At 48.2% G+C, this 71,736-nt stretch overlaps 2 protein-coding genes, 1 long non-coding RNA gene and 1 pseudogene across 3 annotated transcripts; 3 read left to right on the top strand and 1 right to left on the bottom strand.

Moving 5' to 3' along the window:
* The first annotated feature begins 3,233 nt into the window (after window positions 1-3,233).
* On the top strand, window positions 3,234-12,455 carry LOC136496772 (uncharacterized). Its single transcript, XM_066492533.1, has 16 exons — window positions 3,234-3,610; window positions 4,689-4,750; window positions 4,816-4,883; window positions 5,067-5,188; window positions 5,617-5,722; window positions 5,851-5,902; window positions 5,985-6,102; window positions 6,184-6,214; window positions 6,387-6,410; window positions 6,498-6,622; window positions 10,214-10,295; window positions 10,469-10,591; window positions 10,686-10,739; window positions 10,819-10,888; window positions 11,314-11,347; window positions 11,826-12,455. The coding sequence occupies exons 1-16, from the start codon at window positions 3,376-3,378 to the stop codon at window positions 12,173-12,175; spliced, it is 1,656 nt and encodes a 551-aa protein (XP_066348630.1). The 5' UTR covers window positions 3,234-3,375; the 3' UTR covers window positions 12,176-12,455.
* Window positions 12,456-16,008: 3,553 nt separating this feature from the next.
* Window positions 16,009-24,698, top strand: LOC136496224 (uncharacterized; annotated as a pseudogene).
* On the top strand, window positions 22,076-23,023 carry LOC136496196 (uncharacterized). Its single transcript, XR_010769020.1, has 3 exons — window positions 22,076-22,262; window positions 22,358-22,773; window positions 22,865-23,023. It is a non-coding gene; the product is annotated as an uncharacterized lncRNA (long non-coding RNA).
* Window positions 24,699-35,598: 10,900 nt separating the features above from the next.
* On the bottom strand, window positions 35,599-36,161 carry LOC136496225 (uncharacterized). The gene is made up of 2 exons (XM_066491902.1): window positions 35,735-36,161; window positions 35,599-35,615 (listed from the first exon to the last, which is right to left on the bottom strand). Exons 1-2 carry the CDS (start codon window positions 36,159-36,161, stop codon window positions 35,599-35,601), a joined length of 444 nt encoding a protein of 147 aa, XP_066347999.1.
* Between the last annotated feature and the right edge of the window lie 35,575 nt (window positions 36,162-71,736).

Below are 71,736 nucleotides of genomic sequence, written 5' to 3' on the forward strand. Positions count from 1 at the left end.
TGGAAACCACATGCATAGATATATCTGTCCTATGAGTCTTACTAGTGCAGATTCGAGTAGCTGCTATGCTTAGGTTTTCGGTAGCGTGAGTAGCATGCCATTACTCACAATAGGTGATTATTATAATTATTCTCATGATAAAAATAATGAAAGAAAAATGGAGACCAGACATGGATATGGTATGTGTATTGGTGGGTGTGACAAGTCGTGTCCCGTGGCCACGAGGCATGGCTTGGTTACACTATTTTTCTTGTCCGTGTCGATTGAGGACCGTTTGTTGCTGTGGATGGTAGTTATGTCATATACTTATTATCCTAAGCACATACTTACTTATGGGAGCGGAAAGGCTTGTTACGCTCTTATCGTGGGTTCCGGCTCTTTCCGGACCGACTGATTGGAGACAGGAAAAGGTGGAGGTCTAAGCACCATGTTGAGACCGGGTCTCAAGTGTGGGGTCTTGGAGTCCAAGTTTGGACGAGGTCCTGGACCCTGTGACAGGAGTGGAATGTGTTGGTCTTGTTTGTACCTGGGGTACAAATGGGGCGTGTGTTTCGGTGTACCTAGCTGTGATACATTGGTTCGCGAATCGCCGTTTCCGTGAGACGATATGACTTGGCTATGATCTAGCACTGTAGTAATAATTAGAATATGAAAGATGGTAAATTGGTTCTGATTGCTCAACCCTTGCTTAGAAGTAGAACAAGTGCTTACCTAGAATAGTTAACTAATGAAGTAATCATGACTGCTAATTAAACTTGATTTTAAGGACGTACTTCTAGTAATACTTTTCGCAAACAAAAATAAAATAGTAAACCCATATTGCCTATCATATCCTTGAGAGTCAGAAAACTATTCCTTCTAGTCGGGTAAGTCTTGCGAGTAAATTATGTACTCAGGGTTTATTTTACCCCTGTTGCAGGTGCAGCTTGAGGAGTAGCTCTTGTGTGGATAATTCTTCTGGTGGACACAGATGGATCCTTGTATCGTTTTCACTAGATGTTTATTTTTATTTCACTGTTTAATTATCGCAATCTAAACTCTGGAATTGTAATAAATAATTTTCAAAAACTCTTGTTGTATGAAATGGACTAAGTATTGTAAACTCATACTCATTATTGAATTCTGGAGGTCAAACATGGATTGATTCGAGTTCTCCCGTGGAGTGTGCTCGACAGAACTGTCTGATGTAGCTAACTTTCGAGGTGCTTAGTGTCTAGTAGAAGACGAGCATCTCTGAAAACGTGTTATTTTGGGGCGGTCTGCCACATGTACCTACCAGACTTGTCAAGCATCCATTCAAAATGATCCTGCTCCTTATTGAGCCTAAAATCCTCCAATAAGACACAAGTTGCTCCACCTCACCATGTGATACCTGGAATTATCATCAGCCCCCGCTAAAAGAACTTTCCCCCAATAGCATCCATCTGTTGATGCAAACCATCTTGGAGCAGATACATTTCCATATTATAAATTGGTAGGCTGCTTAGTGAAGTATTTGTTAATATAAGTCTAGCCTCCAGAGGTCATGTTTCTCCCATTCCAAGGCTAAGCCTCTTTCTCAGTTTACCGGGAACCCCTTTCAAGGCCTGAATTCCAAAATCGGTATCTGAAATATGTATCTCCAAATAAATTAGAGGTAGACTCCTAATTCTACAACTCAGCTGATTCTTGCATCCCACGAACACTCAACCAATCACATTGGATTCTCATTGTTTACTAAGGGGGTGATTGGTTGGCTCAATCAGACCGTCCTCGTACGCTTTGCCTGCTTCGCCTCATTCCTCTATCATGTTTAGTTTTCCTTCTCATACGCTTTGTCTGCTTCGTCTTATTCCTCTGCCCTCTGTCATCCATACGGCTCTGTCTTCTCAATTTCTCCTTCCCTCGCGATGTAGAACGGCGCGATGCACGCATGATGCAAGGGCTTATTGTCAGACACTCAAAACTCTGATGCATGCATGCAACCAAACAGAACCTCGATTTGTACTGGATCAACAACAAAGACAACTGGGTGCATGATTTAAGCATGCATCTCATCAGTCCGGCTCCCCATCACCAAAGCAACCAATCACGGACTAAAAATTGAGACATAAGAATTGAGAAGATGTGATCCAAAGCCAGTCTTATATTGGTACGCACAGAAACAAATTGGGATAGATCTCGAGAAAGGCAAAAACGTAAGTTCCACCATGGGCTGTGGCCATGTGAAAGAATTAGGGCCTGTTTGGAACAAAGGAATCGAAAATAGAGGAAAGGAAAAAAAACAGCAGGAATATGATGGGGTGTATAATAGTAAAATAGAGGAAAGAAAAAACATAGAAAATAGTAGAAAGTGGTGTATGGAATGCATGAATTCATAACACAAGAATCACAAAACATGTAAATGATTAAATGTCTTTATTAGTGTTTAATAGTCGCAAGTTGTTTATTTTGTTTTATCATTGTCTTACATGTGGGGCCATTGGTCCATGGACGCATACCATGTTGAGTGGAACCAAACAAAAGCAAGGCCAGCCTTCGTTTGCTCTTTCTCATCCACTCGTTCTCTCCCGTGTGCTTATCTCTCCCTCTCCAGAAGCACGGTCGGAGGTGACTGGGGCCTGAGCGCTGGGCTCAGGTGACGCGGTTGGGCGGCGGCGGTGCAACGAGGCACGGCCCTACGAGGTCGTGAGCGAAGCTGCGTAACCAGGCGCGTGCGCACGAAGCGGGGCAACGCGGCGTGGGGTGGCCGGCCGTGGGCAGCACGGCCGGGCGGGAGCGGCGCAACATCACGGGCAACCCCATCCAGCCAAGCGCAAGCTCTCTCTCCCTCTCTTACGTGAGAACCTCGGGCTTCCGCGAAAACTTTGACTCCGAGTGGATGCAAAAATTTCTGTGTTTTGATGTGCGAAGGAAACCTTTCCAAAGGAACTGGGAGCTCGAATCCTTCGTTCCAAACGGCACATGACATCAGGTAAAACACAAACTGAATTCTGGGTTCCAAACGGCACGTGACATCAGGGAAACACAGACTTACCATCCTATAAAATTCGTTTGGAATTCCTCGGATCAATGACCTTAACGGTAGCGGCAGCCCGCAAGAGAACAGAACCAATCGTTAACAACTGGGCTACCTGTTAGGACAGCCCCACAAGTCATTCTCGTAGATCGACAAATATCTCTCAGGTCCACTTTTAATAGCCGGCTCCACTAGCCGAACCCAGTGCAGTACTATATATCCACACTGCGCCCACCTGCTCGCGAAAAAAGTTCAATCTGGAGTGTCGTTTGTTTCAAATCCCTCCCCTTGCTTCCTCTCCCCGCTTCCTCTTACCAAATCTAGGGTTCCCTGATCGAAATCCTGCGCCGCCGCCGCCACCACCGCCGCCGGCGATAATGTCGGCCAGCGCCGAGACCGAGAAGGACGCCGCGGCCGCGGCCGCCGCCGAGGGCGACGAGAGGACGGAGGCGAAGGGCGCCGGCTCCGGCTGGGAGCTGCTGTACTGCGGCGGGACGAGCTTCGACGCCATGGGCCGGAAGGTGGTGGGCGGGGCGCAGGGCAACCTGGTGTCGCCGACGCGGTTGCGGCCGCTAGTGGGCGTTGATATCCGCTTCGTCGCCTCTGGATGCAGTGAGTCCCGTCGTCCTTGCCCGCGTTTGAGATGATGTGCGCGCCAATATTTTGGCGGGACTGGAAACCAGTCGACTGGAAGCCGCGTTTGAGTTTATGATCAAACGAATTAACGAAAGCAGGTCGAGTTGGTCTGTGGTCCTTGTCTGGAGTCTAGATTCGTTCAGGGATTGGATCATTCGATGAGTTCACGCTGAAATGTTGGCCTGTCTGGTTTTAGCAAGTCTATACAGGAAATGGGGGCAAAAATAGGTTACTGCGGTACCATTATGGGTATAACTTTCCAGTACAGCCTTAGTCAGTTAGTAGAACCAATGTAGAGATTAGTTTGAAAAAATATGCAAAGGGAGTACAGAATTGAAACTTCTTCCTTATCTCTACCTTTTATCATGCAATTTTATCAAAAGCTGTATTTGAGATAGCTGCATTTTCTTTGGGAGGTGGGGGCATTAAATAGAACAAATGGACTCCACGGGAAAAAAAGGTGCCTGTGGGGTGAGGGAGATGGGTGAGTGAGCAAATACAAATGGGTCGGTCGACTTGGACAAAAAGAAAAGAAGGGAAGTGACAGGAGCCCTAAATGTCGGAGCCCAGTGCCGTTACCTCTTGTCGTTTTGCCTCCTCTGCAGCCAACTTGCCACTCTTTGCCCCTCTTCTGCTGTGCACGTGGAAGGGTGGAGCAGAGGCGGCAGGGAGGTCAGGAGTGCTCGTTGGCGGCATTCAGATGAGGGCTTGGCAGCGACGTGCTGATGTGAGAGGCTGATATGGCTTGCACACTCAGCCAAAGTCCTCACTACTTGCGGCATGTGAATGAGGGGGCTGGGGGTTGTAATTGTAACGACGTGGTAGGGAGATTGCTTGAGATGGAAACCAACCAATTTACTGTTCCTTTATTCTAAAAGTCATCTCTTGCTTGATTTGATTGGTGAACAAAATGGGGTACTATTGTAATCGTATATTGAAGGTTATATGCTTAACTATGTTGTGTATTTGCTTTCAGTTATCTGAATTTGAACTCAACAGTCGTTGAATATACTTTTCAGTCTTCGCTAATGACTTGTTTGAACATTTTTCTCAGCTGCTTGCCACTGTGTTGCTTTAGATGCTGAAGGCAAATGTTATACATGGGGTCGCAATGAGGTATAAATCTGAATAGTCAATTGCACTTGTTCTATTTATTGCTTAACACTAATACCTTCTAGCAGAAGGGACAGCTAGGACATGGGGATACTCTTCTGCGTAACCTGCCGACTGTTGTTTCTCAACTATCAAAGTAAGATAGTCTATTTGCCTACAACTGTCAAGCTCTTTACCTGCAGCTTTATTGTTAATAACTGTCTATAGTATCGGTAAACTCGTGAGCTAATTAGGTAGTATGACTAATATGAGTGTTTTGAAGCCGTTAAACATTCTTTATGTGTTCAAAGATATTAACAGACACTTGTTAAACCTCCAGATACAAAATCATCAAAGCAAGTGTTGGAAGAAACCATACAGTGGTTGTAACTGATGATGGGAAATCCTTCTCTTTCGGCCATAACAAGCATGGACAGTTAGGGACGGGTTCCTTAAGGAATGGTTGGTATCTTTCACTTCTTATTGCGTGTGAGTAGTCACGGAGGTGCCAACACACACCATTTTGTTGCTAACATATCGTTATGTTTTTCAAGTTTAAACAATCATGATACACTCTGCAAACATTTAGATATTTTAATCAAATTTCTTTTTTACCCTATTCTGCTTGATGAAACCACTAGTACTTCGATGTAGCATCTCATGTGAACTTGAAGTTATCTTTGAGTACTTGTTGGAAATGGCATTTCATACGTTCCTTTTGCCCCCAGGGTCCGTGGGACAATTGATAAACTTAACTTTGTCATATTCTTCAGCATAATGGTATTATCATTGTCCAGGATTGATAATTAGTCTTGAGAATCTTGTGGACATTTTCCCCCCTCTTCGATCTTACATGTTGCTATTTTACTGTGGTTCTACAATTGCTGCAGAGATTGAGTCATCGCCAGTGTCCTGTATTGTTGCGGAAGCAACCAACGCTGTCTGTGGGGCTGATTTTACCGTCTGGTTGTCATCTGTGGAAGGCTCTTCTATACTGTATGTCTTTGTTGGAGATTAAAAACTAGAAATCTTCAACCTCTTTTGATTAATATCTGCTTTGGCTGTTTTAGTGGGTGTTGCTTGTCAGTTTTTGAGGCAGTATGTTATTCTTCTTTGATATTCAGTACAGCAGGCCTTCCCCAATATGGTCAACTTGGGCATGGAACTGATAATGAGGTTGGTTGCTACTCTTAAAACACATGTTGGCTTTTCTCTTATTTTCTATTAATTCAATATGATTTGATTTATGCTATTTCAGTACAATGCTAAAGAATCGTCTGTCAAGCTGACCTATGATCCCCAGCCCCGCCCAAGAGCAATAGCTGCATTTTCTGGGAAAACGGTTGTCAAAGTTGCATGTGGAACTAACCATACAGGTTTTTCTTCATTCCTTCCTTCTTTTTAGCCATCATGATTAACACTGATATCAACCCTGTTTCTTTACTTGTATGTTGCAGTTGCAGTTGATTCCAGTGGCTTTGTTTACACGTATGTGTTTAATTCACCATTTGTTTTACACAATTTCAAAACTAATAGTTAATAATATAGGTGTGAGTGCCCTCTATTTATGCTGTATGAAGACCGCATATGTGCAGGACTTGTTTTTTTTTTTCAGATTTAATGTCTTCTATTTTCTCTTACTGGTGTTTTTTTTTGACAGCTGGGGTTTTGGTGGATATGGAAGGTATGATATTATTGGCATGCATCCAACTGTAACCATGTGATAGTCCAAACACAAGGAGGTTCATATAATGACTTGCTTGTTACTTAGGTTGGGGCATAGAGAACAGAAGGATGAATGGCAACCTCGCATTGTAGAAGTCTTCCAGAAGCACAATGTTCTGCCACCTGATGCTATTGTCTCAGCTGGTTCTGCGAGTTCTGCATGCACTGCTGGTATGTTACAGCTATCTCTAGTGCACAGGCCATTCTTATAGTCATTTAATTTAAGCTTATGCTATTTAGACTGGGGGTAATAGGTTTCTGTGGTATCTTACTTGTTTGCATGGATGAACTATCATAAAGGATAAGTGCTAGTAAACTTAACATTTTCCTTTTATCATCTGTTGGTATCTTCCCTGTACTTTAGACGGTGCATGCATTTGCTTGAACCCGAATTTTCACCCAACATTCATGTGGGTGCTATCTTGATGCTGCTGCTCCCACATTAGGCATCACATTACTTCATTTAAGGCAAAGCATGCAAGCATTTTTTTTTGCTTGTTACCTTTAAGCCTCTTCTTGTACAGTTACTTTGATAATTGACACTGGATGCTACAGACGAAGAGATCTAGATGTGGTTGAAGAGTTAGGTTTTGTTTGCTCTGCTGCTTCTAAACCATGTTGCAGCCCATTTAGATGTTGTTGCTTTCTAGATAACAAAAACAGGCGTTTTAACCAGCTATCCACGTACCTGGATGGCAAATAGTCTTTAGATTCCCAAATGTATGTATATATGTAGCTGGTTTTTCTTTCCTTTCCCTTTTTGGTGGTGTCTCATGTTGGGCTTCAGCTCTAATCCTGAACCTGCTTTAGACTAAAAAGCTTTGTTGTTATTGATGTTGTATTAAATAAAAAAACTACTTGAGAAAATAGGGAGATAGAACTTTACTGAACTTACTAATGTTTTATGCTTGCTCTTCTTAAGCAGCTTCAAAACATACACATTACAGCAGCTGCAAGTTAACCCTCTTCTATTTCTTTAGAAGTGAATTCTTATCAGATTGTTTGCCAGCTAAGCTATTTATTGCCAACCTATCGAATCTGGTGACAAAATACTAGTCAAATGACTTTATGCTTTATCACTACATAGGGTGAATAGCCCTTTGAACTATGCAAGGCAATGAGGCATATATATTTGTTTGTTCAGTTACGATGTTTTTGCTTTGGTCTGGTTTTTAGGCATCAATTTCACCATGAGGCATTTGGCATTACCCTTGAAGTAACCTAGTCTATAATTACAACAACAACAAAGCCTTTTAGTCCCAAGCAAGTTAGGGTAGGCTAGAGTTGAAACCCAACATGAGCCCCTAGTCACGGTTCAGGCACGTCAATAGCTATTTTCCAAGTACTCCTATCCAAACAAAGATCTCTAGGTATATCCTAACCCTTTAAATCTCTTTTAATTGCCTCCTTCCATGTCAGCTTCGGTCTTCCTCTACCTCTTCTCACATTGATATCTCGACTTAGAACTCCACATCGCACTGGTGCTTCTGAAGGTCTCCTTTGGACATGGTCAAACCACCTCAACCGATATTGGACAAGCTTTTCTTCAATTGGTGCTACCCCTAGACGGTCACGTATATAATCGTTCCGAACTTGATCCATCCTTGTGTGACCACAAATCCAACGCAACATACGCATTTTCGCGACACTCAGCTGTTGGACATGTTGTCTTTTTGTAGGCCAACATTCTGTGCCATACAACCATAGTTCTTAAGGCGGTAAGGCGCGGCGCGGCGAGCCACCCCCTTCCGGACGCCTAGGCGCTTAAGGCGCGAGGCGAGGCGACGCCATACAAACATCTTAATATATATATTGCGACTAGAATTTAGAAGCTAACTATACCTTATAGTTAGAATTTAGAAGCAAATCCTACCTTAATAGTTGGCCGCAGAGCAAGAGCAGAGAAGAGCCAAGCAGGCAAGCACAAGCAGACAAGCAGTCAACCGAATAGCAATCTAGCACAAGCATCCACCAAGCCACAACGATTTATATACAACTAATAGCGGAAAGCACAGGAAGGAGTGCATCTATCCAGGTCTTAACAATCCAGCACGAGCACAGGAGGCAGAGCAAAGGAAGCAGGGAGGAAGCAGAGGAAGCAGGGGACTAGGGGAGAAAAGGACGTACGCGCAGGAGGCTGTGGACAAGTCCAGAATGTGGAGCAGAGAAGGGGTCATGAATGAGGCGAAAGTCAGGGACGCGGATGGTACTGGGGTCACGCCATCACGGATGTAGTAGAAGTCACGGATGCAGTGGAAGTTGCGACCGGAAGCGAGCAGGGCATGCGACGGGATGGAGGAGGTAGACGACCACCGGATTCCAGGTGGACCTCCACCCTCTTCTCTTTCCCTCTCGACGGCGGGGACTCCAAGATTGCAAGGCCTCTTTCCTTTTCCCCCGCGCGGAAGGATATACTCCGCTTCGCGCGCACTCTCCCGCGCTTGTCCCCCCCCCCCCCCGCACGCAACTCTCTCTCGCTTGTTTCCCTCCCGCGCGCGCATCAGCTCTCCGTCCCCCCCCCCCCCCCCCCCCCCCCCCCCCCCGCATCTGCTTTCGTGCGGCGTCCAGGCGGACGCCCAATCTCGCCTAGGCGACGACATACGACCTTCGGTCGTGGCGAGCCCGACGCCTAGCTTCAAAAATCGCCTGGACGCCAAGTCGTCGCCTAGGCGATGCCTTAATAACTATGCATACATCATAGCTGGTCTAATCACCGTTCTATAAAACTTGCCTTTCAGCTTTTGTGGTACCCTCTTGTCACAGAGAATGCCAGATGCTTGGCGCCACTTCATCCACCCTGCTTTAATCCTATGGCAAACGTCTGCATCAACATCTCGATCCTTCTGCGGCATCGATCCTAGATAACGGAAGGTATCTTTCCTAGGCACCACTTGACCTTCCAAACTCACGTCTCCCTCCTCATGTGTCGCGTTGCCAAAGTCGCATTTCATGTATTCTGTTTTAGTTCGACTTACTCTAAAACCTTTGGACTCAATGGTCTGCCGCCACAACTCCAGTTTCCTATTTACTCCTGCCTGGCTTTCATCAACTAGCACTACATCGTCTGCAAACAGCATACACCAAGGGATATCCCCTTGAATGTCCCTAGTCACTTCATCCATTACCAAGGCAAAGAGATACGGGCTCAAGGCTGACCCTTGATGAAGTCCTATTTTAATCGGGAAGTAGTCTGTGTTGCCATCATTTGTTCGTACACTAGTCATGGCATTGTTGTACATGTCCTTGATGAGGGTAACATACTTTGTTGGGACTTTATGTTTGTCCAACGCCCACCACATAACATTCCTTGGTATCTTGTCATAAGCCTTCTCCAAGTCTATGAAAACCATGTGTAGGTCCTTCTGCTCCCTGAACCGCTCCATAACTTGTCTTATTAAGAAAATTGCTTCTATGGTTGACCTTCTGGGCATGAAATCGAATTGGTTTGTAGATACCCATGTCGTTCCTCACAGTCGATGCTCGATAACTCTCTCCCACAGCTTCATCGTGTGGCTCATCAACTTAATTCCCCTATAATTAGTGCAACTTTGGATGTCTCCCTTGTTCTTGTAGATTGGTACCAATATGCTTCTTCTCCACTCCTTAGGCACCTTGTTCGATCGATAGATATTGTTGAACATCTGCTGCAATTCATTGACTGAAAAGTATTAGTATAGTTTGAGCTGCTAAGAACCTCCTGATTGTATTGCAAAACCCATAATTGACATCATTGTATTAATTTCTGGTCGGTTTGATTTCTAGGTGGTGGACAGTTGTATATGTGGGGAAAGATGAAGAATACAGGCGATGATTGGATGTACCCGAAACCTGTGATGGATTTAAGGTTCCTCAGTCCTCACACACTTGTCACAATAATGCAGAATACCATAATCTACCATACTTTATTGTTATTGTTCTTGTAATATGCTTTTGTTTTTTAGTTATTTGTAGTTAACTTCATGATGTAGCATTATTATGCTTGGTTTTCTGCTTATACTGTCAATTTATTTACTTCAGTGGTTGGAACATTCGCTGCATGGCTTCTGGTAACATGCACCACGTTGTTGGTGCTGATGATTCTTGCATAAGCTGGGGTGTCGCCCAGAATGGAGAGCTTGGTTACGGGCCTAACGGTCAGAAGTATGTATATATAAAAATATTAGAATATGTTCATTATACAGTACTTAATAGACTGTCTCACTGGCCATTGTTTTACCATATATTTGTAATATAGATCATCAGCAAATCCCAAAAAGGTTGACATTCTTGAGGGCATGCATGTTACAAGGTAATTACATTAAACCAATACATGTCTGTTTGCATTCCATCCCTTTTAAGGTTGGTCTATTAACTTGAGAAGACTCCAGTGTCGGCTGTGGATTTGGACTGTCTCTGATTGTTGTGGACAGAGCAAATGTTGGTGATCGACTTGATCAGGTAATTTAATGACACTTTGGTGCATGGATGCTTCGATTAATTAATTAATGTTAGGTTAAGCATTCAGTCGAATGCTTTATATCACGAGGTAACCAAAAGGAACGGGTCTTCCATTGGATAAATCTAACCTTGTAGATTTATTTTCTGCTCTGCAATTGAATAATAATGTTTGGTGATACACCCAGACAAAGGCAACTGATGAAATGATAAATAAGGGATTAAGGGAATATAACTAGGTCGCAATTGAACAAAGAACTTATCCAAACGCTCTCTCATTTACTTGGATATGTATTTACATGTTTAACATCTACCACCTGTTTTATTGCCTTGAAATATCGATGTGCTGTTAGCCTTTTCATTCTTCCGTTGTTTGGTGGACATGTTTTAATCATTGTATTTTAATACACTTTTCTTTTGTTGCTCAGCTGGAAATTTATGATGGAGATACCTCAGCTGAAGGTTTGTATTCCCTTGTGTTTTTGTTTCGGAATGGCACGATTTGATTCTGCAAGCAGACACTTAAATCTTCCATGTTTTTTCCTGCATGCAAATGAAATCACTTTATTAGGCCTGAGCTGAACATTCACCCTGCATCTATCCTGAGTATATTTGTGCTGGGCTGGGTCAACCCATTCATGATGAGGCTCCATGATCCTAAATTACTACAAAAATGAACATGCAGTCTTGCTGGTTATTTATTTTTGTTGAACTGTATTGTGCATTCTGCAGAATAAACACTAGGGATCTGAACCATCATTTGTAGAAAACAATGAAAATACGTTGGTTTATGTTTTACTATCTTATAAAGCATCTTTCGAGTAGACAACCAAATTGAGTTGGCTTGCCATTCAAATTTGCTTCACAACTATAATTGACTTTACATTTTGCTGATTCACATATCTTATTCTTATTGATGGTTTTGAATTCACCACTGCAGTAGAGAAGGTGGAGGTGCAAGTAACCAAGAAGGCGTCTGCCAGCACCAATTCACGTGCCAACAAGCGCAAGAAAACTAAGGATGTTTCTGAATCTGATTCTGAAGAGGAGGATGATGATGATGAAAGTGGAGATGATGAAAATGGTGATATAGAAGAGCCAAAGGGTAGGCGTGGCCGCAAACCCTCTAGAGGGAGAGGCAGGGGAGCCAAAAAGGCAACACCTGAGGCAAAGCCATCTGGAAGGGGCAGAGGTCGCCCTAAGAAAACTGAGAGCCCTGCTCAGAAAGCCGGAACCTCAGGCAGCCGTGGTGGAAAGAGAGGAGGAAAAAGAGGACGACCACGTAAGTGATCATCTATTCTACAGTAATGTGGTGTTGAAATCAGTTAGAGTGATCTCTAACACCTAACGTGATCCAACCATTGAAGATTCATTTTGGTAGCAATGCCCATTGCCCTGCCTATTTCTCACCGATTGCGGCTATTCAAAGACATTAGTTTTTTTCCCCTTATTTCCAAATGGAGTGTGCTATCGCATTGTAAGTCTAGATATGCTTAACCTGTACATCTGTGTTCCTCATTGATTATCATCCCTTCGGTTTTAGGCTATTAATGAACCCTTGATTGAGTGATTTATCCTGTTCAATCACATGGTCCTTGCTGGGGACATGACAGATGTATGCAACATGTGCCTGTTTAGATTGGACCCCGGGAAAGCTGCATGTCCCCGGCAGCAATACCAGGCTTCCATTTTTTGTGGCCTGGGGTTGGATGGAGTTGCTTGGTTCAGAAAAGTTGGCCAGGCCAGCTATGTCCTACCTGAGTCAGGCCCACGAGATACGAAAATTGTTTGGGGGAAAATTGGCTGAGTACCATTAAAAGATGTCAACTTTAGCAATCTATCATTAAAAGATCACCTCTTTGCAATCTAGTACCGAAAGGTCACCACGTTATTGGTTTCTACCATTCCGTGACCTTTGTTAACGTTCCGTGCATCTCCGTTAATCGAGTCGTCTTCTTCCGAAGCTCTTTCTTCGTCTAACTTAACCTCGTAGCTCCTAGCCTCGCACTCGAAGCGGTCGAGGGTCGTCGAGGACTTGGAGAGCGTGAGGCCCACCCGGCGTGGTGTCCCTGTAGTCGAGCTCGGCCATGACCCCACCAGAGAACGACGGCAGGCAGCGTGCCCAGCACTGCCCCATGTGCTTGCTGAACTCAATCACGCGGTCCCTCACCGGCAGAGATGACGGCACCGGCAGAGGTGTGGGCGTCGGTCCCGCTCTCGGAGGCCTGGCGCAGCACCAGCATCGGCGCGCGCGAGGATGGGTGGCAGAGACGGGGGCGCCGATACCTTCGCATCGGTTACTCACACACCGGCATCGCTGCGCCCATCGTGTCGTCGCCATGGCTGGATCCGGCAAAGGTGTGTTGCCGCCGGCGCTGTTTAACCACCCGTGTTTTATCTTCCCATGTGGTTTCTACGCTCATGCTCCCGCTTGACTCTGCTTTGCAGTTCTTCGTCGGAGACTCAGAGGCAACTGGCGTTGTTGACGTCGTCCTTGCGCGGAGCAAGTGGTCGGCCGGGCTCCTGCCAACCCTGTCGAACCTCTTGGACATGGAGAAGCTCCTGACCGAAGTTGAGGTTCCTAGGTGCGTCCACCTCCACCACGAAGACGACACGAACGAGGCGGTGGTCCGACCGTAGGGACTCGCAGCGGCAAGTACCGGGTTTGCCTGAGCCCTGCGCCACGCCACAGGATGCGGTCGCACCATGTTAGCGCGCGCCGCTTGTTACGGATGCCGTGGCCCCCGGCGGCAGTGGCGTAGCCATAGTAGGCGTCGGAGTTGGGTAGTACTTGTAGGTCGAGGAGAAGGTGATGGGCCCCTCGCTCCTGCCCTGGAAACCGCCGCCGCGGCACACCTCGGCGCACAACTGGTCGTTCTCCAGCAGTGTCTTCCAGTCCTGGCGCTCCACCAGCAGCCTCGCCGCGCTCTCCAAGTCCTCAAGACCCGTTTACGTCGACCGGGCGAGCTGCGAGGTTGAGTTACATGAGGGAAGACATTCCGAAGAAGACGACTCGAAGAATAGAGATACACGGAACGTTAGCAAAGATCACGGAAGTGGTAGAAACCAATAACGTGGTGATCTTCCGATGCTAGATAGCAAAGAGGTGATCTTTTAATGATACATTAGTAAAGTTGACATCTTTTAATGGTATCCAGCCAATTTTCCCTCTTTGGTTTCGGTCGGCGGAGTGTCTTGCACATGCTCGGCCTAGGCTTTGGGCCGACTACAACAACTACTTGGGAATGGGCCGCATCTGCCCATGTTGGATCATGGGCACCAACTCGGCAACTGCACGCGGCTGGTGGACCGAAGTAGGACGCGTCGTACGGATGGACATAGTACCAATTCTGTTAAGCCACAACCAACTATCTTATCAACTCAAAGCTGCAAGAAGAGAAGTTAAGTTGTTGACCAGGTTCAATTAGCCCAGTTTCAAATAGTGCCGTGATGAATGCGCAAAGTGCTGCTCAGCCAAGCCTAATAGAGGAGAGGATGGATCCGACCTCTAGCTATTTACTTTTAGGAAAAAGTTTACTTAACCTCCCATCTATCAACCATGGTCTGCTTCACCCTCAAACTATAAAATCGTATATTTTATCACTCTGAACTTTTCAAAACCGTCTATTTTACCCCTCCGGGCGGTTTTCGACAGTGGTTTTGCTACAGTAACGGTGGTTTGCTACGCTGCATGTGGTTTCACCTTTTCTTTTTTTTTATTTATTTTCGCTGAATCTTTGAAAAATCATAGTAAATCATAGAAAAATCATAAAATAGAAAATCCAATTTTGTTGGACTCCACATGAGTAGATCTACATAGTTAACATATAATGTGGTATGCTTTAGTACAAATGTTTTGTTGTACCTTTAGATTAATTGGAAAATCTAATTTTGTCTGTAATTAATTAGAATTTATCTATAACTAAGTTATACATGGTCCAATGAGTACGAAATTTTTACTATAGTTCAAGCATACAATAATTAGCCTACCATAAAAATTTCATCATAATTGGACCACAGAAGCTGCAGCTATAAATTGTTCCAATTAATTACAGACAAAATTGGATTTTCCAATTAATCTAAAACTACAGCAAAAAGTTTGTACTAAATCATATCATATTATATGTTCATTGTGTAGATCTACTCATGTGGAGTCCAACAAAATTAGATTTTCTATTTTATAATTTTTCTGTGATTTACTATGATTTTTTAAAGATTCACCAGAAATAAATAAAAAGAAAAAGACAAAACCACCATCACTATAGCAAAACCACCGTTATTGTAGCAAAACCACTGTCGAACCGGGGGGGTAAAATAGACGGTTTTGAAAAGTTAAGGGGTAAAATAGACGGTTTTATAGTTTGGGGGTGAAGTAAACCATGGTTGATAGGTGGGGGATTAAGAAGACTTTTTCCTTTACTTTTACTGCCCTGTGCAGCTAAGGAAAGACAACTACACTTCCAAGTCCTAAGAGAATACTGGTATACGATCTGTTATATAAGTAGGTAAATGTTTCTTTCCACTATGAATCGCTGATCGTATGGCCAGCCATTACGGGTAGAATGCACGTTACTATTATTTCTTTCCCTCCTTCGTATTATTGACCTTTTCGATTTTTTTTTTTTTGTCAATAAATGACGAGCTACAAACGCCGAACCGCGGGCTCGACACGACGCACACCAGGCTCGCGAACGAACGAATGAAAGCCGTTCAGCACATCATCGGCAGTGCCACGATGGCACGAGTAAGGAGGACACCGGCGGTCGGCGGGCGTGCCCTCCCACCACCGCGATGGCGGGGTAGCCGTCGTCCTCGCTCTGACCGTCCGTTCCCTTCCTCGCCGGAAACCCGGTCTTCTTCCTCGCCAACGACAGCGTCCCCTGCTACGGCCTCGACCTGCTCCATTTGTTCACCTGAGGGGGCAGGCGATCGGTTTTCACCCGCCAAATCACGAATTCACGATTGGGAAGGAAGGAGTGCGCGGAAAGATGTGCAAACCATGTTCCGTTTTCCGGAGCGCGGATATTTGGGAGTCAGTTTGGACGCTTGTTTTTATCGATCCCTGTAAGGACGCGGAGAAAACCAGAATTGGATGGTGCCGTGATCGTGGGATCGGCCGCGTTCGAGCCCGACGGCGCCCTCAAACTTCGTTCCTTCCCAAACCACAATTTCCCTACCCTAGATCTCCCTCTAACCGGCAACGCGTTCGTCGGCGGCGCCTGAAACTCAGCGCAACGCACCGGCGCCGAGGATGTTCCCGACCACGAGGAGGAAGAGACGTGCCGAGGAGCCGTCTTCGTCTTTGCCGGTGGAGACAACGACGAACGGGGGACAAGACAACATGGCTATGGGAGGCGGGCGGGAGACTAGTTGAGACCCGGCCTGTGACTGCCGAGCCGACGAGCGCGACACAGAGCCGGAGGACGAGGAGTGGATCAACTCAGATGATGATGCCCTCCCCCTCATCTCGAGCAACCGTCCTCTCCCCATTAGCTGCCCCGAATTTCCCGAGGGTGAAGCCGGGAAGAGATCGCAGAGTGGCACAGGGCTACTAGAGTCGCTGAAGAGCTGGATGAAAATGGTTATTTTCTTCATTATTGTTACTCCTCCAATGAAGAAACTTCTTTCTGCTAACTCTTGTATCTTGGGTGCTCTTCTTTTAGATCCTGTCAGCAATCCTCCTATCTTGAGGGAGAGAAAGAGAAAGGGCAAGGATTTTGACACTTCTTCCATCATGGTGAACTCCCCAAGATAACAGGGAGGTGCTTTTTACGCTAGCAAGATCGATTGTCAGCGTTGCCTCCACTGGGGTTGGAGATGGTAAAATTATTGCGAACTTGCAGTTAGATTAACCCAAATAATTCCCTCATAGGCCATAGCTAATCTTGGCATAATTGGTCCTGTTTTCAGAGAGGGTGTCGGTATGGCGGTTTACTGGAATCGTCATTGATCCATCCGAGTCTGATGGGCGTGCTAGGATCTGTGATTATGATGGGAAACTGCTCGATCACAAGGTACACAAAACTTTTTTTTTCGGTTATCCTAGCACCTGAACGTCGCGCCCGCCAGATGCGTCCGGCTGCTCCCCTACCCAAACCCGCCCGCCCCATAGAATCGGATCGGAATAGAACGAAATAGAATTGCGTCCACCGTGTACCTGTCCTCCGTTCCCCACTGCGCCCTTGTACGCATTCCCCAACGCACCCCGTTCCTCCAGCACGCCCCGTTTCCCACTGCTCCCCTGTCCCAAAAGCACGAAACACTTCAAGTGCAACATCGCAAAAAATATGTGAACTATGTAGTGCAACATTAGAATATAAATACTTGCAACATCGCAAAACTATATAGTGCAACATCAAAATTATGTACTGCAACATCGAAAAATTATGTACTGCAATATTTGAAAAGTATGTACTGCAACATCGAAAAATTATGTACTGCAATATTTGAAAAGTATGTACTGCAACATCTCAAACAGTAGTACTGTGACATCGCAAAATCAACCATGAAACATGAAAAAAATGGAAACAACTCAATAATCACCTTTCAGTGCGGCAACAATTGAAAAAGGTAATTTCAACAATTAAAATCCCCTATTGCAACAATCCCAACATTAGAACTCCCTTTCTGCAACACATGATTCACCCTATTGCAATATTCAAAAAATATCTATTGCAACATCAAAAAAACCAATTGCAACACGAAGAAACAACAAAAAAGCGTACAAAGCAGCAAGCGGATGGGTTCGAGGTGCAGGCTGCTCCAGCCCCTGGCCTATCACCTTCGAGCTCGCCTGAGGAAGGAGGGAATAGGACCCCAAAGCTCACCGGAACCCTAGCCACCGCCACGTCCCTCAGATCCAGAAGAGGAGGAGGAGGAGGAGGAGGAGGAGGGAGGCTCAGATCCAGAGAAAGACTGACCTACCTCGTCGGAGCCACCGTCGTCGTCCTCATCTCCGGTGGGGGGATCGGGAGTTGGGTCGCTGGGAGCCCGAGGATAGCAATGGAGGTCGCGGAGGGAGGAGGGAGGGAGGGTACGTGGAATGGGCAGGGCGACAGCGAGCTGGCACGGGCACAACGTCCGTCGAGCGCGTTGCGGCAGTGAGCCGGGGGTGGGGATGAGGGAGCAAGCGGCAGAGTGGGCGTCGGAGGCGTAGAGTGGGGATAAGGATGAGGGAGGCGGAGCGGGAGTGGATGAGGACGAGTCGGTCCGAGTCATTTCGTGGGTGGGTCTGTCCTCACGGAACGGACGCCCGAACAATTGCTCCGTTCGGCTGGTCTAAAATCGGCTTGGTGGGCTGGTTTTGGCTGGGCTGTTTAGCCTAGCCGTTCGGCTGACCTAAAAGCCTACCGCCCGGCCGCATTCTACTCCCTCCCACATTCTGCTCCCCAGCTAGCACCACATCCTCTTTCCTCAGCGTGGGACACGACGATCGTGAGCTCCGCTTCGCCATGCTTGCCCCGGTGGCTGTCAGCGGGTCCCTCCCTGCCCGCCTCTCTACGCCGTGAGGGAGCCCCCTCGGTGTCGATAGCCTCCGCGGCGACCGTGAGCTCCGCATCTGTAACGTCCCACCTCTCCAAGGCCGGGCCCGCTTACATCTGGCAGCGTCTCTAGGATATAGACTGCCCTCACAGACCAACACAGGTCTTTTCTGCGCACTTTGTCCTCACTCGTGCGCACCCAGGAAGAACTTCTCGGTCGGTCACCCATCGCTCTAGGCCAAGCACGCTTAACCTCGAAGTTATTTGCAGATGGGCTTCCAAAAAAGAAGTTGCAACTTATTGGTATGAGTATCCTATTAATCCTGTTAAGCCCTAGGCCAGGATGTTACATCCTCACCCCCTTAAGAGATCGACGTCCTCGTCGATCAATCCTAAGCTAGGAGCGTCCTCTCTTGGCCACGTCCGTGTGTCTAGAGTTAGCGCATGTGCCATGCTGTGTGACCACGCCGGATCCACACCAACCATGCACACCATGCCTGCGCAACTGCGACACACGCGCCCATAAAACCACGAGAGTCGGCTCTGATACCATTCTGTAATATCCCGCCTCTCCAAGGCCGGACCTGCTTACATCTGGCAGCTTCTCTAGGATATAGACTGCCCTCACAGACCAACACAGTCTTTTCTGCGCACTTTGTCCTCACTTGTGCGCACCCAGGAAGAACTTCCCGGTCGGTCACCCATCGCTCCAGGCCAAGCACGCTTAACCTCGGAGTTATTTGTAGATGGGCTTCCAGAAAAGAAGTTGCAACTTATTGGTATGAGTATCCTATTAATCCTGTTAAGCCCTGGGCCAGGATGTTACAGCATCCCTCCAAAACCGGCAACCATCGACGCCCGTCCGCCTGCAACAAGGTACCCCCGAATCCGAGGCCGCCGTCGTCCCCCCCCTCTGGATCTGACCCCCACATGCTCGTGTTGTAGGTTTACGCCGAGCGCCGCCCATGGATCCGCCTCACAGGTCGCCGGAATCGCCTGTCGCCTCGCCGGATCCGGGGACCCAAGGTTCGTTCTCTTGCACTTTCATCCATGTTCACTTGTTTCTCATAGTGCAACGCTCTCATTCAAACTATTACTAACGCTGTAGCGATTTCCTGCACATGCGAACCACTGCTACACAACGCTGCCCACACCGGAAACGTCCTCCACTTCATCGTGCTCTTCACCTGAAGCCAGATACTACAATCTCTGTTCAAAACATGCTAAGCATTTTGCCAAGGCAAGTCCCTATTTCGTATGCCCTAACTTTGTTATATGTAACTCTTACAACTGCTGTATTTTTCTTCAATGCTGGATACATCATACCATACATTTCAAACATGGCAACAGATGACCACACCTCGTGCTAACTTGGGATGACAACATCACGAGAATCTTTCTAGGACCTAGTGATCTGACAGAAAAACCTATTGCACTAGAACCAGAAAGGCCTAACAACCATCGGATGGGCAAATGTGTATCCAGCCTTCAGAGAGGTGATGAAGTTGCCGTATGATAAGAAATAGCCGCAGAACAAGTTCAACGAGCTGAAGCTGGGCATTTTTTAATTGGTGCGACCTTTAAACCCACACTAGGCTAGGCCGTGACCCGAATACTGGAGGCATCACAGCTGACCCCTTGTTTTTTGAGGGTGGCAATGGGGTACTAACTTCCACCTAATTTATTTCTAACCCCCTGACTACCAAGTACTAGGGATGTTCTCATTATAGTCGTTCCAACCTGTGGAACCATGGCACATGTGCAGGAAAATAGCCAATCTGCTACTGAAGCGGACCAAAATTCCCTAATGCCTTGACCTACTGATGACTCTTTTAGGACACACCCCCCGCGAGCGAGGGGATGTTGCTCTCTTCTGGTGGACATCATCGCGAGTGGACACCCAATACTGCTAGCCATGATACTCTATAGGACATGTCCTAGAAGCCCGTAGGTGTCCAGAGTGTTGGTCAGTCCTCCAAGAGATCTACTAGGGAACATTCTATCAACAGCCCTCCCAGTAAGAAGAGTGCTTCCATTGATGACTGCCTTAATGATCTGACCGACATCATTAAAGACCATAAGAAGCAAAAGGCCCTTATGATCATGCATGAAGAGCAGATGGACAAAGTGGTCAAGATTTTGAAAGAAGATGGTTTGTGCGAGTCTAATGCTGTGTATGCTCAAGCTTTAATTATTTGCAAGAACACACTAGACCGTAGGAACTTCCTGACCATGGAAACAAAAGAGGGCCGGCTGAACTTTTTGTAGATCTACTAGGAGGACAAGGAGATCCAGATCGAAGTAGATATTATCCCAGGCAGCGTTCCTACTGCTGCAGTCTATGTAGTTTTATTTTAAAAAACATGCATGTTGAGTTCTTTGGTTTGGCCTATGTTCGTTTGGTTTGTATTATTCGCTTGTAATGTTTCCTGGACAATGTTTGTTTAAGTTGCATCGCTGTAATAGTGGCCTGAACTTTGTGTGCTGCTTTTTTTTTGCCGAATCCAAATAAACTGTGTGTTCTGATATAAATATCTTTGTTGAAGATACTTTTCATTTTTCATGTCAATTGTTGAGTATTGCCTCCTTGTTTTGCAGGACAAGCTAGTTGTTCCAGATCATCAATGAGTACCGAGGTTTGATTCCTTGCCTGTATTTGTGTTCATCTAGTCAGTAGCCTGCTACTTGATTCCTAAATTGCTGTTAATTGGTGTTCTAGGTTTAGCTACAAGTTCAACCAGAGTATCACTATTAATTGGTGTTCTAGGTTCAACTGAGTACCCTATTATTGTATTATTGAGAACTGCAGAACCTTGATAGGGACCCAACCAATTTGAAGGTTCGTATTTGATACCTCATTAACTCATTTGTTCAGAAACTAGCTGTATGAATTTAGGACTAATTCATGCACAATAATCTGATATTTTTGTTGGATTAGTTTCCATATATTATGACCACTAGATATCTCTTGTATCTGACCCATTTGTTCTTGTAGATGAGCAGCACTGAGAACTCCAACAACAACGACAATTCTAGTGAAGGACCACCCATTTTTGACTTGGTGGCTGCTGCTGTTGTGCTTGCAAGGTACAAAGCAGCAGTGGCCAAGGCTGGCTCTAGTGGTCAACCCTGAGGTCCCCTTACCCAAGGTGACCGGGCGACAGTGGATCGAACACAATTTGCGACAATTCTAGTGAAGGACCGCCCATTTTTAACTTGGTGGCTACTGTTGTCGCGCTTGCAAGGTACAAAGTAGCAATGGCCAAGGCGGCTCCAATGGTCAACCCTGAAGTCCCCTTACCCAAGGTGACCGGGCGACAGTGGATCGAAACACAATCTAGTGCAACGAACTGAAAGTGCCTTGACAACTTGCGTATGTCTCCTAATGACTTGATGCATTTGCAAGACATTTTACTTGGGTTTGGACTCAAGGGTACACAACAGACAGGATCCCTAGAAGCTTTAGGTATATATGTGTGGACTTGTGCTCACAACCAGGCAACTAGAAGGAGCAGGGATAGATTCGAACAGGTCTTTAAATACAGTTAGTAGGAAGGTTGCTCATGTCGTCGAGGTTATCTGTAAGTGGGTAGAAACCATCCTTGTTCCAACGATACCACTTATGCTATAGTGAACTCTAAACTTGCAACATATGCACCATTCTTTGATGGGTGCATCGGGGCTTTGGATGGCACTCATGTTAAAGTTACGATGAATAAGCAGGCCAAAGCTGACTATATAAATAGAAAAGGAGATGTAACAATTAATGTTTGTGCCATTGTCGACATGGATGGGCGCTTCACATTTGTCGGTGCCGGGATGGTGGGGTCGAATGCATGACATGTCTGTCCTAAGAGATTGTTGGGAGGAACCAAACTTCTCGCATCCACCACATGGTTAGTGATTACTGCCATGCAATTGTTGGACCAACATTTGTAGTTGCTTGGGCAAAAAAGAAAAACTAATTGTGCAAATGGTTCATGTGTTGCAGGACGCTACTATCTGGTGGACGTTGGATACGCGTAGGAGTATGGCTACATGGGTCCATTCTAAAATACAAGGTACCATCTGGATGATTTTAGGGGCTTAGACATTGAGACATTATCTCGACAGGAGAAATTTAACTTTACTCATTCGAGGCTCCGCAATGTCATCGAATCGGAACATTTGGGGTTTTGAAAGGCCGTTGGCACATTTTGGATGGGGTACCTTACTGCCATAGGGAGAAGCTAAAGATGATTATTATGTCATGCTTTGCAATGCACAATTTTTTGTGGATTCGTGAGCATGGAGTTGGTTCGCCTACGTACCCACTGTCCGGCTGGGTGCAGCTCAATGCAAATAATACTATGACAGCAATGAGGGAGTACATATCTTTGGCTCTCTGGGGAGAATGATTCTACAAAGGTGATTTAAATTAGGATGGAAAGTAGTTCAATTAAAGATAGACCTCCCTTGTATGTTTAAATGCAGGTTTTGACATGTTCTCCACTTGTAGGCAAGGACGTGTGGTGGAGGAGAGGTGTAAGTGGATTGGAGGAAGGCATGAAGACCCAATGATGATTGGGTAAGTGACTTTTGCATGGGAACCGGCTTCATGCTCATTCTTATGTGCCTTGACAAGGGTACAAATTTTGTATAGATTCCACTTAGGACATTTGTTAGAGTAGAGGAATAGTAGGAAATGGAAATAATAGGATTGTATGACAATATAGGTACATGTTGTATGTGGAGTACACACGCAAATTTGAAGGTGCATGTTTCTATACGTCCAGCCGAACAGAGTGAATATCATTATCGTTTTTTATAGGGGTACACATAAAACTTACTGATATGCACTTTTGGTAATTGGTTCATCTACTCTGCTATCTCACGTGCCAACGGAGTTGACCCTCAGATCAAAAGCTATTTCTATTGTACAACGTCGGCCAACAAACTATGCCTTACTACCGTCGATGTCAACCTCAGTATCAAAGTAAAATCCAACCGAGTTCTGGTTTGGATCTCAGCAAAACAACAAAGTTTATAACATTCAAACCAAGATACTTTTCGCTGGTCTCGTTTGCTGCTTCGCCATCCCATGCTTTACCGGATAGCTGAAGAAATTAGAAGATTGTTATTTCATCAGTTACAAATTGTAAACCGTTTTGGCTTCTGTAGGTACATATTCGCTATGTTCTATGTCTATAAAAGCCAAAAGAATTACAACTTCGAATCGAAGGAGTACTATTTAAGCTCTATGTAAAACTTTACAAAGAGGGCTTGAATTCAACCTAAAATAACTGATTTTTAGGATAGCCTAACAGGACATTACTACCTAAAGTAACTTAATTATTTAAGTAAATACAGTTTCACATTTTAGCTTTGTATTTCCCAAAAAATAGTCTAAACCACAGTCAACACCATCCGTAGCAGCATGCTTTTATGTCACTCATACAAGTGAAGGTGTGAAACACCAATGCCTAGTTAACCCTCCCCTAAATTAACATTTGGTTCGATTTACTCCCTCCGGTTATTTTAGTTGGTCCACTTTACCCCTTAACAAGATTTTTTTATTGTTTTGCCACGTATAAGTTGAGATTTAGTTTCAAATTTTGTGAAGTTTACGCTGAGATAATACTTTGTGTTAAGAAATACATCATAAGCTTTTTATCATTATTTGGATAGGTTAGGACATCTCATAAGTAATGATAAATTAACACTAGAGACAAAACTATATGAAACATAATGATTAATAATTCATAAGGTACTTTCAACAAAAAATGTGATGTCCGTTAATATGCCTTACAAAATTGAAATTAAAACTCAACTTGTACTTGGAGGACAAAAAGTCTTGTATAAGGATTAAAATTAGACTGAATGAAATAGTCTCAAACGTTAGTTTATGGGTCATTGGATATAGACCTAACTATTTTTGGTGGTTGTGGTTGGGGGGGAGGGTGAGTAGTTTGAGATTTTTCCTTTGTTTTGTGATGCTTTATTGATCAAATATTGTCTTAAAGTAACTCTAATCTCTATTCATACAATTTGTCTATCTAATGTAACTTTTTCTCAGCTACTTGTTCATTTGCCAAATATGGCAATTAAGGATGGGGAGAGCTTTTGTTTTCTGATCCCGACTATGGTGTTGTTGTCTTGGAGATCTCAATTGATATGCCACTATGGCGCCCGTCCTTCGTGTCAAGTCCAGAGATGGAGACGAGGTATTCGTATTGGCGAGATATGTAGATTCTTCGTTGATGACCAGGACATGGAGGGTATTGTGTCACGATGAAACACATTTCAAGCACAACTATTATTTGTATTTGAGCTGTGTGATATCTGGTCCTTAAATTTGTTGGGGTGTGTCACCCCGGTCCATAAACTCCCAAAACGACTAATTAGGTTCATAATAATCTCTATTTTGGTGTCGTAAGCGTGGACAACGTGGCTCTTATTGCAATTAGGCCCATCTAGTTACTATTCCATGCATGACCCCCTTCGTGACCCTTCGGGTTCCTTAGTCACAAGCCACGGCAAGGGTAGCGAGCGTGACCAGGTGGACGACTCAAGGGACGGTGAGGGCCTCCATGCTAGGATCAGGAGAGGTTGGAGAAGGAAGCAATCGCACTGGAGCGGCGACACTACCGCCAAAAGGATGGTGGCAGAGTGTTCGCCTAAATGGATTAAACAGACAGTAAATGGTAAGTGGTGGTAAACTAGTTTTGTTTAGGGTGTAAACAAAAATTAAACGGTTGACTGTTTAAATGGTCAAAAAACGGGAAAAACGGTCTAAACGGAACGGAGATAAACAAGCATTAAATGGGCTAAATAGCTATTTAAACGGCCGTTTAGGCGAACACGAGGTAAATCTAGTTCAATTTTGTATGGATAAATTTGTATACTTAAGTTTATTATATTTATAAATGTGTACACTTGATATGTTACATGCATAAATATCTATATTTGATTGTTTTCACATGCATAAATATATATACATACCAAAATAATTGTTTTTTACTCGGATAAATATGTATAAATGCTAGAATACTTGATTTTTTACATGCACATATATAATTATATGTATTTTTTTTTAAAAGTACAAAACCGTTTAGACCGTTTAACTTCGTTTAAACACCGTGTAAACAGCCTAAACGCTAAATGAAGAGCGACCGTGTAAAGACCGTTTACCGTTTAGGAAAACATTGGTGGCAGCGCTATGGTGAGTTGGACCGGTGCTTTCTCTTCTCGATTCATCGGATCAGGTAGGCTTAGATGTTGCACATGAGATAGAAAGGCAAGACTTTGGCATGTCTAGTCATCGAATTGGAGCAAAATTTTAGAATTTTGGCATTTTTCTCGTTCACTGCAGTGTACCTTATTTTGTTGACTTTTTGTCTATTCTACAGGTGATTGTAGAGATGAGTTCACAGTAGAGATTCACCATGGTGGTTTTTTCAGTTTGTTCAAGGGATTTCAGATCATGTGTGGATGAAAAGGTGTCTTGGTTTGGCAGTATAGGGGTAGATATATGGGCTCCTTTGTGGTTTCTGGACTTTGCTAGAGCTATTAGGCTAGAAGAGCAATCTCAACTTAAAGATATATTGGCTGCTACCAGGGAAGACATTAGCAGATGGTCTTCATCTCATAGTTTCAGATATTGACACCATTGTAATGGCATTAGTTGTAGAGGATGTCAAAAATCTGGTAGTATATTTTGATCATGAGGACTTGTTTGGTGAAGTTAATTGGGATGATGATGTTGCAAATCCAGTGTCTGATTTGCCAAAGGTCATCAGCCCATGCAAAGTGTAGTATGTGGAGAAGAATCCTACACAAAAGTTACTTGTTTTCTACACAAATTTGGAGGACATAAGAGTGGATCAAGCTATTGACAATGAGCTAGAGAGTGGGAGTGAAGATGATGTGCTATGGGATAGTGGTAATGAGATTGAAGAGGAAGATGCACATCTGTTTGAGGACCTTGTATCTTCTCATGTGAATGTGATTAAAGACAACAAGAAAGCCAAAGAAAGCAAATTGAAGACACTAGTTATATCTAGACCTATATAGGGAAGTGATGAAGAGGACACTGATGATGAAGGTTTGAACCTTCCAAAATCAGATGGGGAAGGTGATGTGAGACTAAGGTTTGCATCTTTTAGTGAGGAGGATATGCAAAACCCAACCTTTTCTATTGGCTTAGTGTTTCCAACTATCTATAAGGTTAGAGAACCTATCACTGAGTACAGTGTCACTGAATAGGATTGAAATTAAGCTGCCAAGGAATGACAAGACAAGGGTAATGGCTCATTGTGCTGATGGCTGCCCATGGAACCTATACGCTTCTTTAGACACCAAGAGCCATTCCTTTGTGGTTAAGACTTATTATGGGGTACATAAGTGCCAAAAGGAATGGGTTTTCAAGAGATGTACTACAAATTGGTTGGCTGCAAAGTACATCGATTCCTTTAGAGCAAATGACAATATGAGCATTACTGGTTTTGGAAGGATAGTGCAAAAGGTCTGGAACCTTACACCACAAAGGAGCAAACTTGCTAGAGCTAGAAGATTGATCATGAAGGCTATTCATGGGGATGAGATGTTGTAGTTCAATTCCTTGTGGGATTATGGAAATGAATTGAGGAGGAGTAATCCTAGGAACTCTTTCTACCTTAACCTTGAGGAAACAACATATTAAATCCATAGTTGACATAGCCCCTCGAACTAGGCAATGAAGGCAAGTCATCGTAAACTTTGATGCTAAAGGTACCGATTAAGGGTCTCGAGCCATTGTAGTGGCCAAAGATTATAGCGAAGCCTCTTTTATCAATGTGTTGGTGAAGACGAGTCATCGTAGTCATCGAAGATGTTGGCGAAGCCCCTGATGCTGAAGTGTTGGAGGAGGTGAGTCATTGTGGATGCCGAAGATGTTGGATAAGCCCCCCGTGACGAAGGTGTTGACTGAAGGTGATGTTTGTGTGCATGCTAAAGATGTCAGCAAAGCCCCTCGTGCCTAAGTTTTGGCAAGAGGCAAGTTGTTGTAGTTGCCGAACATTTTGATGAAGATATGTCGTTGGTGTTGATGTTGGAGATGTCGGAGAAGCCCTTCTAGTTGTTGGCATCGAAGATTAGTCATTGCAGCCACCAAAGATGATGGTGAGGCACCTCACCTGGAAGTGTTGGCAGTGGGTGTTTACACTTTTGTTGTTTCCCATTTCTTATGGATGGTTAAGAATTCACTATAGTCAAGGAGAGGGTGAAGGTGCAAGTAACCGAGAAGACATTTGCAAGTACATCACATGGCATCAAGCGTAAGAAAACCACTCCTGAGCCTGATGTTATCTAGAGGGGTCTTACACCCTCATATGAAAAGTTAAAAAAGTGAGTCCTAGGGAAGCTAGAAGCTTACGTACAGTGGCCTGTGCTGCTGTGCATGGAGTCAGTAAGACGAGACACGAGTGATAAGTTTCTAATTATGTTATGTTGTTCTAACTTGCATGGAGTAAGACACGAAAGTGATAGCCATGGACGACTCTATTTTGGCTTAGGGCCTATTTGGTAAAAAGGCTCGGGCTCCTCCAAAGCAGCGTCGTCTTTAATCGTTAAAGAAGAAGCTTCTATAAAAGGAGAAGAAGCCTTTTTGAAAAACAGTTTGGTAAAACAACTTCTTCTATTTTTTTGAAATGGATGAAGGATGTTGAATGTCTAAAGTGTCCTTACTTATTTGGGTTGCAGCTTTGATCATTGAAGGAGCAGCTTCTCTAAAAGGAGAAGGAAGTCTTTTTGAAAAACATTTAGCAAAATGTCTTCTCCTGATTTTTTTTAATTAAAGGATGTTGAATGTTTGAAATGCCCCTGTTTATTTGGGCTTGGTTGTCTCGTGCAGCTGGTATTGAGTTGATTAGAGAGTCAAACATGGTTTTCACTAAACAATAGTACTAGTATTTAGAATACTAATATCTAATAAAAAGATATGAGATAATAAAACCTTAGGCCACGTTCATTACGTAGGGAATGATTTCTTGGAACCAGTTCCTGGGCGGAACGCTTATACAATTTGTATAGGCCATCTCCCGCCATGTCAGCACCGTGTCCATGTCTATTCGACTATCTGTTCCTATTTTCGTATGTGTCCATCTCTCCGTCTCCCTCTCTCTATTCACCTCCCGGGCCCTGGCACACATGCAATTGCAAGGTGAGCGCTTGCGGCTCCGACTGCTGTGGCGCATTCGTTGTGTCTCCAGCTGGTGCAATGCATGCATGCGAGATGAGGGCTACGAGTACGGTGAGTGAGGCCACCACGAGCAAGCGCCTTTGAAGCACTTTTCTAGGGGTCCTGTTTGCAGGAGTCCAAAAACAGAAGCAGTTGTTGAAGCCTTGTCAAAGGGACCTCAGGTTGCTCCTCGGGTGGACACACAAAGAGCCATCGATGGGCGGATGAAGACATCGAAACTCGTCTAGTTGTGATTCTGGCCCATGACTAGAGCGGACGCTGGACGACAGGGACCTAGGCGAAAGGCGGAGGAAGTGTAGCCTAGCCACGCCCCCAACTGATGTGTGGCCTACCTGCTTAGCCTATGGATGGCCACATCCTTGCCTGCCAGCGCCTCAGCTGCCACGGACGGGTCTCCACCCCCAACGCCGATGGGTGGTGGGAGATCCTACACTGGCCGTAGATGCAACCTACGGCCGCCTTCGGTTGAGAATCGCTTCCATAGGCCCAGGAAGATCCCGACAGAGCTTCACGATAGATGCTTCAACTACCTTTCCTACTCGCACAGGGTAGCGACTTACCAGTTGCCCTGGCATTGTCTACGCTGCCATGGCTTCCGCCATCTCACCAGAGAATGCAAGCGGCCTAGGCATGCTACTGTTGACTAGCAATGGGTGGCAACCGGCCATGACACTCCACTCGTGGCGGCAACCCATAGGCCTCCAAGCATGTGCCACACAGTGGCTTGGACAGGGCCATGCAGGGTGCCACGGCGAAGATGGCAGAACTAGAGTCAGCCGATGGGGGACATCAGCTTGTGTGCACCTATCGGCTGCACTGAAAAGGCTTCTACCACTGCTGCTGCACTGTGCTTCTTTGAGCCAGATCCACTAGTGTTGGAGCTGTGTGCATGTTCAGGGTCACCTGCGTGGGTCGACCCTATGCTGGAGGAGCTCGCCACCTCGCTTGTCATGAACCTAGCAGGAGTACCAGCACCTGGGTGCCCGCTGGTGTCAATTGTGGCCTCTTAGGATGTAGACGCATCTCAGGTGGAGACCGGCTCTCTGGCAAAGGCTGCCTAGTGGACGTTGGTCTCGCCTCCGATGTCACCACTGCAAGGGCCACCATAAGTCATGATGCTAGTCATGATGCGCCCTGACCCAGTGCTAGTCAGGGTAGCCACTCCGAGAGATGCGATGGTTGTGGCTATCACGGATGCTGTCAACCGCACTCCATCCCCTCAGACGACCTCTACCAGCAGATGCCTCAAGAGCTTCACCAAGAAAATCACAAAGTTGAGGCAGCCGCCACTCCTAGAGCTACTCGATGTCATGGCCCATGGTGGACGTACACCACCCACGCTCCCCAAAAGGTGGAGGCGGATAGCGGCGCAAAGCATATCCCATATTCTGACAGTCCAAATGGGGTGAGCACCATGTCTTGAAGCGTTTGGGACTAACCAGCGGAATGTCAGTCTCCTTTGACGTAGGCCCTGAAGGCGTACGATAAAATCTATAGCAGGGGACCCCCGGTAATATGCAAGCGCTACATGAGTTGTTCCCACCTGGACGACAATGTGGGTCCGCACAAGTAGCACCGCCGTCACTCGGCTGCTGGGGCATAGCCTCATAGCCGGCGTCGCAATTCAGGGTTGACCAGTGTCCAATGTAACAACATAGCTTTGAGTACACTAGGGAGGTCCAAGCGTCCTTCATATGACCACCTAGGGCGCTGTTAAGGCATGTTGTATTAAACTTTTGTTCTATTTTAATACAAAGACGCACAAACCTTTTGCGTGATCGAGAAAAAAAATCCCAGTCCTCTCTTTATTATCGATGTTGTAATCCTGCTGTGATTTTAGATTATTATGAGCCCCTCGGTTGGTAATTAATCATGTTGAATCATGTATAGTTAGCGCATCTTTAATAGTTTCTAAAAAAATAATTGGTAAATCAATGAGTGTTTTTTCAAATCGCTAAAAAAGTAGACAGTTGGCTTTCTCCAACCATTTTCAATATCTCGCTCCTAAGATAGAAGATAATTTTACACATGGGAAAAGACTATTTCTAAATCACCTCTAACCACTTTTATATTCTCTCTTGTACATTTCTGTTGGAAACCTATCCATTCTTCTTATTGCTTTCCCATCTCCTTCCACCTCCAGATCTTGGACTATTTTTAGATCACCCCTATCCAGTTTTATACTTTCTTTCTCACATATACGTTTACATCGGGAACCCTATCCATTCTTCCTATTCTTCCCCACATGCTTCCAACCGATTGAATGCACATGTGTATCTTTTTTTGTCTGGTTGGATGGATTTTCCCCCACATCCTTTCAACCGATTTGATACACGTGTGTATCTTTCTGTGTGGTTGGATGGATTTTCCCCCACGTCCTTCCAACCGATTTGATACACATGTGTATCTTTCTGTGTGGTTGGATGGATTTTTCCATGTGCAGAAAGACTGGGCGTTGAATGCAAAAACTGATTGAGAGTTGAGATGAGGAGTTATTGGAGAGAGAGGTTTTTCCAATCTTACCAAAAAATCAAGGCTGAGAATAGGTTTTGGAAACTTTTGGAAATGTTTTTATAGTTACTATCACGTTATATGTTTTCTTTTTTTGAGAATACTATCTCACACTGCTCTAACAATATACTATGACTTTCCAATATATATATATACTATGTATATGACAAGCTAGGCTTTAAATTCTGCTTTATGGGCCCTAGCTTTTGTGGTAGCCCCTAGGGCTTAAATGGGCCTATTTGACACGATGGTGGTCCTAATGCAGTGTAGGGTTATGAGGATGCTACGCTAGCCAGAAAACAAAAATTTCAACCTCATAAACCAGGATCTACTGCTAGTTATAGATCACGGGATTACCACTAGACGCGTAGGTGCAGCGGAAGCGACTTGATGTAGTCGAACGCGTCGAAGCAGTGTCGTGCAGTTGTGAGGTCGTCCATCCATCCTTCCCCTTCGTGCGGTTCATCCTTGTGCTCCAGATGCAGCACCTCCGAGGTATCCACACATACAGGGAGGAAGCGTTGCGCCTCTAGACTGCTAGGTCCACGAGAAGCAGCAGGCGCGGTCATAGGATGGGTGGCGGTGGCTGCCAAAAGGCGTGGGGATACCTTAGCCCCATTGCCCACCCCACATATTTATAGGCATCCCTAATGAGCTCCCAAGTTGGAGGCCCATTAGTAACCCTAAGCCTTGTCTAACTCAGATCCAATCCGAATTAGGCTTCCAGCCCCTTAAGCGTGTGACCCTATGGGTTCACGCACACATAGACATGGCCTGAGTACTCCTACTCAGCCATTAGTTGATAGCGGCCTCTAGCAAGGCATGCCAGCTCCTATGTGTACGCAAAGATCATATCAGACAAACCACCACAAAACCACATACTTGTTATTCCCTTGCCTCTCAATATTTGGTCCAACTCATAGGTTAACACTTAACCCAAGCACGGCCATGCATTTCTTGATCTAATCATTAGTGATCTAGTGATATCTCTCTCATATATAGAGAGGGGCAAATTCCATCTTGATTGTTTATGTCTCATAGCATGTTTCCCAACAAACCTGAAAACCACCTTTGTAACTACCCTGTTACAGAGTAGCGTTTGATAGTCCCTGAGTAGGTCGTTTCACATCTTGAATACATACAACAATCTCAGGTCTAAGGACATAATGTACATGATATGAATAGAGATAATAATAACATCTCATATTGGGTCAGTCCAGCCCCATGTCATACATTTGCCCACATTATTAGTTTGACATCTCCATGTCTATGACTTGTGAAACATAGTCATCAACTAATAATGTGCTGATCCATTATTCATGTGTGTCCTCACACGAACTCTGACCAGGGACAACATTAGAATAACCATACAAGTAAAAGAGTTTCACAAACAATTCACATAATTGCTAATCGATACAGGTTGTCTTTAATGGAAATTCAATGAACTCATAATATATCATGGATACAAGGCAATATAATCATCTCTATGATTATCTCTAGGGCATACTCCCAACAATCTCCCACTTGCACTAGAGTTAATCTCCAAGATATCTAATACCCATAGCTCTCATGTGCGCCTCAGTGCTTAGGCTGTGGAAGAGCCTTTGTCAAAGGATCTGCAACATTCAAATCTGTGTGTATCTTGCACATCTTGATCTCATCTCGTCTAACGAACTCTCAAATGAGGTGAAATTTCCACAGTACATGTTTGTTCTTTTGGTGATTCCTTAGCTCCTTAGCCTGCGCAATTGCCCCATTGTTGTCAGAATATAGATTCAACGGGCTAGACGCATCCGGAAACACACCAAGTTCAATGAGGAACCTCCTCATCCAAACACCTTCCTTCACAGCTCCAGAAGCTACTATGTACTCGACCTCTGCTGTAGAATTGGTCACCGTCTCCTGCTTGGAACTTTTTCAACTTACAGCACCACCATTTATTATGAACACAAAACCTAATTGAGAATGTGAATCATCCGTGTTAGTTTGGAAGCTAGCATCGGTGTAACCATTTACAATGAGCTCCTCCTCACCTCCATAGATTAGGAACACATCTTTAGTCCTTCTCAAGTACTTAAGAATGTTTTTAGCAAGTGTCCAGTGACTCTCTCCTAGATCAGCTTGGTACCTGCTCACAATACTTAGAGCATATGAGACATCTGGGCGAGTACATATCATGGCGTACATGATGGAACCAACTGCCGAGGCATATGGAACCTTACTCATGCATTTCTGCTCATTAGCTGTCGAAGGACACTATTTATCACTAAAGCGCATACCATGTGACATAGGCAAGAACCCTTTCTTGGACTGTTCCATGTTGAATCGTTTCAACACCTTGTCAATGTACGTATCTTGGCTTAATCCTATAAGCCTCTTCGATCTATCTCTATAGATCTTGATGTCCAAAATGTATGCTGCTTCTCCTAAATCCTTCATAGAAAAACTGTTATTCAGTGAAGTCTTTACGAATTGCAACATAGGAATGCCATTCCCAATCAATAATATGTCATCCACATACAAGATCAGAAATACAACAGCGCTCCCACTTTCCTTCTTGTAAACACAAGGTTCTTCTTCATTCTGATGGAAGCCAAACCCTTTGACCACTTCATCAAAACGTATGTTCCAACTCTGAGATGCTTACTTTAACCCATAAATGGATTTCTAAGCTTGCAAATTTTTCCAGCATTGTTTGGATCAACAAAACCTTCGGGCTATATCATATACATGTCCTCATCCAAATTTCCATTTAGAAAGGCTGTTTTAACATCCATCTGCCATATCTCATAATCGAAATAAGCAGCTATTGCTAGAATGATCTAGATAGATTTAAGCATCGCTACCAGCGAGAAAGTCTCATCGTAGTCAATTCCTTGAACTTGCTGAAAACCCTTTGCAACAAGTCAAGCTTTATAGATGTGAACGTTTCCATCCATATCCTTTTTCTTTTTATAGATCCATTTGCTCTCTATGGGTCTAACCCCATCAGGCGGGTCAACCAAGTTCCAAACTTGATTGTTTCCCATGGAATCTATCTCGGATCTCATGGCACTTTGCCATTTCTCGGAATCTGGGTCCATCATTGCTTCCGCATAAGTCGCAGGTTCGTCATCGTCTAACAATAACAAATCCCCACGTAACTCATGGATTCTTACTGACCTTCATGGTTGTGGCAGTGTTTCTATTACCACGGGTATCTCAACTTGTTCTGCTACATTAGCATCACTCGTAGAGTCCTTCCCAACTGGCTCATCTTGAACTTCTTCAAGATACACCTTCTATCTACTTTTCTCTCTTTTGAGAAACTCTTTCTCTAAGAAAACATCGTTCCGAGCAACAAACACTTTGCCCTCTGATCGGTTGTAGAAGTAATACCCCAAAGTTTCCTTCGGATATCCCACGAAAAAGCATTTGTCTGATTTGGGTTTTAGTTTATCTATCATAAGTCGTTTGACATAAACTTCACAACCCCAAATTTTCAGAAAAGACAAACTAGGAACTCTTACCAGTCCACATCTCATGTGGTGTCTTAACTACTGACTTAGATGGTACCCTATTCAATGTGAAAGCGGCCAGTTTCTAGAGCGTATCCCCAAAATGATAATGGTAGGTCTGACTGGCTCATCATAGACCGAACCATGTCCAACAAAGTCCGATTATGTCGCTCGGACACGCCATTTCTCTAAGGCATTCTAGGTGGCGTAAGCTGTGGAACAATTCTGCAACTCTTTAGATGATTGCTAAACTCGTGGCTTAAATATTCACCTCCACGATCAGATCGCAATGCCTTAATTTTCTTGCCACAGTTGATTCTCTACTTCACTCTAAAACTCCTTGAACATTTCAAATGTCTCAGACTTATGTTTCATTAAGTAGACATAGCCATATCTACTAAAATCATCAGTGAAGGTTATGAAGTATTGGAATCCGCCTCTTGCTGTCATACTCATTGGTCCGCACACATTAGTATGTATGAGTTCCAGCAAGTCTACCGCCCTCTCAAGAAAACCTAGTGAAAGGCATCTTAGTCATCTTGCCCAGCAGGCAAGCCTCACATGTCTCGTATGATTCAAAATCAAACGAAGTTAAAAGCCCATCAGAATGGAGCCTCTTCATGCGATTCTTACTTATATGACCTAAACGACAATGCCACATATCGATAGGACTTAACTCATTAAGCTAAGGCTTTTTAGCACTTATATTATAGACAGGAGCATCTTCAAGATTTAAAATAAACAACCCATTCACAATGGATGAAGAAGCCACAAACATGTCATTTTTAGAGATCACACAACCATTGTCTTTACTCGCAAATGAATAACCGTCCTTCATCAAACATGAAGGTGACACAATGTTTTGACTTAAACTAGGAACAAAATAACAATTATTCAACTCCATAATAAATCCTGACGGGAGGTGGAGTTGCATCGTCCCTGACGTTCAACTGCTAGCAACTTGCATTATTGCCCATGCAGAAATCAACTTCTCCCTTTCCCACGCTTCTACTTCTTATCATTCCCTACATCATATTGCAAATATGAGCAACCGATCCGGTATCAAATACCCAAGAATTAATATAAGAATTAGCAAGGAAAATGTCTGTAACATAAACAACAAGTGTACAAGCTATGGGAGTACCTTTACTGCCGCGATCCTTTATGGATTCTAGGTACAGCTTGTAGTTCCTCTTCCAGTGACCTTTCCCATGACAATGAAAGCACTCAGCACCAGTAGTTGGACCAGCCTTGAGCGCAGGTGGGTTTGGCTTAGAGATCTCATCTTTAGCCTTGCCCTTTTTCTTCTTCCAAGAATTGCCCTTCTTCTTAAACTTAGGCTTGTTTTGGACCGCCATCACATGGCTACTGCTAGCACCTTTCTTGATGTCAGCCTTTGCTATTTTAAGCAAGCCACATAATTCATTCAAGCCCTTCTCCACCCCATGCATATGGTAGTTCGCGATGAAATTTCCATAGCTGGGCGGAAGAGACGCGAGAATAAAATCAGTAGCTAATTCTGGGCCAATTGGGAAGCCCAACTTCTCCAACCTTTGAGTGTAACCAACCATTTTGATCACATGTGACCCAACTGCTGTGCCCTCTGCTAGCTTGGTGTCGGTGTTTTAGACCAGCGAGCCCTCAACCAACTAGTAAAAATGTACTGCGTGTCCCTAATCCCAGATGGTGAGGCAAAGAGACATAAGGTTTATACTGGTTCGGGCAATGGGTGCCCTACGTCCAGTCTGAGAGATCGATCTTGTATTCCTTGCACCAAAATGCTCGTGGTAGGGGGTCACAAGCAAGGCAAGAGAGGGAGCTAGTCCCAGGTCTCTGCGTGTAGCAGCGTGGATTGCTTGAGATGTTGATCTCAGGCGGTGGAGAAGTGTGGACGTTATAGAGTCTTGAGTGTGTGTTCGTCTACCTCGTGAACCCTGTCTATGCCTAGGGTGTGTGCGAGCGTGAGAGTGAGTCTGTCTTCCTATACGTGTTCATCTATCTCGTGTGCTCGGGTCCCCCTAGAAACGGCCTCGATCCCTCCCTTTTATAGTTGAAGGGGGGACAAGGGTGATACATGTGTTAGCTACTGCGACATCAGTGCGAACTAGAGGCGGCATGTCTGAGCCCTTGTAGCCTGTCACTATGGCAGCAAGGTTGATGGAGTGGTCCTGCCCTTGAAGTGCTAGAGCAACGCGCCGGTCACATTCTGATCCTAGTGCGATATGGGAAGCTCTAGTGATGGCTTGACGTAGGGCCTGGCAAGCGACGTGCTGGTTGCTGTGCGTTGACTGCGTAAAGAGCCGAGGCTCAGTTGGTGCCGAGGCCGAGCCGTCATGGGGGGGCTTAACGGGCATGAATCCCGAGGTTGCCTGAGACCCTGAAGTAGACTAGTCGAGGCATGGAGGGAGCAGTTGGTCTTGTACACTGATTCTGAGGCTATAGTAACCCGAACTTGACTCCGCACGCCGCATTGCTCCTGGAGTAGGGATTAGGTAGCACAGTGCAGTATGGGCGCTGGTCGTGGGCATAGTACCAAATACAGTGGCCGGTAACCCCTACCCTGTCCTGTCCTAGACGGTATGGTGTTGATGCGACTCCCCGTCTCGTCGGCTGCTCCGTTGTGTCGAGTTGTCGTCCATTTGACATCGCAGGAGTGGTTGGTCGCATTAATTGGACGCGATGCTCTGTTGGGGAGATCGGTCGAGGAAGAGGTGACGAGGTTATTACCGAGCCAGCTTTCGAGCAGGATGGAGATTCGGTGTCTTGTCCGAGGCTGTACGCGCGGGGCCTCGGGCGAGATAGAGAATCGGATCCCTGGCCTGAGGCCTTTCACGCGAGACCTCGAGCGAGGCAGAAAATCGGTAGATCATCTAAGGCCTCTCGTGCGAGGCCTCGAGCGAGGCAGAGATTTGGTAGGCCATCCGAGGCCTTCCAGTGCGAGGCCTCTAGTGAGGCGGAGAGTAGGTGGCCTCGGACATGGCTAGGGTTTAGCTAATAGTTGTCCCTTGGCTTTGATTTTGACGAGGTCTAAGCGATTTTCTTGATTGTTGCTTAGGGAACCCCTTCTCGTGGTACCCGACAGTAGCCCCCGAGCCTCAGGGAGAGCGTGAGCGCTCTCTTTGAGGTTTTGACGAGACTTAGCTCGCAGCAGCTCCTAGCGGGATGGTGTTTTGTACTCGAGGCCTCGGTGGGTGCGCGCGAGCACACCCACCAGGTGTAGCCCCTGAGGCCCTAGAGGAGTGGATTTATTGCTTCAGGGGCTTTTCTTACATCGTGGGAGGGGTCTTATTGCGTTTGCCGAGCCCATGAGTGCGAGTTCGGGTCGCTGAGCCTCAACAAGGTTGCAGGAAGAGCCCCCTAGCCTCTGCATAGAGTGAGAGGGCCGTCAGAGGTTCCCCTGGCTTGTTGTGCGGCCCTCATGCATCCTTTTCATTCGGAAGTAGGGGTGGAGGGTGCCATGCTACCCTCGGTGGGCGTGCAAGCAGTGACACCTCCGGTGAGCTGTTATCGTGTAAGTCCGAGTGGAGGCCCATGCCCCGTTCGATAGGGGTTGGACTAGCGGTCTAGAGACACACTCCAAGAGTACCAGAGGGCTTCTCTAGTGGGTGCCGGGGCCGTTTGATGGGCCCCAGTGGCTCGGTGCCTCCCTATGGTGGGATCCCATTTAGGAGACCTCCCTACCGGTCTCGAATATGACTTAGGGCGTCCCGAGCAATCAGTTTGCTTAGGCCTTGGCCATGCGCGGGCTTGCCCATAGTTGTCCCTAACTCTACTACCCTAGGGCGGCTGTCAAAACCCTTGGGGGCCCAGCCTTCGAACCCCTAGATCGTAACGGGCTCGATGCCCTTTATCGCGTTTTTCTGGGCCTTTGAGCATGAGCTCGGGTCACTTGTCTTCGTCCTAGGTGCAGGAAGAGCCCCCGAGCCTCCACACGGAGCGAGAGGGCGGTCGGGGGTTCCCCTAGGCTTTTTGTGCGACCCTCGCGCATCCTTTTTGTTCGGATGGAAGGGTTGTTCGCCGAGCCCCCTCGAAGTGCAAGCCTAGGTCACTGGGTCTCGGCTGAAGTTGCAGGAAGAGCCCCCTAGCCTCTGCATGGAGCGAGAGGGCCGTCAGGGGTTCCCCTGAACTTTTGGTGCGACCCTCGCGCGTCCTTTCTGTTCGGACTGGAGGGGTTGTTTGCTGAGCCCCCTCGAGTGCGAGCCTAGGTCGCTGGGTCTCGGACAACGTTGTAGGAAGAGCCCCCTAGCCTCTGCATGGAGCGAGAGGGCCATTAGGAGTTCCCCTAGCTTTTTATATGACCCTCAGTGCATCCTTTTCATTCAGAAGGAGGGGTTGTTTGCTGAGCCCCCTCGAGTGCGAGCCTGGGTCGCTGGGTCTCGGCAAGCTTGTAGGAAGAGCCCCCTAGCCTCTACATGGAGCGAGAGGGCATGTCGAGGGTTCCCCTGGCTTTTTTGTATGACCCTCGCACATTCTTTTTATTTCGGAAGGAGGGGTGGAATATGCTAGGCTACCCTCGATGGGTGCGAGCGGTGGCACTTCCGGTGAGCTGTTATCGGGTAAGTCCTAAGTGGAGGCCCGTGCCCCATTCAATAGGGGTCGGATAGTGGTCTAGAGACACACTCCAAGAGTACCAGAGGGTTTCTCTAGTGGGTGTCTGGGGCCAGTTTGATGGGCCCCGGTGGCTCGGTGCCTCCCTACGATGGGATCCCATTCGGAGACCTCCCTGCCGGTCTCGGACACGACTTAGGGCGTCCTAAGCATTTCGCTTGCTTGGGTCTCGGCCTTGTATGAGCTCGCCCAGTAGTCGTCCCTGACTCTATTGCCCTAGGGCGGTTGTCGAAACCCTCAGGGGCCCAGCCTTCGAACCCCTAGACCGTAACGGGCACGGCACCCCGTTCCTTCGTCTGAAAGGAATTGGGTGGGGGATATTCCCCCCCCATCGGTTTGACAACAGCAGACACGCCTTTTGAGGCGATTTTCTTGGGGAGGCGGAACGGTGCCTGCCACTACAGCGGTCGGACATGACGCCATGTCAGCGGATGGAACATAACTGTTCATGCAATTAATGAGGAAAAGGTGGGTACGTGGGTGGTAAAATCGGATCTGGATTAACTATGCTGGATCTGAGGGAAACTTTCCCGATTTTGTCGCCCGCCCATTTCGCCTCCTTCCTACATAAATACGCAATGAGCCTCGCCCCTCCCCTCCTTACCTTGCCTGCATTCGCCTTTGCTGCCCTTGAGCCATTGCTAGAACAGAGAGCGCCGGGGAGAAGAAGAGAGAGGGGTGAGGTAGAGAGAGCGAGAGAGGCTCACCGCCGTAGTCGTATTCTCCATCGCACCCATGTCCGGCGCTGTTGTCATTGAGGCAGACCCTTGGGGTCAGTCTGACGTATCCATGGAGACACTCTAGTCGCTCGTCGACGATGGCCTTCTCTATCCTAGTTACTGACCCCAACAGGCCAGAGTGGATTGCTCCGTCGGGCAAGCCAGAGCCGAGGCCACACTGATGGCTATGTTGTGAGCTTCGTATCCTTTCACTGAGCGCGGCCTCGGCCTACCAGTGGACCAGTTCATGTGGGCACTCCCAGCACTACTATGGCGTGGAGCTCCACAACTTCAACCCCAACTCCATCGCATAGGCGGCCATCTTTGTCGTCGTCTGTGAGGGGTACCTGGGGATCGCTCCCCATTGGGAGATGTGGCTCCACCTCTTCCGAGCGGGGCATACCACCAAGCCAATGGGTATGTCGGGCATGAGGAAGGTGGTGAGGGCCGGCGGCTGAACTCTCCAAGTGTGCCAGGACCATCAGCACCTTTACATCCCGGCCCAACTCGCAGTCAACCAATCACCGTTGGTACACCAGCTAGTTCTATCTCCGCAATGACTGATGGCTGGACTTCCCCCCTACACTGAGTGGATCATGGAGAGCTATCCAGAGAAGTGGAAGTATGGTGTCCCGAGGGAGGATTAGCCCAAGCTGCAGCCGCTCCTGGAGGGGCTAGAGAGGCTATGGAGCCACTGCCTTACGGTGGCTGTGGTCGTGGCTGCCTTCCACCGCCTGGAGGGTGCTACAGTCGCAGAACCGACCAATTTATAAGAGTACAAGTACAATGGCAGCCCTGCAAGTGGTTCGCACTGTCATACTTGAACCCATATAAACCCGGTAGTCCGTCAAGTACCACGACGGGTCTCGATAAACGATTTACAACAACCAAGATCGTACATGATTCAACATACATGCCACTATATTACATAAATTTCACAGATACATTTCATCATCAGAGTACGAATAAAAGTTATTACAAACCGAGTTTGATAGATAAAGCGGAAGCAATTAAGTTCGAAAATAAAGTTTCCAACATAGTTTGATACAGTGCCAAGTAGGATCACGGTCCACAAAAGCAAAGATAGGGATTAATAAAGAAGCCTACCCAAGGCTTACTCCTCATCCACTGGTGGGATAGAAGCAACTCTTGCAATAACCATGATACACAGTGCCATCTGCAACTAATGGGAAATAAAACCCGGAAGTACGAGAAAGTACTCAGCTAGACTTACCCATCGTAAACCAGAAATAAAATAACTCCAAGGATTATGCAAGGCTATATAAGTGGAGATAACTTGACAACATTTTGCATAAAAGCAGTTGACTCATTGTACAATTATGATTCCTTTATCAAGTTAATTATAACTATACATTTCTAGATTAGCAACTATCCTATGCCAAACATGTGGTAAATCATTTAAAAGCATACAATAGTAACCATAGTAGGTATTGTACGTCCATATTCATTCGAACCATCATGTTCCATAACACAGTTACTACGATGTTGGGACTAGCCAAGTTTCTCACTATCCGGGAGAGACGGCGATTCGAATCGATTTCAACCAGCTGGGAATTTATTCCTAACACAAACCTAGGCATACAGCGCGAAGGTAGCTTTAGGTCACCTTTGGTACAACTCAAGTCTACATTTCGTGGGTCCGTACTGCGCCGCACAATCTGGAACACCAGATGCCAGGACGTTTAGGCCTAGCCTGCCCTTAGGCTTAGTCTGATCGTTCCCCAGAAGGAGCACACAACAAAATGGGTCCCGACCTGAGTTGAATTACTCGGCTTCACTGGTCGGAATGAGTTATTCGGCCAGCTAAGTGAGAGGCATGCGTTCAATCTTGTCAGAAGCGCCAACAATGGTACGGTCCTTAATCGACATAGACGGGGATAGATCCACACCCAAGACCTCTATGTCTCGTTGCTTCTCTATCGTCATCCCGCTCAGGTCTCGATTTTCTTTTACCCCATGGTTCTATTCCACGATAGCAAATATAGCCAACCGTGCTCCGGTATCCAACTATATCTCGTAGGTGACAGGACATCACCCGACTTCTACCGGTCTAAGCATGGCTAAGCATATATTCGATCCTAGACCTATACCGGTTAAAGGTGTAATATCTAGACAAGGAATGTATATGCATCAAGTGGTTCCATTCAACTCTTATAACCTAATGCATCAATCATAAGTACTTAAGTAATCATTTGTAAAATACTTTGAGACTTAGAATGCTCCGGGGCTTGCCTCGCAGAAAGGAAGTAGGGCGGTGGTCAGGACACTCCAGAAGCTCTTTAGGATTCTGCTCCACGCCTTCAGGAGCTACGGCTTGAGGATTCTCCTACTGGTCCCCTTCCTCTGCTTCGTCGAATTCCAGGAACGTTATTTCTTCCTCCGATCCTAGATGTATGAATATGGCATAAGGTATTGTGAATGCATACATGCATACAAGTATAGCATGATGACACATGATGAATGCATTCATATAAGTATTCATAACAGCATGGTGTTAACAAGTGCATCATGTTTATTGAGTAGGTGCATATCTCTTCTCGATTATTTAATTAACTATTTCCACAATGCATCTACTATATCACAAAACAATAGCTACTTATTTCACTCATAACTGGAGTTCTACTAATCCAAATGTAGTGATCCTAGACTTTCTAGAAAGCTTATCAAATTATCTACAACTTTATTATTAAGCATTTTTACAGCAAACATCATCCCTATCATGCAACTTATCAAACTACAGAATCTGTCCGGAATCCTTTTAAATTTGCATTTTAAAGCAACAATACTTCTACTTCATGTAATCACTCAAAGTTTGACAACATAAAGCCTACCAACAGTTTAAGCATACCAAATACATCCAAGAAAATATAATGGTGAAGCCTAAACTATTTCTTTATATGCCTTTATTATTTTATTTGGATACATAGGTTAAATAATAAATATATATCAAATGTGCATCAAAAATTCTTAAAAATTTATAGTGCCTTACTAATACTATCAAAGGACTACTGTAAAAGTTTCATGCCATTTTATTCAATAAAACACTCTATACAAAAATGACAAGATAGAAAGGATTAAAGTAGCATAAATAGAAAACCCTAGTGAAAAGTGTCAAGCAACATATTTCCTATTTTTCTTAGCATCCCTATGGTACTAGGATTACCCCCAACAACTTTCATGAATTTTGGATTCATAAATAATTTATAAAAATTCATACAAGGATTAATAATTTATAAAAGAAAAATCTATAACTATAAATCTACCCATGCACTGATCCTCAAATTTTTACCAGAGTTCATACATGACAAGAATAGCTTACCACAAAAAATTCATAATTTTTGGAGCACTAGGAACTCTAGATATAAAATAAACAATTTTGCATGCATTCAAAAACACATTTCAAATCTCTATTTAAATCTCCCAAAATTTCTACTGTAAATATCAAGAATATATTTTTCCTATATACTACACTTCCTAAGGAACACTACACAATTTATTGCACAATTTTTGAAGCTACCAAACTGGAGATATAAAAATCACAAAACAATTCAAAATCTAGGAATCAAATGACCTATCCTATCTCCTACTGTCGCTGACCGGTGGGACCCGTCGGTCAGAGGACCCCACATGTCATCGACCCAAAACAGGGCAGCTACGCTGCGCTACGGTGGCGCGGCCAAAGCTCGCCGACGGCGAACTTGCCGGTGGTGACATCATCACACGATGATCTACTCGACTTCACGCACACAATGCACTACTTGGTGGGACTTCTCATCGGTGCTAGCAACTGGCAGCGGCGGCCATGGCGGGGCGGAGGTGCGGGTCGACGGTGAGATGTCGGTGGAAGCTACGGTGACTCAATCAAGCGCTACGCTGAGCATCACAGAGCCTACGGCAGGACCTAGCTAGCGCTCTATCGTGGCCTAGGGTGGTCTGGTTAGGTGGGACCACGGCGGACGGAGGTGGTGGCAGAGCTTCGGTGAGGCTGGTGCGCAGGGGCTAGAGCTTACTGAGCTCAAACTAGTGGGCACGGTTGGACTGCGGTAGGTTGCTGGGGAGATAGTGGAGGGCTGCGGTGGGGTTGGAGGAGCTAGGCGTGAGCTGGCGCCTTCAACGGCGATGGCGGGCTCTCGACGCCGAGGTTGCAGCTGCTGTGGGCGAGGTGAATGGCGAAGGAGAGCTAGGAATGTGAAACTGAGGGTGCGGCTGAGTGTGGGCGGGTGCTGGAGAGGTGAAGGCATGCACTGGCCTAGCCTAGCCACACGCGGCGAGGCGCCGATGATGCATGGCCATTGCCGGCCACCACGCGGCGCGCGACGACTGACGCCGGTCGGACCACCCATCCTGATTCAGTTGATTCAGAAACTGAAAGGGGCGCTTGACAGCCGGTTTCTCGTTCGAATTATCTCTCGATGCAAAGCAAACCAGTGAATGATTCCAAAACAAAATTTGTAGCCCTAAGTGCCCTCTACCATTCTTGTTCAAAGATCATGCTCTAATTCTCAACCAATAATGAGTAATGTCATCACCAAGATGGGTTTGTCAGGCTGTCAGTCGAACAAAGACTTAGAAAATTTCATAAGTGTTGAAATGTTGATTTTGCTAATTCTTGTGAGACCAATTCAAGCATGTTAGGAGCTAAATCAGTCAATGAACCAAAAATAAAAGTTGTTCCTTATAGCAAATACTACAACTTTGCTTTAGTGATCTCCTCCATGCAAGGTCTCTAACACCTAGTTCAAAATTGGTCAAACATGTCACATTTAAAGAGTGGTGTGCTTCAAACCATGGCTTAATGACCTATTTACCCCTAACCATGAATATCAAAGTTGTTCATAATGATACTCTAAACATGTTTAAGCAATTTGCAAGGTCATTCAATCATTTCATGTAGTAGTCACTCATAGAGCTATTTAGTGTAATCACATGAAACCTGACTTAAGGCTTGATCATGGGAAATGACGTTCATGAACTATGTTCCATTTGCTAACCTATGCATTGCCAATATATTTTTGTGACTCATATCAACCATCTACATGTATACACTCATGATCATATGCATATACACATGGAGACATGAAATAATGAGAAAAGTTGCATATGTTCAAGAAACATGCGATAACAAGCAAACATTGCAGATGTTTCAATTGTAAATGCTTGTTTATGAAATGCTTGATGATCATGCTCATGTTATGCAAGTCAAGTTATGCAAGGCTAACACCCTAGGTGTTATAAGCTACCGTTGATGGCTCAGCGGCGGCGCCTGTTCGAGATGAGACCGGATGAGCTGATCGAGGGCATCTGGATGTTCGCCTCCGCCCTCTCCGATGAGGAGATTCTTCGTCGGGTGAGGGAGACGGTGGAGGCGAAGCTGAGGAGCGGTGGTCTGACCCCCATCGCGATGTGCCCATCGCGAGGGTATCTCTCCCTGGTAAGTCACGCACCGCTGCAGCCCCTGAGGCCTCCCTGTTCCTCACTATTTCCTATTCCCTTACCCGTGTTTGCCATTCCTACAGGGGATGAGGGATGTGTGAGCCTCCTTGCCACCCGTTCCTGAGGACACAACGCGGCGGGCGGTGAACCGGGCGCACACCGAGGCACAGAAGAGGCAGAAGGACTGTCAAGGAGGCAAAGCGTACGAGGAAGATCCTTACATGCAAGGGACTAGAGAAGCACCGCCGGCAGCAGAGGTAGGATGATCTCCTCGGTGGAGTCAGTCTCCGTCGCTGTCACTGTCGACGAACACTTCGGATGGAGATGATGAGAGTGAGAGGGGGCGGGGTCCCCTAGGACCATCTCCCTGACATCAGGGGACACGGTGCCCAGGGGCATCGGCGAGCAGCCCAGATGCTCCTAGGAGGAGGAGGAGAGGATGCCTCGGGGCCAGGTGATCACTCGCCCTGGGGCCAGTGGCCGACACGCCCGAGGCGCGGGCAGTTGGGAAAACGTGCCATCAGCCCGGTGGGCTCAATGGTAGAGGTGGAGCAGGTGGCGATGGGGGTGACGCAACTGCCCCCGCAGAGGACCGAGGGGGTGCCGGAGTCTGGTGAGGGCCGGCTAGCACTAATGGATATGAGGCCGTGCCACCGCCGTTGCAGAGGCGGGTCATAGTGTCGAAGCGATTGCACCCCCGCTCGAGGTGAGTGTTTTTTCAGCAGAGTTCGCATCGTTTCCCGCTCACTTTATGGTCATATGCTGACCAAGTGGGTGTTTTGCCTTCAGCCGGAAGCGTAAGGCGGAGGTGCCTGCCCTGGTGCCACTTAAGTCACTCAAGGTGAGCACGGGCTCCACCGCTCATCAGGTGGTGGAGGTGCAGGCCGCCGCACAGCGTGGCGGGGCATCGGTGAGGGCCAACCCGAAGGAGCTGGTCGCCTAGGGGGAGGTTACCGGAGCGGCCATGGAGTGAGCGGGGGAGGAAATGCCAATGCCCTATGAGGCAGAGGCCCGCGAGTCAGATGGGGCCGAGGTGCCCTTAGTTGCTGAGGCCACCAAGGGCGAGACAGAATCCCCTAGACTTTTGAGGCCGAGGCGATGGAGGCTAGGGCGCTCAGGACCGCCAAGGCTAAAGTGGCAGGGACCAAAGCCCCTGGGACCACCGAGGTCGGGGTGGCGGGGACCGGAGCCCCCGAGACCACTGAGGCCAGGGTGGCGGGAGCCGACATGAGCGCGGCAAAGCCGGTGGCCTAGGAAGTGGAGGTGGAGGTGGGACAAGCCTTAATACCGCCACCGGTCCAAGGCTCGCCGCCATTGCAGGAGAGCGCCTGGGAAGCGGAGGTCCATCCGATCTCCTCCGACGATACTTCTTGGGCGAAGGAGGTGGTCGACGCCGAGGTGGCTGACACCATGGAGCAGCCGGCTCCGACCTCGGGCGAGGGAAGCTCAGCCCTCGTGTGGGTATGACTCGAGCCCCGTAGGTGGGATCACCCACGTGTCCTATGGCAGAGCCAGGATGACCCTAAGGGGGAGCCTCTGTTCGCCCTCGAGGACGTGGCTGAGGGCGGGCGCTGGGACACCTTCAAGTAATACTATCAGCTAGCGGAGCGATCGCTGCAGATAGTGCTGTCCATCTTGGCAGACGATCTGCCCAGGGTCACCCAGGTTCGCGCCTTCCTTTCTCATGTGGTGTCGTCTTTTTCCAAATTTTCTCATAGTGAATGACCCCCTGTTTTGCCTATCTAGGAGCTCAAGACCCGATCCCTCAAGAAGTCATTGTTCCTCCGATGGGAGAGGGACGTCTGGGACCAGCTCCAGCGGCAGAAGGGCTTGCTTGCTGATGCCAATGAGCTTCTGTCGGCGTGGAGCGCGGAGGTAGATGACCTCCGCCTTTGATGTGCCTATATGAAGGCTGAGGCGGCCATGGCTCAGGACCTAGGTCACCCCTTTGGCGGCGCGGGTCAAGGAGCATGGAGGAGGAGCTGACCCAGGTGGCCAGCGATCGGGACGCCTTTTGGTCTCGGGCTAAAGAAGCGACTGACCTCTGCCAAGGCCCTCGCTAGGGTAGCTAGGGGCAGAGCAGGGTGCGCACCTGCTAATGAAAGGCTCCCTAGGTAGAGGCCCGCAAGGTGGCCGAGGCCTCCTAGACTGAGGCTGTGGTCTAGAAGGGAAAGGTCGTGGGTGAGTCCTATTCCCCTTGTTTTATTTGTTTTTCTTGTGTTCGACTCCTAACTCCCTGGTGTGGTGTAGAGCTAGAGAAAGAGGCTTCTAGGGCGGCCGAGGCTTCTCGGGTCATGGTCTAGGGCTGGAAGGAGAAGGCTGAGGCCTCTCAGGTGAAGGCCCAGCGCTGGAAGGAGAAAGCCGACGCCTCTCGGGTCGAGGCCCAGCGCTGGGAGGAGAAGGCCGATGGTGAGTCCCGTAGGCTTCCGCCCCTATTTGGCTTGTTTCCCTTTGCGCTCAACCCCATTCTGTTTCCTTTTGGCGTAGAGTTGGAGAAGGAGGTCACCCGGGCAACCGAGGCCTCTGTCGCGGTGTAAGCGGTGCTTGAGGCCGAGATCAGGGAGCACGACACGCTGAAGAGTGCCACTCATACAGTATGTGAGGCCCTGGAGGTTGAGGGGCCCAGTTGGGTAGCTCCCTTAAGAGCCGCTTGGTTGCGTTGAGCGGCCAAGTGCGTGAGCGACTCCGGGGGGCGCTGCATGCGGGCATCAAGCATGCCTTGGCCATCATCTCCTTGCACTACGCCGGCATCGACCTCGAGACCGTCAGCGATGGCTATGTCTTGCCCAAGGATGACAAGGAGGCCGACGAGGAGGTCGTGAAGCTGATGGAGGTAGCTGAGGGCCCCGGCACGGCGCTGGCCAGGCTATTTGAAGAGGAGGTGGTCCCTCCCCCTGTCGTCCGCCGATGCTGGAGACCCTGAGCCCTGACCTGGCCCCGAGAGGTCATGTAAATAAATTAGGGACTACCATATCATAACGCTGGTGGCCTGTCGAGGCCTTTTTGAAATACTTATGCGTCTACGCTTCTTAATCATTTTTCCTTATTGTATTTCCGAGCCTCTACCCCTGTCTTGTTTCTGAGCATATCACTTGCAAACAACTTCCTCTGAGCCTAAGCTGTCCGTAGGGTGAAAAGGTGGTGAGGGAGTGTCGTAGCCTAGAGGCATAGGCCTGTCTCATGACTCAGCCGGCCTTTTGGCCCTGAGATAGACTTTTGGTCCTTAGGTCTTTTACAATTGACTTGTCAGAGCGTGATAGAGAGTTTGGCGTAGAAATTTTTTTTTGAAAAATGACTAAAAAATGGTGCGTGGGACTTTGGGGGGAGTCCCCCCTTCTAGCCCCTGAGGGAGGCTCGGTTCTGCAGAGGCAGAGCCGAGTCTCCCTAATGGAATTATCGTATCGCTGAGGCCCTTGATGGGCCCAGGGGGTTTCTCAAAAAATTAGGACAACTAAAGAACGCTTCTTAATTGTATTTCAAGAAATAATGTATACAATGCTTGGAAATTTAAGGGTAAAAGCAACGTAGCTGTTCTATGTTCCAAGTGTTGGAGAGGATTTCCCCCTTGTCATTGGCTAGCTTGTAGGTTCTGGGCTTCAGCACTTGGGCGACGATGTATGGTCCTTCCTACGATGGGGTGAGCTTGTGGCAGCCCTTGTTGCTCTGCCTCAGCCTCAGTACTAGGTCGCCCACCTTCAGGTCTCGGCTTTGAATGCGCCGGGCTTGATAGCGTCACAGGGCTTGCTGGTACTTGGTCGAATATAGAAGCGCAACGTCTTGGGCTTCCTCCAGTTGGTTGAGGGCGTCTTCGTGGGTGGTGCAGTTGCTTTGCTTGTTGTAAGCCTATAGCCTTGGGGAACCGTATTCCAAGTTAGTGGGGAGGATGGCCTCGACTTCGTAGACCAGGAAGAATGGTGTGAACCCTATGGTTCGGCTCGAGGTGTTCCTTAGACTCCAGATGACCGAAGGGAGTTCAGCAAGCCATTTCTTGCCAAATTTCTTCAACCGGTTGTATATTCTTGGCTTGAGGCCTTGTAGGATCATGCCATTGGCATGCTCTACTTGGCCGTTTGTCCTAGGGTGTTCGACAGCCGACCAGGCCACATAGATGTGGTGGTCATCGTAGAACATCTAAAATTTTTGGCTGGTGAATTATGTCCCATTGTCGGTGATGATGGTGTTCGAAACCCCAAACCTGTGGATGATATCGGTGAAGAACAGCACCGCTTGCTCAAACTTGATTCGATTGATCGGACGAGCCTCGATCCACTTGGAGAACTTGTCGATTGCTACTAGCAGATGGGTGAAGCCTCCGGGGGCCTTTTCCAAAGGCTCAACCATGTTGAGCCCCCACACGGCAAACGACCATGTGATGGGGATGGTTTGGAGTGCTTGGGCCAAGAGATGCGCCTGCCGTGCGTAGTACTGGCATCCCTCGTAGGAGCATACTAGCCTGGTGGCATCAGCAACAGCCGTTGGCCAGTAGAACCCTTGGCGAAAAGCATTTCTGATGAGTGTTCTGAGGTGCTGCATGGCTGCCCACTAGGCTCCCACATGCAAGTCCCAAAGTAGGGCTCGACCTACCTCGGTAGTGATGCATCGTTGGAGGACGCCAGATGGGCTTCGCCTGTATAATTTGCCGTTGCTGAGAACGTAAGTCTTGGCTCACTGAGCAAGCCACCAGGGCTTCGGTCCTGTCAGTAGGAAGTTCTCCTTGGACGAGGCAATCAAGGAACGAGACTCGCCAGTCCATGCCCTGGTTGGCTTTGGGAGGCTCCATGTTGACTTCCATGACCTCGGGCTTGGCCGAAGGAGTCTCGGTGACAGAGGGGGCCCCAAGCCCTATGGGGGGCTCGACCGCTGGACCCTCTTCTGCCACCGAGGTGCAGTCAATGGAAGGTTTGTGGAGGTCTTTGGTGAAGACGTTCAGGGGAACCAGAGCCGACGCCGATGCTATTTTTGCCAGTTCGTCCGCAGCCTCGTTGAATTTGCGCGCGATGTGGTTGAGTTCGAGACCATCAAACTTGTCTTCAAGGCGACATACCAGCTTGTAGTACGCCTCCATTTTGAGGTCATGGCAGTTCGACTCCTTCATCACTTGATCGACAACGAGCTGTGAATCGCCCCGTACGTCGAAACGCCGTACTCCAAGTTCGACGGCGATCTGCAATCCGTTGATGAGGGCTTCGTACTCGGCTACGTTGTTGGAGGCAGTGAAGTGGAGCTGAATCATGTAGCGCATGTGTACTTTGAGGGATGAGATGAAGAGTAGACCCACACCTGCCCCGGTCTTCATCAAGGGACCCATCGAAGTACATGGTCCAGCATTCCGCCTGGACTTGGGCAGGTGGCAGTTGGATGTCGGTCCATTCTACCATGAAATCGTCCAAGACCTAAGACTTGATTGCTTTCTAAGGCACAAAGGACAGAGCCTCTCCCATGAGTTCGACGGCCCACTTGGCTATCCTACCCGAGGCCTCCTGGTTATGGATTATCTCCCCTAGGGGGAAAGACGACACCACGATTACCGAGTGGGATTCGAAGTAGTGACGCAGCTTGCGTCGAGCCAAGACTATGGCATAAATCAGTTTCTGGATGTGGGGTAGCATGTTTTGGTCTCAGAGAGTACTTCGCTGATGAAGTAAATAGGTCATTAGATGGGTAGAGTATGCCCCTTTTCCTACCTCTCGACTACGACGGTCGCGCTGACCACTTGGGTCGTTGCAGCAACGTAGAGCAAGAGAGCCTTGCCCTTGGCTGGCTGGTACCAAGGATAGGGAGGATTGGTGAGCAATGCCTTGAGTTTGGCGAGGGCTTCTTCAGCCTCGGGGGTCCAAGAAAAGCGTTCTGATTTCCTCAAGAGGCGGTATAGAGGCAAGCCTTTTTTGCCAAGGCGCGAGATGAAGTGGCTCAGGACCGCAAGGCACCCCATAACCCTCTGTACTCCCTTGAGGTCTCGGATCAGGCCCCATGTCGGTCACGGCCGATACCTTCTCTGGGTTGGCCTCGATGCCGTGTTCCAAGACTATGAATCCTAAAAGCATGCCTCGGGGGACCCCGAAGACACACTTTTCGGGGTTAAGCTTGATGCCCTTTTCCCTAAGGCATCTGAAGGCTACTTCCAAGTCGTTGACAAGATTACTGGCCTTCCTGGACTTGACCACAATGTTGTCCACGTAGGCCTCGACGGTCCGCCCGATATGCCCGCCAAAGACATGGGTCATGCACCGCTGGTATGTGGCCCCTGTGTTTCTAAGGCAGAATAGCATAGTCACATAGCAGTACATGCCAAATGGTGTGATGAAAGAAGTCACGAGCTGGTCGGACTCTTTCATCTTGATCTAATGGTAACCGGAATATGCATCAAGAAAGGATAGGGTTTCACATCCCGCAGTGGAGTCGATGATTTGGTCGATTCGGGGTAATGGGAAAGGGACTTTTGGACATGCTTTGTTTAGACCGGTGTAGTCTACACACATTCTCCACTTCCCATTTTTCTTCTTAACTAATACGAGATTAGCTAACCACTCTGGGTGGGATACTTCTTTGATGAATCTAGCCACCAAAAGCTTCTGCACCTCCTCGCCGATGGTCTAGTGCTTTTCCTCATCGAATTAGCGCAGGCGCTGCTTCACCGGCCTAGAGCCGGCCCGGATGTCTAAGGCGTGCTCAGCGACCTCCCTCGGTATGCCCGGCATGTCCGAGGGACTCCAAGCAAACATGTTGGCATTCGCGTGGAGAAAGTCGACGAGCATGACTTCCTATTTGATGTCAAGGGTGGCGCTGATCCTCAGCGCCCAATCGTCGGGGCAGGTGGGGTCGACCAGGACAAACTTGATGGCCTCCGCGGGCTCGAAAGTCCTGGCATGACGCTTGGAGTCGGGTGCCTCGCTACCGAGTTGGTCAAGGTTAACAATGATGGTCTCAGCTTCTACGATAGCCTTGGTGTACTCTATGCACTTGACGTCACAGTCGTATGCATGCTCATACGTGGACTCGATAGTGATGATGCCATTGGGGCCCGGCATCTTGAGCTTGAGGTACGTGTAGTTGGAGACCGCCATGAACTTGGCGTAGCACGGCCGCCCCTAGGATGGCATGGTAAGTTCCCTTGAACCCAACCACCTCGGAGGTGAGGACCTCCTTGCGGTAGTTAGTGGGAGTACCGAAGCAGACAGGCAAGTCGACACGCCTGAGGGGCCGCGTGCGTTTCCCCAGCACAATGCCATGGAAAGGCGTGGTGCCACCCTAGAGCTGTGACTGGTCGAGCTCCAGGAGCTCCAGGGTGTTGGCATAGAGGATGTTGAGGCCACTGCCTCTGTCCATCAATACCTTAGTGAGCCAGGTGTTGCTGATACTGGGGTCAACGACAAGTGGGTACTACCCGGGGTTCGGGACATAATTGGGATGGTCATCCTGATCAAAGGTGATTGCCTTCCAAGACCAGTTGAGGTACTGGGGAGTGGCCACCTTCACCGAGAAGACCTCCCAGTGCTCCCTCTTATGCTGGCGTGCCATGAGGCACGCTGAAGGCCCGCCGAAGATCATGAAGGCGTTGTGCACTTTAGGGAATCTGTCGTCCTTGTCATCGTCCTTGTCGCCGGTGCCCCTCGTCTTAGCATCATTATCGGGGAGCCCGAGCTTGGCATAGTAATGCCGGAGCATGGTGTATTCTTCGAGGGCATGCTTCACCGGGCCCTGATGGTAAGGGCAAGGTTTCTTAAGCATATCGTCGAAGAGCCCAGGGCCTCTAGGGCCTCGGGGATTATTGCGCTCTACGGCCATGACTAGGCTAGCCTCGAGAACTTCCTACTTCCTCTAGTGACCCTTCTTCTTTTTCTTGGGGAGGTGGGGAGCCGAGCCCCCAGGGGCCTCGTCCCTCCGCTTCCCCTTTGCGTCGTTGTCGGGGAAGATTGCCCCAACGGCCTCTTTGCCCGGGGCGAAGTTGGTGGCGATGTCGAGGAGTGCGGCCGCCGAGGTTGGCATGTTCCAGCCCAATTCTCGGACCAGGTCTTGGCAGGTGGTGCCAGAAAGGAAAGCCTAGACGATTTCTGAGTCGCCAACGCTTGGCAACTCAGTGCATTTCATGGAGAAGTGCTGAATGAAGTCTTGGAGAGACTTGTCCGGGCCCTAGCGATAACTTTTGAGGTCCCAGGAGTTCCCAGGGCGCACATATGTGCCCTAAAAGTCCTCGACGAAGACCCTTGCCAAGTCATGCTAGTCGTGGATCTGTGAGGGAGGGAGATGTTCTAGCCAGGCTCGCGCCGAGTCTGACATGAACAACAGGGAGGTTGCGGATGATGAGCAGGTCATTATCTGCGCCACCTAGCTGAACAAGCTAGGCGGTAATTGGCTAGCCAAAGTTTGGGATTGGTTTCGCCAGTTGTACTTTGTGAGGTTGGCTGGTTGCTGAAATCGGGCTTAGAAAATGAGCAACGTGGATGGCTCTGCTAAAGACTCGAGGACCAGGTGGCTCAGGAGAAGGGTTGCGGTCCTCCCCATTGTCGTAGCGGCCACCTTGGTGCGAATGGTAGCCCCGAGCGGGCCCCTCATTGTTGTGGCACCGTCAGCCTGCTGGCCACCTCGTGGTCGCCCTGCGCCTTGCATCGATTGCCGAGGCGGTCATGCAAGTAAGGGGACCCTGTTGATTGTCGATGCCCAAGCAGGTTCGGGACGAGCCGAGGCCTCCCTATCCTACCGAGGCGATGTCGTGGGAAGGTCTGAGGTGCCTTCGCACCAGTCGGGAGGCGGAACTCTTGGCCTGCTGCACCATGGCGGTCTTGAGGAGCTCCTGGAGCTCGCCGTGGACCCATCGTCCCTCCGTGGTAGAGGGCTCAGGCATCGTTCGGACTAGCATCGCCACAGCCACAACATTCTGGCTAGCATGATTGAAGATTGGGGGTTGCTCACCCCCTTCGTCGTCGTTAATACGGTGGTGGACGTCGCGGGCCCTCTGCTGGGCTCCTCCACCATCACCACAACCCTATTGCTCCTGCTTGAGAGTGTCTCGGAGCTGCTGTAGAAGGAGTTGGTCTTGCTCGACCTTGGCATGAAGCTCACGGAGCTGCTCCAAGTCTGGGCGTCGAAGTTGTCCGGGGGTAAGGCTCTTAGTCCACGCTATTGGTGGGACAACACGTGAAGGTGTAGCATCGCCTGCTCCCTAGCGAAGCGGGGTATGGTTGCCTGCCCCTCGTCCTCATTGCCCGTGCTCGGCATCCTGAGTCCGACGTGGAAGCACTCACGAGTGGGATCGTAAGTGCCTTCGTCGTCAGAGTCAGAGTAGCCGAAGCAGTAGTCGCTCACGGCCAGGAAGCAGCACATGGCTTCAGGGTCGCGAAGTTTGGAGAAGTCCACTCCAGCCCATGCCTCATCCTCCTCCAAGGAGTCAGCGTGGGTGTGAGTCGAAGTCGTGGTGCCAAAGTCGAGGGCCAAGCATTGGTGGCGTCCTGAGGGCTCTGCGTGAGCAGAAGCGTAGGTGGAAGTGTAGGTGGCGGTAGCATTTCTCAACCCGAAGGGGTACGAGGATGGCGCCATCGCTAGGCTTTGCTCTGCCAAAGTCGACTCCTCAGGAGGTGGCGGGGCAGAGCTTGATGACGGGGCATCATCGTGCGCCACCGGCGTCTTTCCCTTGTCCAGGCTTAGGCTAGACAGGTCCCCAACCAGGGACCTTATGCCAATAGCTAGGCGTGGGATACCGGTGGAGCGCGGCATGTCGCCCTGAGTTCACATGGTGTCGGGGTGGCCCCGCTCGCGTTGTGCCTGGCGAGCGCGACGAGATTGGCCACCCAGGCGCCGCCTGCGCCTGGGCTACGGGTGCATGATATCATCATCGATCGGTGGGGCTTGGGGTGTGAGAAGTACCATATCATACTCACATCCTAGAGACATGACCTCTAGGCTCCCGAACCAGATCACTGTGCCGAGATGTAGTGGTCGTACAGGATCTTCCATCCAAAAATCGTCAGAAAGATGAAGCTGACAAACAGAACCCCTACCTGGCATGCCAACTGTCAGTGTTTCGGACCAGCAGGCCCTCAACCAACTAGTAAAAATGTACTGCGTGCCCCTAATCCTAGATGGTGATGCAAAGAGACACAAGATTTATACTGGTTCGGGCAATGGGTGCCCTACGTCCAGTCTGAGAGATCGATCTTGTATTCCTTGCACCAAAATGCTTGTGGTAGGGGGTTACAAGCAAGGCAAGAGAGGGAGCTAGTCCTAGGTCTCTGCGTGTAGCAGCGTGGATTGCTTGAGATGTTGATCTCAGGCGGTGGAGAAGCGTGGACGTTACAGAGTCTCGAGCATGTGTTCGTCTACCTCGTGAACCCATCTATGCCTGGGTGTGTGCGAGCGTGAGAGTGAGTCTATCTTCCTATACGTGTTCATCTATCTCGTGTGCTTGGGTCCCCCTAGAAACGACCCCGATCCCTCCCTTTTATAGTTGAAGGGGGGGACAAGGGTGATACATGTGTTAGCTACGCGGCGTCGTGCGAACAGAGGCGGCATGTCCGAGCCCTTGTAGCCTATCACTGTGGCAACAAGGTTGATGGAGTGGTCCTACCCTTGAAGTGCTGGAGCAACGCGCCGGTCACATCCGATCCTGTGCGACATAGGAGCTCCAGTGATGGCTTGACACAGGGCCTGGCAAGCGACGTGCTGGTTGCTGTGCGTTGACTGCGTGAATAGCTGAGGCTTAGTTGGTGTCGAGGCCGAGCCATCGTGGGGGGGGCTCAATGGGCGTGAATCCCGAGGTTGCTGAGACCCTGAAGTAGACTGCCAAGGCGTGGAGGGAGCAGTTGGTCCTATACACTAATTCCGAGGCTATAGTAACCCGGACTTGACTCCACATGCCGCGTTGCTCCTGGAGCAGGGGTTAGGTAGCACAATGCAGTATGGGCACCGGTCGTGGGCACAGTACCAAACACAGCGGCCGATAACCCCTGCCCTGTCCTGTCCTAGATGGTATGGTGTTGATGCGACTCCTCGTCTCATCGGCTGCTCCGTTGTGTCGAGCCGTCGTCCGTCTAACGTCGTAGGAGTGGTTGGTTGCATTAATTGGACGCGATGCTCTATTGGGGAGATCGGTCGAGGCAAAGACGATGGGGTTATTGTCGAGCCGGATTCAAGCGGGATGGAGATTCGGCGTCTCGTCCGAGGCTGTACGCGCAGGGCCTCGGGCGAGATGGAGAATCAGATCCCCGGTCGAGGCCTTTCGCGCGAGACCTCGAGCGAGGCGGAAAATCGGTAGATCGTCCGAGGCCTCTTGTGCGAGGCCCCGAGCGAGGCGGAGATTCGGTAGGCCGTCCGAGGCCTTCCGTGCGAGGCCTCTAGCGAGGCAGAGAGTAGGTGGCCTCAGACATGGCCGAGGTTTAGCCAATAGTTGTCCCTTGTCTTTGATTTTGATGGAGTCTAAGCGATTTTCTCGATTGTTGCTTTGGGGACCCCTTCTCGTGGTACCCGACACTTGGTTTCAGCAAAAGCCTTTGAGACATTGAACCTTTTAGTCCTGGCTTGAGTCTAGAACATATCATTGAGCGCCACGATCATATCATGCGCTGCATGGTTATTGTCAAACTGCAACTGCAAATCTGGTTCCATACAAGCAAGCATAAGGTAACTCACTTCAAGATCAGCATCACATGCTTTCTTATAAGTGTTTTTCTCTACAGCAGGTGCATTATCAGTAGGCTCATCTGGTAATAGGGTATCTAGAATTTCTTCCTTTTTCTCAGCCCTGAGAACAATTCTCAGATTGCGGATCCAATCCGCATAATTTGTTCCATTCAACTTATCTTTCTCAAGAATTGAACGCAAAGTAAATGGTTGATTGCTAGGCGCCATTTATCTACAACAAAAGTAATGCAAAATACTAAGACAATGTATCCAAGATAGAGTAAACAATATTAAACCTTTAATATAATCTACTCCCACTAAAATCAATATCCCTGTATTGAAACTTAGTGATTCAAGACCCACAACTAACAAGTCTACTAGTGAGCGTTAGCATCACCGCTAGAAGACATGGTAGATTGGTAAGCAACTCTTTGTTAATCATATCACATATGACTCTTGTTGTTGGGTAGCATCTCTATGCTTTGGTGCCCAACTACTCATGCTCCAAGGTCCCCAACCGTTAGGATGACCTTGTTCAAGTAACCAACCCTTCTACTATAAGTATCCAATACGAACCTGTCTAGTCAAGGAAAACCAGTGGCACCCTAATTTCATAGACCCACCACCGATTGTACAAGACACATGACAGTGCAAGGTTTGGGGAAGCATTTTAACTTAAACATTGCCGAGGGATCGTTCTACTTCACCATCGCATGTAGACAAAAACATTATCGCACATGAAAGTAGAACATAGTAAGAACGGCATTAACACAGATATGACATGGTATAGCCCAATGTTCCTTTGGGGATCTCCATCTCTATCAAACTATTCCTGATGATGATCTCCATCTCCATGATCCATGTATGCCATCCTTCAGTGATGAGTCCGCCAAGACTAGCTATCACTAATGCAAGGCAATAAAGAAGATTACATAGTCACGGATAGGATCATCACAGTTTGGCACGCAGGCCATTACATCAATTTGACAATATCTTAGTGGCTCCAGCCATATTGTCATACTCACGACATGCAAGCCATGAATTAATTACATGCATGCATCACATACACATAAGGGCTATACCAGTCACAAATTCCTGCAAAACAGAGTTAACCGATTCCGACGTCTAATCTTAAAACGCCGAAAACACCATCTTCCCGGCCGTTTTTCGCAAATCTAATTTTAGCGAAACCACTGAAGGGGTTGAGAATCAGATGTAAAAAAATTTTCTCTACAATTTTCATATAGAATTCGTCTCAATCCGAGGTCGTATGCAAAAGTTATGTCTGTTTTACCAAACAACACTTTTTCTTGCACCCCGGCTCCCGACAATAGATCCAATCTATTACTGTTGCACATCATATGCGCTTGGCACTTGACCTAGGTTCGATTCGATCAATCTAATTGATCTCTATCTTGTCATGACTGGATTTACATGTATCACTTAACTCGGATGGCGGAATTTCGACCGGTACGAGTAGATTGTTACAAGACCAACACGGTAAAATCATGAACCATGATCAGAGACTCATCTACAATCGCGCATATCTCCATACACACTCATCCAAATCTATAACAACGCATTAACGACTCTGATACCACTGTAGGGTTATGAGGATGCTACGCTACCGGAAAACAAAAATTTCAACCTTATAAACCAGGATCTACTTCTAGTTATAGATCACGGGATTACCACTAGACGCGTAGGTGCAGCGGAAGCGACTCGATGTAGTCGAACGCGTTGTAGCAGTGCCGTGCAGTTGCGAGGTCATCTGTCCGTCCTTCCCCTTCGTGCGGTTCGTCCGTGTGCTCCAGATGCAGCACCTCCGAGGTATCCACACGTACAGGGAGGAAGCGTCGCGCCTCCAGACTGCTAGGTCCGCGAGGAGCAGCAGACGCGAGTGTAGGATGGGCGGCGGTGGCTGCCAAAAGGCGTGGGGATACCTTAGCCCCGTTGCCCACCCCACATATTTATTGGCGTCCCTAATGAGCTCTCGAGTTGGAGGCCCATTAGTAACCCTAAGCCTTGTCTAACTTGGATTCAATCCGAATTAGGCTTCCAGCCGCTTAAGCGTGCGACCCTATGGGTTCACGCACACATAGACATGGCCCGAGTACTTCTACTCGGTCATTAGTTGATAGTGGCCTCTAGCAAGACATGTCAGCTCCTATGTGTACGCAAAGATCATATCAGACGAACCACCATAAAACTACATACTTGTTATTCCTTTGCCTCATGATTTTTGGTCCAACTCATAGGTTAACACTTAACCCAAGCACGACCATGCATTTCTTGATCTAATTATTAGAGTGATCCAGTGATATCTCTCTCATATATAGAGAGGGGCAAATTCCATCTTGATTATTTATGTCTCATAGCATGTTTCCCGACAAACCCAAAAACCACCTTTATAACTATCCTATTACAGAGTAGCGTTTGATAGTCCCTGAGTAGGTCATTTCACATCTTGAATACATACAACAATCTCAGGTCTAAGGACATAACATACATGACATGAAAAGAGATAATAATAACATCTCACGTCGGGTCAGTCCAGCCCCATGTCATATATTTGCCCACATTATTACTTTGACATCTCCATGTCTATGACTTGTGAAACATAGTCATCAACTAATAATGTGCTGATCCATTATTCATGTGTGTCCTCACACGAACTCTGACCAGGGACAACATTAGAATAACCATACAAGTAAAAGAGTTTCACAAACAATTCACATAATTGCTAATCGATATAGGTTGTCTTTAATGGAAATTCAATGAACTCATAATATATCATGCATACAAGGCAATATAATCATCTCTATGATTATCTCTAGGACATACTCCCAACATGCAGCCTGTTCGGTTGGCTGGTTCGTATCGTTGCTGGTTCATGAAGAAGTACTGCTGACTGATTTGTGTGAGAGAAAAATATTGTTCCGGCTAAAAATTTACGATCGTTTACGACAAGTCACAGCCAAACGAACAGGCTGTAAATCGACATCCTCTACTCTCTACTGCATGACCAGCAAGGTCAAGGTCCCCTAATTCTGTTCGCCCGTGTATACTATAGTGTACTCTGCCGTGCCCTTGTTTATTTCCTATATATATTCATTTCGCTGCTGGGGGTGATCTGGTCCTGGAACGCATGGCCCTGTTCAAATAAATGTCCTCCTTAGACTACTCTTGGAGTTGGAATCACTCCTACTGTACGTAGGTCTGGAAGCATTTTAGGATCAGAATCTACTCAAAGTGTACGCATGCAGCGTCTAAATTTGTTCAACAACAAAGACAAATACTTAAATACACAGTGCTTTACCCGCCGATGCCGAGCTATGCTATGCTATGCTCAGCAGCTTGTGTGCCCGTGAACAGAACTGAACCTGTCTTCTCTGCTCCGTCGAGAAGAGAGAATTCAGCTATGGGCAAATCAGTACTAGAGGGGAGGAAAGCTATTGTGGCGTGGCCTGTGGCCTCGGCACGCTGACTCGTGGGCTTCTCTTCTCTTCCTCCAGATCGACCCAACTGCCGCCGTTCACTGGCTCCTGTAGTCAATCGAGCCCAACCGCTGGTATGATTGCTACCATAGCAACGACAGCTTCCGTGCCATACGGGCCACTCACATGCTCTTGGACGAGACGACGATATATTCTACTCCTACTCCAATATGACAAGTGAGGACGGTGACCGGACGGCATGGGAGACTGTTGATCAACAGGATCACCGGCTCAGGTTAGTTGTCGAGCGTCTGTTAGTGTTGTCGAGCACCCACTAGCCGTGCCGACCACGAACAGACATTGTCCGTCCTCACACGTTATGGCTGGAGCTAGAGGAAGAAGGGAGAACAGAGCATGTACGCACAATACAAGATACCAGCGTTGGCCGAAGTCCTGTCTGTGAGATGACAAATCTAAACTCTTTTTATTGAGTTGCCGTAGTAGTCTATTTATACAACTCTATCCATCTAGTCATATGTAACTAGATAATATACATGGCTGACTCTACGACGGCCTCTGCATGTGGCTACAATACTGCAGGTGAGCCGTGTGACGTCTGCACCTGCAGCGGCTACAGTATCACAGCAATGGGTCTTTCGACGTCGCCTTCCCTTGCTGTGTTCACACAAGGTAGCAGTAGATTATCTAGCAATCTTCCCCTAATCCTACTGTTAACCCTTGTACCCCCTCTATGCCGATCATCTCCTTTAGCTCCATGAGTCGTAGACGTCCGAGCGGCTTGGTGAGGACGTCCGCGAGTTGTCGATCAGTTTTGACAAACTCGATGACGATCTGCCCTACATCGACACAGTCCCTGAGGAAGTGAACCTTCACGTTGATGTGTTTACTCCGGTCGTGCAGAACCGGATTCTTCGCGAGGGCGATGGCGGGCTAGTTGTCCACCGTCAGTGCTGGTGGGTGAGCTTCCACGCCGGTCAGCTCGCCCAGCAGCCGACGTAGTCACATAACTTGGCACGTCGCTGTGGCCGCCGCTACGTACTCTGCCTCACACGTAGATAGCGCCACCACCTTCTGTTTCAGCAACAACCATAAAATTGGGGCCGACCCGAGGAAGATGAGCACGCTAGAGGTGCTCCGTCGTCCGTCGATGTCTCCCGTCATGTCTGCATCGCTGAACACAGTGAGCTGCAGCCTACTCTCGTCCGGTCTTTGGGAAGATGATCCCAAGATCTACCGTCTCCTTGACGTAGCGCAGTAGCCGTTTCACCGTAGCCTAGTGATCCTCTCTGGGATCCTCCATGAAGCGACTGATGTAGCCCACGGTGAAACGCAATGTCTAGCCTCGTGTGGACTAGGTAGCACAGACCACCGATGATGCTCCGGTAGAGTGTCGCATCCACCTTCGCCACGGTGCTGGCCTTCGTCAGCTTCAGCCGTTCCTCCATTGGAGTCACGCATGCTTGCACTCAGCCATGTCGCTCCTCTCCAACAGCTTGGAGGCATATACGCTCTGACCGAGCGTGAGTTTCCTTCTTCCCCTGTCTCACCTCGATGCTGAGGTAGTAGGAAAGTGCGCCGAGATCGCTCATTCGAAAACGAGCCGCCATCTCACGCTTGAAGCCGTTGATGTTCTCCGTGCGCGCGCCGGTGACGATCAGGTCGTCCACATACACACCGACGATGAGCTCCTCCTTCCCTGTCGTCGTGTGTAGAGCACGTGCTCGGTTGCGCACCGCTGAAACCCAAGCTCACCCAGCGTGGTGTCAAGCTTGGCGTTCCATGCTCGTGGGGCCTACCGCAGCCCGTAGAACGCCTTGCGCAGTCGCAGGCACCCTATGCTCCTCTCCCTTGTCGACGAAACCTGGAGGTTCCCTGACAAAAACCGTTTCTGCCAGTTCACCGTTGAGGAAGGCCGATTTAACGTTCAAGTGATGGACGCGTCAGTCCTTTGCTGCTGCCAAGGCTAGTAGCAAACGAACCGACTTCATGCGCGCTACTGGCATAAAGACCTTCTCGAAGTCTATCCATCTAGTCCTACTATAGCGCACATGCTATAACAGTAACTAGATAACATACAGGGCTGACTCTACGCCGATCTTTGTATGTGGCTACTGTAGGTGAGCCATGCGACGCCTGTACCTACAGCGGCTACAGTATCACAGCAGATGATCTTTCGACGCCGTCTTTCCTTACTATGTTCAGTTGATCACACAAGAAAAGAAAAGTAGCATAGACGAGGGCGAGGACAGGACATCTCAGCCGCGCCGGGCTAGCAGCGACGCCGTATGTGCGGTGCCTGCTTCCTCCGGATTCCATCTCATTCCATGACGCATGTAGATGTGTGGCTTCGTCCGCCGATGTCGCGGGCGATGTTCTGTCCCGTTTGCGTGCGTATATCGGATTACCCGGGGTCGGTCTGAATAATTCTGATGAGACTGAACAGTGAACGCGGGCCGGCAGCTACTGCTGCCAACGGACTCCATAAGACGCCAATGCAGTGGCGATAGCGCACAGAAAGATAGTAGCAGTACTAGCAGTAGATTTTGGTATGCAGATGTCCTTTTCTCTGTCGTCGCTGCGCATCGCACAAGAAAGTTCTCACCTGTCTGTCCATCTTGATCGCACGCATATCCTTCTTTGGCCTCTGGTGGTAGTAGCCAAGAACACCGATCATAGTCCATGGATGTACCATACCAAGGACAAGATATACAATGCGTTTTTGTACGTACCAGGTACGACGTTAATTTCTAACCTGTACGAGCAGCAGCTTCTGTCTGGGCCGGCCACCGGGGGTAGTTAAACTGTCGGGACTGTGCGTTGTCAAAGAAATTAGGTGGTACAGATGGGAAGCACTGAAAGATGGCGCTCTTTTAGCTAACTCCCCAGAAAAAAAAAACAATATATATTTTTTATAAAAGGATTCATGAACACACACGGGAATGTCATCTAGACGTAGCATTAGGTGAACTCTCCTTGTCCTCGTGCTAGCAGACCAGCCCAGTTATCGAGCCAAAAGCTGGGATTAGAGCCACTCAGCTAACCCCGATCGCTGTCGGTTTTCCCCTCTCTTGAAGGTTTCGAGCTGCTAATGCGGTGCCCTGTCCTTGTTTGCCTTCCCCTCTATCTCTCTCTCCCGAGTCCATGATTCCCCTGACATATGATGGGGCAGGAAAGATCGGCGTTGGTTGAGGTAGATTTGCATGCGGTTATCCCGTTCATGTGCTTCTGCATGCATCACCTTGATGAAACCTAAATATAAATATCCCTTTGTTTGTTTTGCCGTGCCAATGATCTCGTCCTTTCTGGCCACTGAAATATGTACTACGGCTGGTTTATTGCCATGGCTTTTATTATATTTATATGCTATGTTTGTAATCCAGGACATATTTAAAAATTTCTGCGCTTTTTCCATGAGAGTGAACTGATTCATGTAAAAATTATGTATGATTCTTTTGAAATTCTTGCGTTTCAAATGTAAAGTAATCTGCTGCTCTCCCTGTGTACGAGCGGCAGGGGCAAGCGTTGAAAGGACTCCCCTGCTGCTGCACTGTAGCCACAACAGGGGCAGACGCCAAAGTCAGCCCTGCTGTCACATCTAGTCACTGTAGCACCATGGCAGCCTGCATGTCTGTGTACTAGGATTAGATGGGTAGAGTTGTATATATAGCTTCCCACTGCAACTCGGTGAAGAGAGATAGTTCAGTTTTGCTATCTCCTCTGCAGAGCTCCGGCCAACGCTGGTGCTTGTGCTGTGTGTGTGCGCGCGCGCTATGTTCTCCCTCCCTCTTCTACCTCCAGGCGTAGTGTGTGTGCAAAAAAAGCCGGTGAGCGGTCGGCTCACCCGTATGGGAGATCTTGGGCCCAACAACTGGTATCAGAGACGTACAAGTGCCGTCGCCGGACTAATCGCTGGCGATGACGGACGGTTCGGAGATGGGCGACAGCAGCGACGCTGCTGTGGCTGCCTAGCCACGACAAGAAGGTCATCGTGCGCACGATGCAGGAGGTTCAGCGGCACCAGTTGACCGACGCTGACTCGCACCAACTATGGCGAGTGGACGGTGACCATGAAGGTCAAGCTCAGATCCCGACGGTTCTGGAATGCCATTGACTAAGGGCACCTGACAACAAAGAAGACTGACATATCAGCTGTTGGAGGCTATTCTCGCTGCTGTGCCAGCAGAGTACAGGGAGTCGTTGGGGGCGAAGAACTCTGCTAAGGAGGCATGAGAGGTCATTGCAGCGATCCGCGTCGGCTCTGACCACGCAAAGAAGGCGACGGCCCTACTGCTGAAGTAGTAGTACGTTAACCTCAAGTTCAAGGATGGTGAGTCAGTGGAGGAGTTCTTCCTCCGTCTGCAGTCGCTCATCAGCAAGCTAAGGAGCCACAGCGTCACCATCGACGAAAAAAGAGGCAGTCTCCAAGTACCTCCACTCCGTGCGGGTGAAGTACATCCAGATGGCTCTCTTCATAGAGATGATGCTGGACTTATCCACCCTCACCATTGAGGATGTGGCAGGCTGTCTGCGAGCGGTGGATGAGTGCATAGAGCAGGCCACAGCAACGACGAATAGCGGCAAGCTGCTGTTGACACAAGAGGAGTGAGCTGCCCGAATGAAGGAGAAGTCCGAGGAAGCCTCCTTCAGCCGCAGTGGCGATGGCAATCGCCGCGTCAAGGCTTCTTCGGAGAAGAAGAAGGTCGACCCCAACGCCTGTCGACGCTACGGGAAGACGAACCATTGGGCAAAGGAGTGCCCAAATCATAAGCAGGAGAAGAAGACTGAGGCTCATTTAGCGCAGGCTGATGAGGCCACTCTCCTGATGGCAATGTTCTGTACACTGCACGACGTTGAGGCCAAGGAGAAGAGAGAGGTGATGGCGGTGGAATGACACGGCAAGGCTCTAAAGGCTGTCAACCTCGACGAACGGCGCGCCCAAGTCTACCTCGAACGTGTGGGCGAAAAGCAGGAGCAGCGATGATACCTGGACTCCTGGCGCCAGCAACCACATAACGGGCTCTAAGGAAGCCTTCTCCGAGCTCGACAGCAATATGACCGGCACGGTGAAGTTCGGTGATGGCTCAAAGGTGGCGATCCGAGGGCGTGACACCATCATCTTCAGGTGCTAGAACGGTGAGCACCGCGCGCTGACAGATGTGTACTATATCCCGTAGCTGCGTTCAAGCATCATCAACATCCGGCAGTTGGATGAGCGCGGATGCGAGGTACTGATCGAGAGCAGGATCCTAAAAATCGAGATCGGGAGCGGCATTTTCTCATGAAGGTAAAACAGCTCACGTAATCGATTGTACCTGCTCGACTTGAAGGTGGAGCAGCCAGTGTGCCTAGCAGCATGGCACACCGAGGAGCCATGGCTGTGGCATGCCCGGTTTGGCCATCTCACCTTTGACACGCTCAGGTCGGCTAGAGAAGATGATCCGAGGGCTACCCCACATCAAGCACTGTAGGTGAGCTGTGTGATAGCTACCTGGCCAGGGAAGCAGAGGAGGCTGTCGTTCCTAAAGGCGGCCAAGTATTGCGCGGCGGACACTCTCGAGCTCGTCCACGGTGATCTTTGCGGGCCAATCATGCTAGCCACAAACGGTGGTCGGCGGTACTTTCTCCTGCTCAGTGGATGATTATAGTCGCTATATGTGGCTGCAACTCCTAACGAGCAAGGATGAGGCGGCTGGAGGCGATCAAAAAGTTCAAGGCACGCGTAGAGGCGGAGAGCGGCAAGAAGTTGCGCGTGCTGCGGACTGATCGCGGATCAAGGAGTTCACTTCGGTGGAGTTCGATGCGTACTGCGCGGATCAGGGTGTGGTGCGACACCATACCACACCATACTCGCCATAGCAGAATGGCGTGGTGAATTGGCAGAACTAGACGGTGGTCGGCATGGCTCAATCCATGATGAAGGCCAAAAGCATGCCGGCAAAGTTCTAGGGAGAGGCGGTGACCACGGTGGTGTTCATCATTAACCGCGCGCCCACCAAGGCCCTAAAGGGCAAGACGCCGTTCGAGGCTTGGCATGGACTGCAAGCCGAATGTGTCCTTTCTCAGGAACATTTGGCTGCGTCGGCCATGTGAAGAACACCAAGCCTCACCTCGGCAGGCTAGAGGACAAGAGCACATCGATGGTGCTCCTAGGCTACGAGGAAGGTACCAAGATGTACCTGCTCTACAACCCACGTAGAGGCAAGGTGGTTGTCTCGCGCGACGTCGTATTCGATGAGAAGGCGGCCTAGGACTGGGACAATTCGATCATGGGGGAAACTGGTGGCTTCACCAGCACCTTTGTCGTCGAGCACTTGGTCATCCACGACGGTGGAGACGCTAGAGAGGAGGTGCCGACCACTCCAACAACAGAGCCGAGCACTCCTGGGGTAGTGCCGAGCACTCCTGGAAGGGGTGCCGATAACTCCAGGAGTGGTGCCTAAGCGGTCCTATAGTGGTGCCGACCACTCTAGGATGGGTGTCGAACGCTCCCATAGCAGGAGCCGAGAGGTCTTACAGTGGTGCCGACCACTCTAAGACTGGTGCTAAGCACTCCTGCAGTGGTGCCAACCACTCTAGGAGTGGTGACGAGCGGTACAAGAGTAGTGCCAAGCACTGCAGCCGGGGTGCCTGACCACTCTAGGTGATGTGCCAACCACTCCGACGGAATAGGGGACTCCATCGACGCTGATCGAGTTCGCCTCACCTCCAAGCGACATCACCGAGTTCGTGGATGCCTTCCACGACGGTGAGGAGGTGTGGTTCCACAGGCTGGACAACATCGTTGGTGGCACAGGGTCCTCAGGCCTGGAGGGTCGGTTGCTTAATGACCCAGGGCTGCTTCTTGTCAGTGCAGAGGAACCACCCACGTTCGTGCTGGCCGAGCGCGACGCAAATTGGTGACAGGGCGATGCTGGAGGAGATGAAGGCGATCGAGGAAAACGAGACTTGGGAGCTCGTCGATCCACCTCCTAGGATGCCGTCTGATCGGCCTGAAGTGGGTGTACAAGGTCAAGTGGGACGAGCTATGGCACCATTGTCAAGCACAAGGCGCGCCTTATCGCCCGAGGCTTTGTCTAGCGCTGAGGGCATCGACTTTGAGGAAAATCTTTGTGCCGGTAGCGCGCATGGAGTCTATCCGACTGTTGCTGGCTTTGGCAGCAGCGAAGGACTGGCGCGTCCATCACCTGGACATAAAATCGCCCTTCCTCAACGGTGAGCTGGCGGAGACAGTCTTCGTCAGGCAACCTCCGGGTTTCGCCGACAAGGGAACGGAGCACAGGGTGCTCTGACTGCGCAAGGCGCTCTACTGAGCTACGGCAGACCCTACGAGCGTGGAACGCCAACCTTGACGCCACGCTGGGCTGAGCTTGGGTTCACGCGGTGCGCAACAGAGGACGCGCTCTACACGTGGCGATGGGGGAAGGAGGAGCTCATCGTCGGCGTGTATGTGGACAACTTGATAGTCCGCGGCGCGCATGCGGAGGACATCGACAGCTTCAAACATGAGATGACTGGCTCGTTTTTGAATGAGCGATCTCGACGCGCTCTCCTACTACCTCGGCATCGATATGAGACAGGGGAAGGAGGCGCTCATGCTCGGTCAGAGCGCGTATGCCTCGAAGCTGTTGGAGCGGAACGACATAGCTGAGTACAAGCCGTGCGTGACTCCGATGGAGGAGCGGCTGAAGCTGATGAAGTCCTAGTACCGTGGCGAAGGTAGATGCAACACTCTATCGAAGCATCATCGGCGGTCTGCGCTACCTAGTCCACACGAGACCGGACATTATGTTCGCTGTGGGCTATGTCAGCCGCTTCATGGAAGATCCCCGAGAGGATCACTGGGCCGCGGTGAAGCGGCTGCTGCGCTACGTTAAGGGGACGGTGGATCAAGTGATCGTCTTCCCTAAGACCAGCGGAAGTGGGCTGTAGCTCACTGTGTTCAGCGATGCAGACATGTAGGGGGACATCGACGGACGGCGGAGCACCTCTGGCGTGCTCGTCTTTTTCGGGGCGGCTCTAATCTCATGGCTGTCGCTAGAAACAGAAGGTGGTGGCACTGTCCACGTGCAAGGTAGAGTACCTAGCGGCGGCCACAGCGGTGTGCCAAGCTGTGTGGCTGCCCCGGCTGCTGGGCGAGCTGACCGGTGTGGAAGCTCATCCACCAGCACTGATGGTGGACAACCAGCCCGCCATCGCCCTCGTGAAGAATCCGGATCTCCACGATCAGAGCAAGCACATCGACTGTCAAGTTCTATTTCCTCAGGAACTGTGTCGATGGAGGGCAGATCGTCATCGAGTTCGTCGAAACTGGTCGGCAACTCGCGGACGTCCTCACCAAACCGCTCGGCCGTCTTCGGTTCACGGAGCTGAAGAAGATGATCGGTACGGTGGAGGTTTTATGGTTAGCAGCAGGATTAGAGGAAGAATTGTAAAGTAATCTGCTACTCTCCCTCTATACGCGCAGGCAGGGGCAGGCGCCGAAAGGCCCCCCCTACTGCTGCACTGCAGCCACAGCAGGGGCAGGCGTCAAAGTCAGTCCTGCTGTCACATCTAGTCAATGTAGCAGCATGGCAGCCTGACATGTCTGTGTACTAGGATTAGATGGGTAGAGTTGTATATACAGCTTCCTACTGCAACTTAGTGAAGAGAGAGAGCTCAGTTTTGTCATCTCCTCTGCAGAGCTCCGGCCAACAGTGGTGCTTGTACTGTGTGTGTATGCGCTCTGTTCTTCCTCCCTCTTCTACCTCCAGCCGTAATGTGTGTGCGAGAACACCGGTGAGCGGTCAGCTCACCGTGCGGGAGATCTCGGGCCCAACATCAAATAGACCCTAAGCGGTTAGGGGTGACTTGAACATCGATAGAAATGTACTTTGAAAATTCAGAGAATATGGCCAGCGTATTACTACATGTCTTTAGTAAACTGCAGGTGTTTGAGATATATGATTCTCCATTCTCTAGTAACCACCATAGAGAACCCCATACTCGTTTTCCCTTCTCTCAACAAGCAGATACAACATCCCACCTAAAATTGTTCTACTAGTTGGTTTTGCTGTCAAACCTGCTATTCTGACATGAAATTGAAGTCCTACCTCTACTGATTTTCTGATTTGAAAGTGAAGTCCTCCCTCTACTTACTATATAAGTCCTTAATTTCTGTTAGCATTTCATTTCACTGCAGGAAAGGAAACACAAGGTTCTAGTTCTAATTCATTTTCCTTTTTCTGTATAAAAGCTGTTAAGACTTCTGGCATATAATACCATGATATAACAAGTTAAGTTGACATGCATGCTGCCCCAACGGCAGGAAAGGCTTGGTAGGTAGGTATCCCCAAGTATGCCTGTCTAACAAATGACAAGGCATCAGCCCACATCTATCATTGCAGTTGCCTACGCATAGGATAACACGGCTATCCCATCATTGCCAACAAGGATCCAGGTTAGTGCATGGTACTACGTACAGGTTGACAGATTAGGACGGCGATTAGCTCCCAATAACGAATCAGAAAACCTTTCGTGCATGGGACATAGTTGATTACAGTCGTAATCGCAATTATTTCGGTATGTAAATGCAGTGTCTGTTCATGTCAATTCAGTCATTCTTCAGAGCTGGGCGTTTTACATCACCAGGCAAGGTGACTGATGGATTTGCGAACCACTGCGTTTGATTATTTCTCTAAACTTAAGTGCACCTCAAGAGAAGAAATCTAGAATGGGTACTGTTTAAATGCACCTTTACTATTCAAGTGAAGAAATCTAAAAGGTTAATTAGCAGAATTATAGATGGCTTATTCGAGCCTTTATTGTTTAAATGCACCTAGTCCTTGAATTTTCAGGAACAATCAATTCATTCTCCAACGGCTGTTTTGTTTTGAAAAGCGACGAAAGAGTTCAGAGTGGTTCCTGTGCTGTGCTGTTCTATGCCATGCCGATAATTCTGAGCATAAGAAATATCCGTAATGGGTGGGACCTAAGAACAAGAAGCAATTCTCGGATGCCAGTTCCCAGTCCCCTCTGTCTGATGGGCTGTGGCCACTCAGACCAGACCTGCTCTGCTCTTTTTCCTCCACAAGCAACATGGAGTAGCCTGTCACTGCCTCCCAACTCTCTGGCGGTGACCTCTCGTTTAGGCACTAGTTAATTAACCACACCACACTTAGGCTAAGATAATCAGAGGATCCCAACAAACTCTAACCTAATGCTCTCCCATCCGAAGTGATCCGAGAGCTAGCTGGTGCACAGGTGCAGGACATGCTCTCTGTGATCCTCCAATCACTGTTGTCTTCACCTCCTGTTCGCTTGATCGTATCAGCCATGCTTATCAGCTATGATACAGTATTTTTCTCTCACAACAAAACAGCATCAGCCGGCTTATAAGCTACAGAAACGATCAAGCTAACACGGTGACTGTTTTTGGGGTGGTGGTGGGAGATTACTGTTATGTGCTTCTGAAACAAGCAATCCACTGCAGTGATAAAAAAGAAAAAGATACTACTACGAGGGAAGAAAGAAAGGTGTTGTATGGGGTGCCCGTTTTCATGTCATGACTTTTGTTATCCACTGAAGATATGCTTGGTGCGCGCTTTCCTTTGCTTTCTTGTGCTAAAGAAGTGTTAAACAATCCCACAGGATCATAACCATTTATTTATCTGGTGATTTCCTGCATTAGCTGACCTAAACCAGGCATTCATACTCTAAGCCCTTGTTTAGTTTCTTCCCTAAAACTTTACGGCCCTATCACATCGAATGGTCAGACACATTCATAGAGTATTAAATATAGACTAAAAATATAACTAATTGCACAGATTGTAACTACTTTACGAGACTAATTTTTTAAGCCTAATTAGTCCATGATTGACAACAAAGTGCTACAGTAACACATGTGTTAATGACAGATTAATTAGGCTTGATAAATTCGTCTCGCGGTTTACTGACGGATTCTGTAATTTGTTTTTTTATTAGTATCCGAACACCCTATACAATAACCCCATGTAATATCCGATATGACATCCTAAAATTTTACACCCTGAATCTAAACACCACCTAAACCAACTTGAACAACCTGACAAGATTTTTCAGCAAGTATTCACAGTCTGACCCTGCCAGCCACTCTGCCCCTGCATTGCTGACTGTTGCTGATCATAAAATATCCATTTTTTAGCAGTGCTAATGCCAGGGTAGCTGATATCCATTTTTTAGCAGTGCTAATGCCAGGCTAGCAGAATGGTCAAGATGAGCAGATGTTGACCATCCTAGCTATCCAGGATCAGGCACCAGTTAGCCGTTAAGGCTGTGTT

The sequence above is a fragment of the Miscanthus floridulus genome, chromosome 12 (assembly GCF_019320115.1).
Source record: "Miscanthus floridulus cultivar M001 chromosome 12, ASM1932011v1, whole genome shotgun sequence".
In the NCBI taxonomy this organism is placed as follows: Eukaryota; Viridiplantae; Streptophyta; class Magnoliopsida; order Poales; family Poaceae; genus Miscanthus; species Miscanthus floridulus.

Coding starts and splice junctions, on each gene's coding strand:
- LOC136496772 (XM_066492533.1), top strand. CDS start 3,376: ATGTCGGCCAGCGCCGAGACCGAGAAGGACGCCGCGGCCGCGGCCGCC. Junction 6,103..6,183: donor ATGTGGAACTAACCATACAG/GTTTTTCTTCAT, acceptor TGTATGTTGCAG/TTGCAGTTGATTCCAGTGGC. Junction 10,296..10,468: donor AAACCTGTGATGGATTTAAG/GTTCCTCAGTCC, acceptor TATTTACTTCAG/TGGTTGGAACATTCGCTGCA.
- LOC136496225 (XM_066491902.1), bottom strand. CDS start 36,161: ATGGTTGGTTACACTCAAAGGTTGGAGAAGTTGGGCTTCCCAATTGGC.